The sequence below is a fragment of the Hibiscus syriacus genome, unplaced genomic scaffold (genome assembly GCF_006381635.1).
Source record: "Hibiscus syriacus cultivar Baekdansim isolate YM2019G1 unplaced genomic scaffold, ASM638163v2 tig00116961_pilon, whole genome shotgun sequence".
Taxonomy (NCBI): domain Eukaryota; kingdom Viridiplantae; phylum Streptophyta; class Magnoliopsida; order Malvales; family Malvaceae; genus Hibiscus; species Hibiscus syriacus.
Genome location: NW_024063487.1, coordinates 696327 through 768415, shown reverse-complemented (window position 1 = coordinate 768415; position 72089 = coordinate 696327). Strand labels below are relative to the sequence as shown.

Sequence of the window (72089 nt, the reverse complement as noted above, 5' to 3'; positions counted from 1 at the left end):
TAAAAATAAACCTAATCACATGATCTCTAGTTCTCATACATTTATTCAGAAAGTAAAATTAAAATATAGAAATTAAAAGACTCAAAAAACTTTTTCTTGTGTACTCTCCTTACTTGATTCTTAAGGTTCGGGGTTAAGATCTACCTAGGTTTAGGTTCTAGGTTCACTATATGCTGGGTTCGACTCTAAAGTAAAAGGTTTTCAAATTATCGTTATCGGTGCCCCCTTAGGCTGCTAGACCCTCAATCATTGTCAATAAAAGTCTTTCGAATTGAGTTCAATTTGAGGGAACACACCTCCTTTTGTCCATACAGAGGAGAAAACCATCACGGGGATCATAAGGCATGAGCCCTAGGAGCGATCCACTATCCCATATGGAGGTGAAAACCACACGAGGGACTAGTTTCTCACTCCTACTTAAATAGGATGGATCGGGGTTTTAGCTCATGTTATATTAATGCAAGTGCACAGTGTGTGAGAAAAAGAGAAAAAACACACAATCACACAACATACAAAACTCATTTCAATTCCCTTTAAGATTCACATAATCTGAGAACATTAGTAAACAAATCAATCGAACTATTTAGTGGTTAATCAAATCACAAACTAAAATTTATTTAAACAAAACAAGAGATCAGAACCTAAATTAGAACGAGCTTGTAGTTTTCATTGCAAAGATAATTAATTAATTGACTAATGGTCTGGCTCTCTAAAAAAATCCCCAGTTGTATCGCCAAGCTATCGAAATGATTTTTTTCCTTTAAAAAATAACTAAATTAATTATTTTTAATTAAATGATAAAGTGTGATTTAAAAAAAATCTTGTTTCGATTAATTTTGTGTTTCATTTTTAATGTTTTAAACAATAGTTCAAGGAGTCGCTACCAATATTTGATTAGGGTGTGATTGGACACCCAAAATCTTTTGCCATTTTAATAAGATTTAATTTTTAAAAATTATTAAAAAAAGCGTTTTAAGTTCTGCGTACCAAAAAATTGAGTTTGGGAGTATATTACGCGTGGCGAAAGATTAGCACCCCCACAACACCCTAAATTGGCACCTACTCGATTAATTAGTTGTCTTTGCAATTAAATCTACAAGTTCAAATTTAATTTAGTTTAAGATCTCTTCAAATAATATTATTTAGATTTTAGAATGAAACATAATTATATTTAATTATTTCTTATTATGAAGAAACAACCTCTCATATCTTGAGGCATCAATTCCTACTCCAATCGAAATAAAGAAATATTAAAATTCAATTCTAAAGTTCATTATTAATTTGAATGCAAGAATGATAATAAAACAAATTAAAAATTACCAATCGTTTTAGAAAGAAGAAGGATATTCAAATATTTAAAGACGTCGAGATCATACCTTTTATAAGTTCTAACCATCTTTTCCCAAATTTTATGCATGATTAATTTTTAGGATTTCACTTGATAGGATACGATTTCATTTTAAAATTGTCGGAAGTTACTTTCTTATGCCTTAAGACATTCACTTCACAACAATAATAAAAGGAAACGGTATAGCCTTTATTTCAATTATTTGATCGAGTGAAGTTGTGCTCATGAGGTATCATACAATTTATGCGAAATGATGGCATGTAGAAGTCTTTCATGGAATTAAATGCACATCAAAGGATCACATCAAGAAAAAAATGTATCAGGCGTTTTAGTAAAAGGCTACACAGAAAATGCCTGCCCTTTTAATGTAAAGTAGAGAAAATATGTGCATACTCATTCATTAGTTATTTAATAAATGACCAAATAATACATTGAAATCATAAACGTGATTTTCCATACATTGTTTTACCTAATAATATATGTATAACGTACCAAATTTTTCATTTTGATTTATATGTAACATGCGCAAATGTATATTTTCAAATTACATAACCTACGTACAATAGACATCTAACATGAGAATTGAAGTGAACAAACAACAAACATGGCAGCCCTAAACTGGAAATATGACAATTAAGTGGATTTAACTAATATGTGACCAAATAAAAAACAAAGGCAACAAATCTAAGGACCTAATCAACAACTTAAACAAACAAAGATCACAAAGCGCGAAAATCATACATTAAAGGCACCAGAGTCATAATAAACCCCAAAATATACATTGCACTAAAATAAAAACCGTGAGAATAATATGCCAAAATTGTAAACAGTGTGAAATATAAGCAAACATATAATATGAACCTAAATGGAAATCAATGAAATTACATGACAAATATGAAAAGCATCGAAGATTTAAAATAACTTTGCACAGGACTAAAATGAAAGGCGCGGAAATAAAGAGACAAAATCAAAAGCTTCAGAAATGAATAAATAGGACTAAAATGCATTAAAAAAAATGGAAGGAGCCCTATAGCAAATAGCCCACGTGCTAAGAGACGGGATGGTCTAGCCCCTAAACGTTGTCGTTTTGGGTGACCATATATAAGTGATATTTTGGGCAAAAATAAACTCTAGCCCCATTTGTACCAGCCCCTCTTTTCCATAAATGTTCTCCCCCCATCGTTCTACTTCTCTAACCTATCTCTTTTCTTCCAAATTTCCTTTGCTCTTTTTTTCTTTTAACCCGCGGCCACCGTGGTCACCTCCCCTAACATACCCGACGAAGGGATAAAATGCCTCCCAAACCACACATTTTTCATAGCACAACTCCCCAAGGTTTAAACCCCTACAAAAATGACCCCCTCTTAAACCCCAAACCACTCGACAATGGCTAAAAAACATGAAGGCTTACCCTTGATGACTCAATGACATTTGGATCCCCGGGGAAGCAACAATGCTCATTTGCGGACGAGAAAGGTATGTCCTTTCTATTTTGGGGTTTTTTTTATTTAGGTGCTACATTTATCGATCATAAAAAAGGTTTTTTCCTACTTTTTGTTTCAGGATCTCTTGCTGATGATAAAGGGTTTTTGTCTTTCTGTCGTTATGCTATTAGAAAGAAAATAGGTTCCCTTTGTTGCTTTTATTGTTTGTTGTTATACCCCTTTTTGTTTTATTTTTTTGTTTGTTTTCTTTTTTTTTCCTTTTTTGAAATCTATATCTCATTTTGTTTGCATGCATCGGGGGAGCCTTTGCCACTGTCATGAGAATATGGAAAAGGGGAGTAATATGGCCGTTACTGGCATTTTGGACCACTACAGTAGGTATAAAAGATGGTGGCTGCGCGAATCAGACCCACAGGCTTGTGAAGCATTTGATGAGTCCCGCGTGAATCTCACACGCAAGATCTGACAGTTGGGTACATGACTGAAGCTCAACCGTTGGATCGTTGACCAGATCCAATGGATGTAAAACGTCGGTGGCGGCAACAACTGATATCATAAGGGTGAAACCCTAAAATCATGCATATAAGGACCATTTGATCAAATGGATCTAACGGTTGGATCTTCTGGTGGCGCATAGCATTAGGAGCAGCTAGGATTTTGTCCAAACTCTAAAATGTGGGTTGTCTATATTCTTGGGCCTCCATTTTCTAGGCCATATGTTTTGGGACCCATTTTGTGCATTTTTGGTTTCTGATAATGTAGACTGTAACAAAAAATAAAAAAAAATTACGTGTTCATTTATTTAGCCATAATACATATTAGCATATATAACTTACACATATAACATATTATATATATATATATATATATATATATATATTTACACATATAACCTATATATTTAACAATCAATATTAATGTATATAATATATTTAGTGACGAATATTAATTAACTAATTAAAACATTACCAATTTAAGGAGGAAAATAATAAAATATATAAAAACTTAAATAAAAATCCCAAAAAATGAGCATTTACAATTTTAAAATTTAATCTTAAAATTATTAAAATAACTTTTAGGCTTGTTTTGTAGAAAAATGAGTTCATGATTCAGTTACTGTAATCACCATTTTTACCATTATTTTCAAACCCAAACAAAACCAGCCACGTACACCACAGTAGTTGGAAAAATAATCTCCAATACATCACTTCATCACCATGTCCTGCCACCACCAATCAGTAGCCTCCTCACTCCATCAACAACAAACAACAACATCAATAATTGTTTTTATTTTACATGTAATATGGGTTATAAAAACCCAAGAAATCACAATATAAAACAGGATTTTTAGGAAATGAAATGAAAAAAAAACATCATAGAAATTTTCCTCATTTTTGTAAAGGTTCGTTTGAACCTTCGTCATTTCATTTTTTATTTTCTTGATGGATGTATGTATTTTTCAAAAAAAAATAGAGGAAAACGGTTGAGAATAGGGTTACTTGCATGTTGGTCGAGAAGATGTCGAGCATTTGAAATAAGGGAGAGAGAGTTGTTAGGAGGTTTAGACCTTTGGGTTGCTGTCTCGATCTTCTTTGAAGGTGGTCAGCAATGAATATCACCGAAATACAATGAGCGAGCAATGGTCATAGGCGTAAGAGAGCTTCGGTCGAGAAGTATCTCTCAGCTTTGAGCATTTTGAGAGGTTTAGCATCCGTTCTGCCTTCCTCGGTCGTCGGTCAGAGAATAAGATGGCCACCTAATTGGTGCCTGATATCGGGGTTTGAAGTTTGGTGAGGAGCAACGCCGCATGTGAGTGAGGGAGTAGAGGAGTTTAGTTTTTCTATTTAAGTTTAGGTTTAGATGGCATATATTAGGTTAATACTTAGTTATTTGGGTTAATCCTCCTTAAGTTTCCCTAAGTTAGGCACAATTTTGCATCTTGGTCACTATTATTAGGGGCTAATCACGATCAGGTCCTACTCGCATTATTACGATCCGAACTTTACTAATTTCTAACTCTAATCATTATTTATTTATTTATTTATTGCACTAAATATTCGATTCAATCTTATGGTGACCCGATCTAAGGTACGATCTATATTATTACGGTTCGAAATCTATTAACTCCTAATTGTTAATTCTTTTTATTCATTTGTTTGAATTATTATACGACCATGTGGTGACCCAATCCAGGGTATGACCTGCATTAGTACGGTCTGGACTCTATTAAAAATGAACTTTTCTAACTTTTAACCACTAATTACCAACAATTAACCTTTTATTTATTTATTTACTTTATGTTCAAAATATCGTACTACAACCCCCTAGACCCGGCCTATGCATTTCGACTAAGCCTAGCGGATTACATTAAAGATTCTTGAAAACGTTTCCCAAAAATGTTATTCATTAATATATATCATATTACAAATGACCTTTATAAAAGTATAATAATTAATGATAAAACCCAACTCTTGAATATAAAAGCAAAATCGACCCGATAAAATAAAACATGAAATAATTCCGGAGCATCGTAAATCAAATATCAGTAACAAAAGCAGTAAACATCATAAAATGATAAATACTTCAAAAATAATGCACATGTCCCCATAATTAAAAGCGATTCGGAAAACATAACATTACAACAAAATTATCTGAACTAAATGTACCAATCCTCTAACTGCCTGATACAGAGTGTCTATCTGAGAGTATCTGAAAGGGGGTAAAACAGATTGAAAAGTGAGCTAGAGGCTCAGTGTGTCCCAACAGTGCAGAAATAAAAACATACAATTATGATTTTTAAAAGAAGTACAGATCACAGTCATTAAAAGATCATAGGAGTAATTGACTATTCAGTTCAATTACCTGAATTAAAAACACTTAAATAAATATGTGTTTTTTGAGTTTACGGGTCAATTCGGAGGCTTTCAAGTTCGAATCTGTCAAAATGGACTTCAGAATGAGACTCAGGACGTCGAATAATATAAAATATGACTTTTAAAAAAATTTAACTTTTAGGTCAAAGTCAAAGGGTTTGACTAACCATTTCGAGGCTTTTGGGCTCGAATTTGGAAAAACAGACTTCGGATTCAGACTCAGGACGTTGAAAAACATAAAATATGACTTTTCCAAAAAAAATTGACTTTTTGGTAAAAGTCAACGGTCAAAATCAGCGGGTTTTGTTCCTCCTCACACAAGTCACGTGCATTTGCATAACATAAGCCCTAAACTTGAGCTTTTTTCCAAGTAAGTGGGGTGAACGCTTTACTATCGTAAGAATTTATTCTTCTTATGAGTTTTAGCAAGTTACCTCTGGGATACACATGCCTTATATCTTCAGAGGGACTTATTCCTCGTATGAGTATAAGGAAGTGGATCCCCTCGAATTGAACTCGATCTGTGTATACCTGTAATGGGTTAGGATTAAGGGTTTGGCATCCCAAGGGAGCATCAACATCAAGGACAATTCGAGTACTCTTTCTCGTTAGAACTGAAACCATGCATATAGTGAACCGTAGAACGGTCACCCTACGTATTGTCATATCGAACCTCTGTCTGTCAGTAGGTGCCAAATTAGGTGTACACAAAGGTGGAGTGTTTCTAAACCTTTACCTTTCGTTTTAAGTTCGTAGAATATATTTGTTATTTTTCGAATAAAAGCATGCGAACTAGATACCATGCAGTTAGGATCATTTTCTTGAAAAATAATCATTTTGGGTAGAAAACATGTCTAGGTAGGATTACTATCTAATCAAAGCATGCTTGGGTAGATATCATGATTGGGTGGGTGTTGTATTTATTTTATATAACATCTTTTAATTTTATTGATTATCGTGCCCGTACTAACTTATTTATTTTATTTTATTCGTGTCATTTTTTATGCTTTTTGCATTACATTTCATCAACATAACATATTGCAAAATGTTGACCCGTAAGAGGATATTCCATAGAATTTTTCACAAGAAGAGGTAAAAGTTTTCAATCAAACAATAACGTATACAGACATCATTAAAGGCTAAAAGAAGTTCACATAGTCCAAGAATAAAACTTGCTTGAAGATCATGCAACACTCGAGACTAGAAAGATGATACATTGATCCAAGGAGTAAACCAATAGTAGAGTCTTATATACGATCGTTTCATCGCTAAATACCAAGGAATGGACTTCAGCACCACAGGGACATTAATGGAGTTAGGTTAGAGAATGCTTGAGGGGCATTATTTTCAAGGACAAAGATCCGAGATGAAGCAGTGACACATTTCAGACTCATCATCTAAACGAAAGCATGTATGTAAAATGGACTATCTTGTAATGTGAAGACTTTTATCTCTAGTAAAAATTGTTCTACAATATCACCGCTGGATCAATATTTTTTGCATATGCATTTGCATCATTGCATTCTGCATGGCATTCATTTAAGCATTTTTACATGTATTAATCAAGGAATCATGAATTTATCTCGTGGAGGACTCTTAGGATGTGTTTATAACTGAACAACTTCATTCATACAATACTGAGAATGGAAGAAAAATTTGAGAAGCTGAAGAAAGAGTTGGAAGAGAATTTGTAAATGATGCAAACAGAGTGGGAAGCTAAGATAGAGCAAGAGTAGAAGGCCACTGTGGATCGTAGCTTACAAAACCAAGACCACCTAGTAGACCAAATTATAGCAAAACTGGCTAGGCTCAACCAAGAAAGAGGCAAAGGGAAGATTTCCTCAACCAGAGGAACCTCCAAATGTGTGATGACCCATGCTAATTCATCGATACTCATTTCACCCGACAAGCTTCCAAGCCACCAAGTAGGCTTCTCCACCACTAAAACATAAGCTATCTTGTTATATCCTCTAGGAAATCCTATTGATCACAACATGTCAAATCATGAAGAGATGAAAAGTGCCAAGAATGAGATCCATGAGAACTTAAAACAGTGGTGCAAAGAGGCATTCAAAGGAATGAGAGGTCAAAGCTCTCATAACGAATTGGATGTAGGAGAACTAGTCTTATTTTCTGGCTTGGTGCTCCTGCCCAAATTCAAAATGCCCGATTTTGAAAAGTACAATAGAACCAGTTGCCCTAGTGCCCATCTCAATATGTTTATTCGAAAGGATGACTGGATACACAAACAATGATAAAAAATTAATCAACTCCTTCCAAGACAATTTGACTGGACCCGCTTCTAAGTGGTATAACCAATTGAGTCATACTAAAATCCACTCTTGAAAGGACTTGGCACGTGTTTTTCTGGGCCAATACAATAACATGACTGATATGGCCCCTGATCGAACAACGCTGCAAAATATGGAGATGAAGAATGATGAGAGTCTCTAAAAATAAGCACAACGATGGAGGGATATTGCATCTCAAGTGCATCCACCGATTACTGAAAGAGAGTTCATCACTTTATTCATCGATAGATTGAAATCTCTGTATATCAACTACATGATAGGAGCTGATACTAAGAGTTTCTCTGACGTTTTCATGTGTTGGGGAATGGTCGAAAGAGTTGTCAAGAATGGCAGGATAAGAGGCACTAACAGTACTGACATTGAGGAAGGATCTGAGATTAACATAGTTGGATCTTATCTAGCTAATCGAGGGGCTAAACCTCATAAGGTGTTACGATAAAATAGTCAAATTGATCTAATTCCAATGTCGTATGAGGAATTTCTCCCAAATCTAGTTGAGAAGAACCTTGTGACTCCAGTTTATTTCAAGCAAAGAGAGGCCCCATATCCTAAAGGCCATGATGTTAATGCCATATATAGCTACCATATTGGGAGCTCAGGGCACACCACTAAGAATTACGGGGAATTAAAGCCCAAGGTCCTAGATCTGATCAATTCAGGGCCATTGACATTCAATGTGTAATGGGGCATTCTGATCAGGAGTAGTTTGTGGCATCCATTGCATTCTTATCAAAAGCATTTCATCTTGTTTGAATTTTTTTTTCTTACGTTTACATGTTTGTAAGTCACTTGACATTCGAACATTTTAAATAAAATGATTCCTTCTAAGGAAATGAGCAATGAGCAAATTTTAATCTTTAAATTCCTCAAATGTCATCTTTATTAAAAGCTTTTTAATAATTGAGGCTGTAAATATTTGACAAATGACAAGATTGATTCCCTACAAAACAATAATCCCTTATCCTACTCCATAATATACATATTAATACATACCCTTCTCTTGCAGGGACCAAGTTAGCTTTCTCTTCATATGGAGAGTCAATTAGTGGCCTGACATTCATGTATGTGTTAGGAGCGGATAAAATATGGCATTTGGCACATGAAATTGCTAAGCTAATTGGTTTCTACTTTCATTGATGACTTTCAATGATGATCATTATCTTCACAAATGGAATGGTCGAGTATGTGAATCTAGTTTAGTTCAATTGCTTGGAAATTGAACTCTAACGATGAGATTTTCTGACCTACAATAAACACCGGGACTATAACAGGTTCTTCTTAATAGGTTCCTCTAAAGCAATTGGTTATAGAGGAAACTCAAAAGCTCTGACTTTATGAATAAATTACATTCAAACCATGACATTGATCGGGCACTTGGCAACTTGGCGTTTGCTCCACTGTGGTTGTCTATTAGAAGACTTTTTGACGACATGAATCATTCAGCTACCCGAACAAAGGTAATTATAAAGCATATATATACAATAAAGTTGAATTAAGCTAGCCAAACAATGGTAAATTAAATCGAAATTACTAAATTAGGAGTTTCGATGAATATGGAATAAGGGAGTTAATGAACAACTGTTATAGTCAACTTCACACCAGCACTTAGAAATCTCATTTTTAAACCGATATTTCTGCACTATCTTGGCTAGAGGAGTCAACGAAGCTTGAACAAATGGAAGATTTTAGTTAACTCAAACAAAAATGTTCTAAAGAGGCTAGCAATTGTGAGCCTGAAGATGGGGCATTATTTTAGTTCATCTGACAGTGAAAATTCACATATTTTTTCTTCATTAAGTTTTTTTTTCAAATGAAGAAAAACATTTTCACACTAGATAATCTCTCTCGAAGTATATCTTGGAATTCAAGAAATATCTCTCTGAAGCTTGTGATCAAAGTTGGGGCAAGAGAAGCAAAATTTCTGGGGCAAACTTTGATGGGGCAAGGAAACAAATTGTCTCAGGTCTAGGTTTACAAAAGTACACTCTGGTGGAAAATGAAGACAATGGAATCAGGGATAGAATGAAGCTTGCACATACAATCATTCCAACCAAGAAAACATACATCAACACATACACACATGATACATGGAATTTGCATCTTTGCATCATACATTCATCATCACGTACAATTAAAACTTTGATTTCCCCTCTCATAGGATACTTTAAAAAATGTTTCACTTGAAATTTTTTCTTTCTTAATGACATTTTCACCTCTCATGAGGACAAATCCAAAAATTTATGAAATCAATCTAATAAAACAAACTTTATCTTGCCATCCAATATAACATCCAAGATAGTCATTCATAAATGCATCATTTATTGATCTTTCAGGAAATAAAAGTTTGCAAATGACCAGATATCTCTAACCTGAATAAACAAGGTCATCTAAAAATTCAACATTCTGAAGTGAACGATCATATATCCTAGAGGTATTTCCTTAACGTGCATGAACAAATAGAAAGTCTATAAGCCTCTGAGATGGTTTTTCTTAAAAACAAATTTTGTCTCGCTTGAGACAATTTTCTCTAAAAATACAAAATTTGGAAATTGTTTCACTTGAAACAAAAATCTATTAGTTTATTTCCATTGAAACAAAGTTTTGTCTCTCTTGAGTCAGTTTCTCTTGAAATAAAGATCTTTGAGTCTCGTTTCCCTTGAAACGAATTTTTTCTCTCTTGATATAGTTTCTCTTGAAACATCATATTTTAGATTGTTTCCCTTGAAACAACTTTTGTCTCTCTTGAGACAGTTTCTCTTGAAACATCATATTTGAGATCGTTTCCCTTGAAATGAAGTTTATCTCTCTTGAGATAGTTTCTCTTGAAACAAAGATCTTTGGGTTTCATTTCCCTTGAAACAAATTTTTTTTATCTCTTGAGACAGTTTCTCTTGAAACATCAAATTTGAGATCGTTTCTCTTGAAATGAATTTTGTCTCTTTTAAGACAGTTTCTCCTGAAACATTATCCCTAAAGCGTCATCCATCCTCATCACGTAGGATTCGTGTCATCCACCGATCAGATCTCCTCATCACGTAGGAGCCACGTCACCCTTAGATAACCAGCCATCCTCATCACGTAGGAACCATGTTATCATCATCCCTAAACATGGCTAGTATCTTCATCATGTAGGAATTGGGTCATCCACCGACAATATCTCCTCATCACGTAAGAGTTGCATCAACCTTAAATAACCAGCCGTCCTCATCGTGTAGGAACTGTGTTATCATCATCCCTAAAGATGGCTAGCTATCCTCATCACGTAGGAACCGTGTCATCCACCGACAAAATCTCCTCATCACGTAGGAGACGTGTCACCCTTAGACGACCAGAACTCTTCATCACGTATGAGTAGTGTCGTCCTCAACAATAAGCATATCAATTTTCAAAACCAAAAAGAGAACCAGACAAAAACTCATTGTCTTTTCGTCTTTGTCCTATTCTTGTTAACACAATAATGTGTAAAGAGGGGAAGCTGTAGACACCCGTTTTTGTTCATGTCTTAAAAAATTATTATTATTATTAATATTATACATTTCTGCAGGCCAAATGTTTCCCAATTACAACACAAGCCCAACACCGACCCAAACAACCCAACAACAAGTGACCAAACCGAAGCCCAGTTAGCAACCCAACTGGAACCCGATTCAATAGCTCAACAAGACCTGACCCAGGATCCAGATCCAATCCATACTCGATCCAAGCCCAAGACAAATTACCCAGCACCCGACCTTACAAGAGAACCTAAACCTAAACTCTTAAGGGTTTCCTCTAACCAGCTCAGCCGCCACCGCCAGCGACCTTTTAGCTTCCAACCGGAGCGTGTATCTCACCGTCCTACTCTCCAGCCGCGTGAACCGCTGATCACTTCCCGAGCTGCCAATCATCAATCAATTCATCGAACAGTATATAAAATCATATCAACAGTCAGAAAAATAAAAATAAAAGAAAGCTAATCCAATAAATCCCGAGGTAATCTTACTCTGTGAATCAAAAGAGATAGGATAAGTATATCCTATCTCATCAAACAACAAGCTATCACCAATCACAGTGAAGTAGATAAAAATACCAAAAAAAGAGGATAGAGGGGTCAGAGAGGGTTTTCGGGGAAAAAACATAGAAGAAGCAGAGAGAGAAAAATCACACTGAGAAAATTCGAAAGAAATAAAAAACAAAACAAAAAAAGAAAGAAAACGAGAACAACAAAAATACAAAATAACAAAAGGGGGATGTTCTTACCTCGATTCGAAGAGCTGGAAGCCCGAAGGTAACCAGTGTTCAAAATACCCAAAAAGTATAACCTATATCTAGGTTTATATAGGTCGTTTTAAGCTAAAAGGGTTTAATATTCAGGTTGAGGTCAAAGAAAGGAGCGTTTTGGGATTTTTTTACTCCCTTCGGCCACCGTGGGCTACCGTGGAATGGAGCCAATGAATCGTGACCTCCTTTCCCCGACGTGGGAAAGTTGAGAGAGTTCTGAGACTCTCTCTATCCATTTTTTGAAGCAAGGAGAAAATGGGGAAGGATGAAGAAGAAGCCTAAGGAAAAGGTTTTAAATACTCAAGTTGAAACGACCCAGTTTTGCCCCCCACTCCCGTATTTTCACAAATTTTTGGGCAAATTACAATTTTAGCCCTTTGGTTTTATAATCTGATATGCAGGATGAAATGAAATTGGTTATTTTTGGATTCGAACTTTTCATGATTTCTTTTTACTTTTTAGTCATCGTACATATGTTTTAATGTTTTGGTTAAATAGTTGACTTGATCTGGTAATTTGTTTTTATTTCATGTTAGTCCTTTGTGTCTACTGTTCGTTTGATTTTGGTTTATCTACATTATCAGTCTCTATGTATTTTATTAGTTGTAAATTAATCATTGCTTTAGCTTAAAATTTGCAGATATTTACTTGTTACCCCATGTTCTTGTTTTACTTTGTTGCTTTGATCTCTGTTTATTTATTTACTGCAGATTAGTACTTTAGAATTAGTGTTTGTATATTCATGGAACATATCGCTATGCATGGTTTTTCATATTAAATTTTTAATGTTTGAATTTTTATACGTGTTCATCTATTTTACATATTTTGAAATGTACGTATTTATATTTTCTTTAGATGTTTTATTAAAAAATAACATTGTAAATGCCACTCATTCGAATAATTTCAAGAACAACGATTTGTAGAATGGGCATGAAAAACATTGCTTGATCGAAGTAGTGTAGTACGATACGACGTTTGAACAAAATGTGAACTTGAAATAAATTGATTTTATATTGATAATTAATTCATTTTTATTATTTTATTTTAAGTTAATGCTTGTCTCGCTAAATATCAACTTATTTTATTTTATAAATGTCGAGGCTCAATTTATATTCGATTTGTTTTTTAAAATCGAGGAGGGAATATTCTTTTAGACAAAGAAATAGACGAAATAGCTTTTTCCAATAGAGGATTGCTAATCTCGAGATTTCTTTTCAAATTAAAGAATTTCCCCTAATAAATAATTCGAAATAAATTAATCAATGTTCAATGCATGGATCATAATTTAACTTTATATTCAAGATATAATTTCCATCATTTTACAACAATGTGTAAGCGATTGAGTACCAATTTTGGGCGCTGTGGGGGTGGTAATCCTTCCCCACGCGTAGTCGACTCCCGGACCCGTTAAATAGAATTTTTGGTAAGCATAGACCAACTTTTGTCTTAAAAATTGATTTTTCCTTAAAATTGTTTTAAAAGACGTTTTTGGGTATTTGACATACCTGACACAAAGGTTGATGGCGACTCTCATTCAATTTATTTCAAATCAATTCAAAAATATCAATTTTTTCAAATAAAAAGTCATAATTGTTTTTTTCTAAAACTTAATTGTTTTTAAAAAAATGGTTATGACACTCACATTTCAACTAGAACTCCTCAGATATGGAATATGTGCATCATGAAAATTTCATCAAAGATCAAATTACTTAGCTTAACATTTGTGCCCATTTATTTCCCAAACTCAATTAACTAAAATTGTTTGAATAAATTGAAAGATGTTAATATTTCTTTAAATATTATAAACATTATAGCCGTTTAGTCTTTTTGTTTTCTTCCATGATCATTTAAATTTGATTATATATCTATCTTCAATTTTTTTAACCACATACCACATAATTTTTATTTTACATCAGTATTTTGGATGTGGAATAATTCCACGATAAGAATGGAAAAACATAAATATAAATTATTAACATATTAAAATTTATATGAATGTATAATTTTAAATACAGTTATAATAAAAAATAAATAAAAATTCACAAAACACTAAATTAGCTAAAGCGTACGATTGTGTTAGGCGAGAATTCTTGGGCATGGTTCTTGGAAATATGGGTTTCGGTTTAAAATGGAGAGATTGGATTTAGGAATGTATTTTTTCATCTAAAGTGTCGGTGCTAGTAAACGGCCCTCCAACAAGCGAGTTTCGAATGGGGAGAGGGCTAAGATAAGGAGATCCTCTTTCCCCCTATCTTATATATGATTATCACGGAAACTCTTTATTTTCTAATATACCATGCTGAAGTCAGTTCTGTTATTGCTGGAATTAGAGATGTCTTACCGAATCAAACTTTCACCTCCTGCAATTCATTGATGATACAATATTATTCATTCGTTCGAATGAGGAATTTGTATCGAATTTGTAAAGAATTCAGAGAGGTTAGCTCTAGATTGTTTTTTGCTCAACAATATTATTGATACCCTAAGCCTCCCTAATGCTAAGTGGAGGAAAAGAGTACTCACAACAACTAGGAGAGATACAAACATCACCCCGATTGATAATCCAAGCTAATCAGATAGACCTCATATAATACCTTACTTGTAAATCAACTACAAGACCAGAGACAAAGGGCCCTTGGGGCCCAAGGGCCTCCCACCCCTGCTCTAATTTTATGTTTTTTTTACTCTAGTACTAATATAATCTTGGGAGCAGACAAAAAGCTTATAAATAGAGTAAAATGTTAAAATCTTTCATAGAAAAACCTTGAGTTAATCACCCTCCCATCGACTAAAGCTCCTCTAATATTGTTTTAATCTGATTCTCCATTTTTCGACGCTCAATTTTTAAAGGTACATAATTGAATAATATGATATTTATTATTTTAATTAGAATTATTTAATCTTATATTTAATTTTAGTATTTCGTTAGTTAACCTAATAATTGCTAAGGTGAATAGTGATTACTAAATTTGATTTTTATGTTCTTGAATTAATTTTATATAAATATAGCTTGCCACGGGGAAAAATCCAACAATTATTGAGCATTTTAAGAGAAAAGCGGGGAAATTTCAAAAAATACAAGTATAACAACTGAAACTTCAACTAGTACACATATTGACGTTTCACCTTCGGAAGATATACCTTTAAAGATAGCTAGAAATCAGAAACCAAGTACCAACTGTAATTACTTGGAGCGAGATACTTGTAAGCGTAAACAAATATAGGAATTTCCTTCTGAACAAGAAAGAAATGAAATTCAAACAACTTATATTGCTGAGGGTCCATATCAACCAGTATTATCTAAATTCAAAAACTCTTGACATGTTCCAGGTACAAAAATTTTTGTTCATGGTTAGAATATTCTCCTGAAACTGATGTTGCCTTTTGTTTTATTTGATTTCTTTTTAACAAACCAGATAGTCATCCATCACACAAGACTTTCACTATGAATGGGTTTCGAAGTTGGAAGAAAAAAAGTGGAAAAAATTGTTATTTTAAGATGCATGTAGGTTCAGAACCTAATTCACCTCATAAAATTGCTGAGCAATAATTGAAGGATTTTCTTAACGAGTCTAGACAACTGCCACAAGTGTTTCATAAGCAAACATCATTACAAATTGCTAATAATAGGTTTAGACTTGTAACCTCTATAGATGCATTGTGTTGGATAGTTTTACAAGGGCTACCAATGAGAGGTCGTGACAAGAGTTAATCTTCATCTATCTGAGGAAATTTTCTTGAACTCGTGAAACAACTAGCCTCTTATAATAAAGATGTTAAAAGAGTTGTATTAGAAAATGCTCCAAAAATTGCTTCTTAGACTTCACCTGAGATACACAAGAAGATTTTACATATTCTGGCAGAGAAAATTAAGAGAGTAATTCGTGAAGAAATCGGTGAAGAAAAATTTTGTGTTATTATTGATGAAGCAGGGGATGTATCAAGAAAACAACAAATGATTATTATTTTATGGTATGTTGATAATTTCAGTCTAGTAAAGAACATTTTTAGCATTATTCGTGTTCCTAATACTTCAGCAGCGACTTTAAAAGATGAGATATTATTCGTTCTTTCTCGTTATTGATTTGACATAAAGAATATTTGAGGCCAAGTTTATGATGGTGCAAGTAACATGTGAGTAAAGTGGAATGGGTTACAAGCATTAGTTAGCAATGAGTGTCCTTTTGCTTACTATGTGCATTGTTTTACCCATCGTTTACAATTGGCACTAGTAGCTGCAACGAAAGAGGTCATACTTGTTTATCAATTGTTTTCCAAGTTATCATTTATTATCAATGTTGTTCTTTCCTCGTATAAGCATATTGGTGAACTAAGAAATGCTTATTATGACTAGATAAATCATTTGATTAAAGAATAATAACTTGAAACTGGAATTGATTTGAATCAAAAAATTAATTTGCAGAGGGTAGATGATACTTGATGGAGTTTTTACTTGAGATCAATTTCAAGCCTGATAAAAATGTTTAGTGCCACTTGTGTTGTTCTATATAAACTCATTGATGAAGGAAGTACATCTTTTGAACGTGGAGAAGTGACGACACATTTAGAGACTTCGACTTCTTTTGATTTTGTCTTACATCTTATAAAAAAAAGTATTAGAAATCATTTATTCACTTTCTCAATCATTACAACAAAAATCTCAGGATATTTTGAATTCACTACATCTTGTTGAGAGTTCCAAGATACTTTTGCAGATATTTAGAGATGATGGATAGAATATTCTTTTTTATGTAGATTACCTCATTTATGTGAAAGTCGCAACCTAGATATCACATATATGAGTTCTATTTATAGAGAAAGATGAGGTTATACTCGTCACCAACAAGATCATTTTACAGTTCAACATCATTATCAAGTAGAAAATTTTTATGCTATAATTGATGTTTAACTACAAGAGTTGAACAGTAGATCTAATGAGAAGTCGATAGAGTTATTAACTCTTTATTGTGCTTTGGAGCCAAGAGATGGTGATAAAATTTTTCAAGGTTGAAGATGTTTGCAATGTTGTGAATAAATTTTATCCAGAGGATTTCATGAAAGTTGAAAAGAATGATTTAGGAACCAAATTTCGTCATTAAGAGATGGAGTTATCTTGGAATTCACGTCTAAGAAAATTATTGACAATCTCTGACATAAGTCAGTTCTTGGCGGATACTAGGAAAGTGAACACTTATCCATTTATATTCCGAATGGTAAAACTTCTATTGACTCTCCCAATTTTGTACAGCAAGTGCTCAAAGAGCTTTTTCTACAATGAATATCATCAAAACAACATTTAGAAACAAAATGGAGGACAATTTTTTTAGAGTTGCATGCTTATCAACATTGAAAGAGACATTGCAAGGAGCTTTAGTACAACATCGCTCGTGGATGCATTTCGAGATTTGAGGGAACGCCACATTTTATTGTGATTATGTGATAGTTATGTCTTTTGCACTTTTTAAAATCATATTTTTTTATTTTTTACTTTACTTTAATTTTTAATTTGTTGTTTCATATAAATATAGAACTGTGCATATTTGATGTTACCATTTATATTTTTGAAATAAACAAATAATAAAGGTTAAATTATATTTATATATATATATATATATAACTTAAAACTGTTAAAAAGATTAAGCCTTGAGATCTAGTTCTATATCAGTCTTTGTACAAGACTAATGCACGTGACCAAAGAATTACTACAGCCGTACACCCAACAACATACACTTTCCATCATAAAAACAACCAAAACTAAAACACTAACAATCACTAACAACAAGTTGCAGAATATGAGAATAGAAAAATCCTGACCCCAAATCGTTTACCAGCTTTGAAAAACACTCTTCTATGCATGCCATCAATAAATAATTTATTTTTCAAAATATTAAAACTGAAAAGATATTTTTGGATGTGCTTAAGAAATTGCATATCAATATTCCATTGGTCGAATCATTGCAACAAATGTCCAACTATGTGAATTTTTTTAAAGATATTATATATAAGAAGAGACAGTTTGAGATTTTTGCACTCATTTAAGGGTATAGCTTGATATTGACGAGCAAAATGCCACCAAAACTTAAAGTTCCAGGAGTTTTACAATCCCTTATTCTATTGACAATCAATACATAGGTAAAGTATTATGATATCTAGGCGCAACTATAAACCTCTTGCCTGTGTCTGATTTCATGAATCTAGTTATTGGTGAAGCAAGGCTAATGACAGTGACGTTGAAAATAGAAAACTGACCCATAACAATGCGACCTTCATCATCATGGATTTTGAAAATGATGAGGAAGAGCCAATTATTCTAGGCAGACCCATCGTTGCAATATAGGAACTTTGATAGATGTCCAAAATTGAAAAATCACCATTTGGATGAGTGATTAACTAGTCACATTCAATATTTTGGAAGCAACGTTACACTTGAGCTTTTCACTACAACAGACAAATATTTTCGAGGACAAGTTGAAGATTTGAAGAAGATGAAATAAATTGAAGAGAGACCATGAAGACTATTTTAGTCTCTTGATTTATTTGACCGATAGTAGAAGCCTTTAAAACCTTCAGAAGCCTTCAACACTTGAACTTAAGCCATTGCTAGTGCAATTGAAATTTGTATGTCTAAGTGATGAAATTTTTTCTAGTAATAATCTCGAAAAAAGTTCTCTTACTAAAGAATAAAAATAGTTATGAATACTTGAACAATTCAAGAAGGCAATTGATTGGACTATTGTTTACATTGGAGAAGGCCATGCCTTTTACATGCACATAATCCTATTTGAGGATTTTCGTAGCTATTTTATGAAGTAAAACTAGAGACTCAAACCAATTATGAACGAATTTGTTAAGGATGAGATTATCAAGTGGCTCTATGTTGGGATCAACTACCCCAACTCCGATATTACATGTGTCAATCTGGTACATTGTGTACCAAAGAAAAGTGACATAACAATGATTTCTAATGAAAAAGATGAATTTATTCCTACATGTATGACTACTGGTTGACTTGTATGTTTGGATTATAGAATGCTCAACAAAACCAAAATAAAGGATTATTTTCCTTTGTCTTTCATGGAAGAGATACTAGAGTGGCTACCTGGTACAATATTTATTGTTTTCTAGATGGATAGTGATAACCGTCGTTTTGTTATCAAAATAATTCCGGCTTCTTAAATAGAAAAGAAAGGTAGTATAGAGAAGCAGGGTCGATCCACAAGGACTTTGGTGTTTCTGATTTAGTAAAATTGTTTATTGGTTTTAGGAGGAGATGGAATTCCAGGTAAAGTTGAAAATATTTAATAAAATAAAATAGACAATAATAAATAAAAGCGAAAATAATAAAATAATAAATAATAGTAGTAAAATAGAAAGGGGTTTTTAAAAGTGGTTTTTAAAATAAACGATAAGAATTAAATAAAGTAAATAATTAAATACATAATTTAAAGAGATTGAGAAAAAAGAGAAACTTATAGTGAAAGCAGCCTCAAACTTCAGCTTCGTCTCAAATTCCTCGGATCATCGAAATATATTTTTACTTCAAGATTCTCGTCGGCTTACAATGACAGTTCTTTGCTGCCAACTCGGATTATGTTGTTTCAACAATAACTGATTCCGATCTCAGTTTCCTCTTAGAAAATAATTTTGCTAAGTATGTTCTCGGAAAGTTGAATATGCTTCAATAAGAAAATCCTTCTTCAAACGTTAACCATAACAATATACGCACCAGTGTTGAAATCATTTTGATTTGAAAAGTAAGCTCAGAAAACAGAGAGAAAATCCGAAGTGATTTATGTACCTTACAATTCTCACGTTTGGAATTGAGCCTTCGCTTTAGTGTTCGGATTAAAAGAAAATTAGCTAAGCACGACCAAAGTCATACTTAGCATAATTGAAAAGTATGTGAAAAATAGAGAGAAAGCTAGAGAGAAAAAGAAAATTTTATTCTCAGATGAGATATATGTTTCTAGGCTTACCATGAGAAGGTATTTATAGCTTTTAAATTCCTATAAACAAGCTAAAACATCCTAAATCCTAATTAAAACACTTAAAACTATTTAAACTAAAATACCTAAAAATTTAATATTTAAAATAATATTCTAAATCCTAATTAAGATTCTAAAACCTATTTAAACTAAAATACCTAAAACAATGATAAAATATAAAAATAACATCCTAAAACTTAATTAAAATACTAAAACCTATTTAAACTTAAATACAAAGATAAAATATATTGTTTAAAATCTTATCCTAAACTTGAGTTTAATACAAATCCGAATTCCAGCCAGCTTTGATTCCGAAAATAAAAAATTGCAGAATTCTGTCCTTTTTGTGTAATTTCTAGAATCCGACGTCCTGCACAGAAAATGAATCAAAACGAACAATTAAACCAAAAAAACCAATGATTAAGGAGTAATTTAAAAGCAAAAAATTGATTAAATTAAGCACTTATCAAATTCCCCATCACTTATTCAATGTTTGTCCTCAAGCATTAATCAATTAATACATCCAAATCACAAGTTGCCATCTTCAATTTCAATTTATTCCTCAAATTTCCAATAGAACTAAGTCCATGATATTTGCCGAATTCAAGTAACAATCAAGCAAAGGAACAACCAAGAAAATTTAAAGTAAGAAATATATCCTAATTAATTATCAATTTCAATGAAACATGACTCAATACCTCACAAAGATACACACAAATCCGCTCAAAGTGTTTGGGGTAAATGAAATTGCTCAAAAGAAAACTAACCAAAATATTACCATAGGATTGGAATCTAATCAAGTTCCCACTACGAAAAATGAACATAATGCAATAATCAAGGGGTCTTTAAATAAGGTGTAACGTGGCTTAGGTTAGGGTAAGGAAAAGGCCGAAAAGAAAGGTTTAAAATACTAAAACAAGAGATCAAAATACTTAAGAACAATCCACAAATTAACATGAAGCGCAATAAAGATCAAAACAAAGAAAAAAGAATAGATGAAAGACAATTGAAACGATCGATTTTTCATTCCTTTTTTTCGAACAAGGGTCTATTTTTTATGTTGTTCGAAACAATGAACAACTTGTTGTTTTTTTTAATTTTTTTTTGAAACAGTGAAATTATTTTTTTATTCATGGAACAAGAGTGATACAAGATCTCAAGTCTCGGTAAGGGTGTGCAAATAGAGGAAAAATAAAAAGAAAGGCTTCAGGTTTAATTATGAGGTGTGAAACAAAGAAAAGGAAATAGGCTCAAATTTGGTTCACTAGTGGATATATAAACGGGTAGGCTTTTTAAGGAAAAGTGGGTTTATCCTATGTGCCCATATCACATTAAAACATTACGTTCAACATGTAGTCTCGATATGCATTGTGATTACAAGTTCTAGAATATCCTAATTAGTTCGGCACACACAAGTCAAACCATGAGCAAGAAAGAAAATGTATGCTCGTTAGGCCCAAATCTCACAAGAAAAGTTTATGTGCATTGAGTCAAGTTCATCTCTATCAACAAAAGCATGAAATATCAATACTCAACAAAAATTCACTACCTATATAAATCACCAATCATGCAAATTAAATTCGATCAAAAATATGGTCATAATCCAAAAGGAGGCAAGAGTATAAAACGAAATTCAGGACTATCAACCAATGATCTCAACATATCAATATCAGAATAACTCAATTTCAAACAATTAAACAAATAAAGGAAAAATATTTGACGACATGTTTTTCCTTCCCCCCTCACTTATTCCGTTTTGTCCCAAAACGTATATCAAAATTAAAAACAAAGAGAGGGAAAAAGAATACTCCCCAATCTAGTGACGATCGCGACCACGTCAAGACGAGCTGTTGTAGAGTAGAATGTCCGATACTGCACTGTTATGTTCAAACGTTTCTACACAGTTCGAACCAAATTTGTTTTTCTGCACTGTTTTTTTCATGCACTGCATTGTTCGAATCTGCTATGTATTTTTCTACATTGTTCGAACCAAATCAGATTTTTTTCTGCACTGTTCTATTTGAATTTTTCTGCACACTTCGAACCAATTCAATATTTTTTCACTATTTTTTTGTTAAATATTCGATTGGAATTCTGATCTGTTCTGAGAAAAAATAAAATAAAATTAATGAAAATAAAATAAATAGAATGAAAATAAAGTTTGTTAAAAATATAATAAAAAAATGAAATAAAACGAAAATAAAATGAAATAAAATATAAAATAGAACGAAATGGGTTGCCTCCCATCAAGCGCTTTTGTTTAACATCATTAGCTCGATGACATGATTTTTCAAAGTGTGGGTTGTACTAAATCTATTTCTTCGATTAGACCAACCGAAGCATTTTCATAATACTGGTTTAGTCTTTGACCGTTAACTTTAAATCAAACTCCTGAGTTATCTTCAACTTCAACAGGATCGTGAGTGAACAAATGTGAGAAGAAATAAAATTCTTACTTTATTACTCAAAACGTAAATTACAATTTATAAGGAAGAACCACTCTAAGTTAGGAAATAATTCCTAAGATCAGGGAATTAGACTAGTTGACTATTTACATAAGGAAAATTCCTAGAATTAAGAAAAAAAGATATTGTTCCTTGATTCTAGGAATTCCAACACTCCCCCTCAATCTGGCGTATAGATGTTCATCAAACCCAACTTGCTAGTGAGATCTTCAAACATGTTATTGTTTAGGCTCTTAATAAACAAGTCTGCAATTTGTTGTTTAGTTGGTAGGTAGGTTATGCATACTTCCCCTGATTTGATATTTTCTTTGATAAAATGGTGATCTATTTCTACATGTTTGGTACGATCAAGGTGAACCGGATTGTATGCTATGCTCACTGCTGCCTGATTATCACAGTACAGTTTCATAGGTCTGGTGTGAGGCATTTTTAATTCCCTCATTAGTCCTTGTATCCAAATTCCCTCGCATATACCATGTGACACAACTCGATATTCAGCTTTAGCACTACTGTGGGTTACAACAGATTGTTTTTCACTTCTCCACGTCACAAGGTTACCCCACACGTAACTGTAGTAACTGCTTGTAGACCTTCTATTATTCACCGAACCTGCCCAATCAGCATCTGTATAGATGTCTACATATCAGTTATTTGTTTTCTTAAAGTATAGGCCCTTACTCGGGGTTCCCTTCAAGTATCTCAATACCCTATGGATAGCCTCTAGATGTTTCTCCCTTTGGTTATGTATATATTGGCCGATAACACTCACACTGAAAGCAATGTCAGCACGAGTGTGGTATAGATAGATAAGTTTTCCCACAAGTCGTTGATATCTCCCCCTATCTACTTCATCTCCATCTTCATTATTTCCAAGTTTCAAATTGAATTCCATCGGGGTCTTTGCAGGTATGCAACCTAACATGCCAGTATCCTTCAGTAAATCTAAAACATATTTTCGTTGAGAGATGGAGATACCTGTTCGAGACCTTGCTACTTCTATTCCAAGGAAGTATTTTAGATTTCCCAAGTCCTTAAGCTCAAATTCAGTTCTAAGGAACTCTTTTAGGCATCTGATTTTATTCGAATCATCTCATGTTAGAATGATATCGTCAACATAGACTATAAGGATGGAGCATTTAACTTTCTTTGAATGTTTGTAGAACATGGTATGGTCAGCTTGTCCTTGGGTATATGCCATGCTGGTCATAGCCTTGGCAAATCGACTAAACCAAGCTCTTCGGGGCTATTTTAACCCATATAATGATTTCTTTAACATGCATACTCGATCTTTTTCTTCTTTGAATCCTGGTGGAAAGTCTATATACACTTCCTCGACCAATTCACCATTTAGGATGGCATTTTTAACATCCAACTGAGTCAAAGGCCAATCAAGATTTGCAGCAAGTGATAGAAGAACCTGAATATTATTAAGTTTGGCAATAGGTGCAAAGGTCTCATCGTAGTCGAGCCCATATGTCTGGGTAAAACCCTTTGCCACAAGTTGAGCCTTGTACCTGTCAATAGTTCCATCAGTTCTGAATTTGGTGGTGAAATTCCATTTGCAGCCTACTATTTTTATCCCTTTAGGCAGATCCGAGATTTTTCATGTTCTATTGTTTTTTAGAGCATTCATTTCTTCCATTACAACATGTTTTCATTCAGATGATTCAAGAGCTTCTTTCACATGCCTTGGAGTTTTTACATGGTCAATATTTGTCAAAAAGTTTTTGTATGACTTGGATAGATTTCCATAAGACACAAACCGAGAGATAGGGTATTGGGTGTATGTCCTTACACCTTTTCGAATAGAAATTGTGAGATCAATAGATGGAGAATCAAAGGTTACATCTATTATTGAATATTCCATGATTGCAGATGAATTTTGCACTGGTATGTCAGTTTCAGGAGAGTAATAACGCCTTAAATAAACCCGAAATTCAGAAGCACAGGGTTGCTGAGTTTCAGGAGCAAGCTGTTGTTGTTTCTGCATACTAGGATCATCATTGTGCTGCTGAGAAGGGGGCTGCTGTGAGGGGACTATGAGGATGTCATTTGTATGAAAATTTTGTGGTAGATTAGGATCGGGTGGTGGAGTAATAAGAAGGGTATTGAGGTTCTCATCTTCATTGAGAATTTTCTAATGAAGATGAGTTGTTGAAAAATATGGTTCTATTTCAAAGAAGGTTACATATCGGGAAACAAATGTACAATGCAAAGTATGTGAGTAACATTTTTACCCTTTTTACGTAGGGGATTAGCCAACAAAAACACAAGTATGAGCATGAGATTCAAGTTTAGATAGATTGGGTTGATGGTTATGGACAAAGGATTTACACCCAAATAATTTAACCGGTAAGGTAGGAATTTGGAAAAGAGGGAAAGCTTTTTGAAGGGTATTTAGAGGTGTTTGAAATTTAAGGACTTTGGATGGAATTCGGTTGATTAGGTAGTATGCGGTAAGAACAACCTCTCCCTATAGGTATTTGGGATATTTCTGGTAAACATTAGGGCTCAAGCAACACTTAATAGGTGCCAATTTTTCCTTTCTGAAATTCTATTTTGTTGTGCTGTGTCTGGACAGGAGCTTTGGTGTATGATGCCTTGTTCTGTAAGGTAAGGAATTAAAATTGAGTTGAAGTACTCTCTTCCATTATCGATGCAGATAGTTTGTATGGTGGAATTGAATTGGGTTCTAATCATTGAATGAAAATTTTGGAATACTTTGGGTGTTTCGGACTTTTCTTTGAGGAGATAAACCAAACAAACTCTAGTATGGTCATCAATAAATGTTATAAACCATCTAGACCCCATAATATCTTTCACTTGGCTAGCCCCCCATAGATCACTATGTATTAAGGAGAAACGTTTGGATTTGATGTAAGGTTTTAATGTATAAGGAACACGAGTATGTTTTCAGAGTTGGCAGATTTCACACTTTAGGGAATTTGGATTTGTATTTCGAAATAAAAGTGGAAATACATACTTAAAGTACAAGAAGTTTGGGTATCCTAGCCTTTAGTGCCACATCATAATTGTGTCCTCATGTGAAGCAGATAATGCCAAACTTCCTTTCTTATTATCTTTATTCCATATGTAGAGTCCATCATCAACCTTAGCAGTGCCAATCATCTTCCCCGATTTATGTTCCCGTACAACACAACCATGAGCAGAAAATTCAACAAGGGCAGCATTATCCTCAATTAGTTTACTAACTGACAGTAAATTGCAGGATAAACTTGGGACATGTAAGACTTTGTCAAGAGAGAGTTTTTCAATGAGTTGAACTACCCCAGTCCCAGCAACAGGCGAGTATGAACCATCAGCTATTCGAACACGAGATTGATTGTGACAGGAGATGTAGCTGTGGAGCAGGGATGAGTTACCTGTCATATGGTCGGAGGCACCTAAATCCAGGATCCAAGCAGTGGATTGATTAGTTGAATCCGAAGTAATATTAAAAGTAATACCTTGAATAGCCAAGGATCCATGAGCAGTAGGTGTTTCAAGTATCTTGTGTAGGGCTTCGAGTTGAGATTTTGTTAGGCGGACATCGAAGGTATTTTCTGTAGAGGATGAAGTGTTAGATGATACAAGGACTGAGGTTCTAGATTCGAAAAGATTTTCTGGTTGTTCTGCCATAGGAAGAAAACAACACAAGAACAATTTCTAGAGGAAGAGTAGAATAGGATCGAATGAGTCCTACAGATCTGATACCATGAACAAATGTGAGAAGAAATGAAATTCTTACTTTATTGCTCTAAATGTAAATTACAATTTATAAGGAAGAACTACTATAAGTTAGGAAATAATTCCTAAGATCAAGGAATTAGATTAGTTGACTATTTACATAAGGCAAATTCCTAGAATTAAGAAAAAAAGATATTGTTCATTAATTCTAGGAATTCCAACAGTGAGGAAATACTTGAGTTACTGTAAACGGTCTGAGCCATTTTGATTTGAGCTTTCTTGCAAAAAGTTTAAATTTGGAGTTAAATAATAAAACCTTTTGACCGACAGAAAAAGTTTTAAAAGAAATTATACCATCGCGAAATTCTTTTGTTTATTCTTTAAATATACGAGCATTATCATAAGCATTTCTTCGGATTTCCTCAAGTTCTTGAATATGTAATTTTTGAGCTTCTCTAATTGCATTCATGTCCATGTTAATAACCCAATTAGCATTATGTTCAAACTCATCTGGTAAATGGCGTAGTTTACCGAAAACAAGTTTGTATGGTGACATCCCAATGGGACCTTTATAAGTAGTTCGATATGCCCAAAGTGCATCGGTCAATTTTAAACTCCAATCCTTCTGTCCGGTTTAACAATTTTCTCAAGAATTGATTTAATTTACCGATTTTATACTTCTGTGTCTATCCATTTTTTATGGATGGTAAGAGGTAGCAATGGTTTGAGTTACTCCAAATTTCTTCATTAGCGACTCAATCACTCGGTTTACGAAATGTGTTCCTCAGTCGCTTATTATAGCCCGTGGCGTGCCAAACCTGGAAAAACATTTTTTAAAATATTAACTGTAGTTTTAGCATCATTATTTCGAGTGGCCTTAGCTTCCATCCATTTAAAAACATAATCTACAACTAAAATAATATAAGTATTTCCAAATGATGAAGTGAAAGGGCCCATATAATCGATTCCCCAAACATAAATATTTTTACAAACTTTTATAGAATTAAGCAGCATTCATTCCTACAGCTTAAATTACCTGTACGTTGACAAGTTTTACAAAACATATAAGAGTCCCAAAAGATGTTAGGCCAATAGAAACTGCATTCAAGAATTTTATGGGTTGTACGGTTTGACCCAAAATGATCACCGCAAGAGTAAGAATGACAAAATTGAAAAATTGAATTTACCTCGCTTTCGACAATATATCGTCAAATTACATGATCTGAGAAGTGCTTCCATAAATAAGGATCGTCCCAAATATAGTATCAAGATTCCCACTAAATTCAATTGATTTCAGCTCTCGGCAAATCTAATGGTAACTTACATGTGGCTAAATAATTAACCTTGTCCGCAAACCATGGGATTATGCTTTGTGCCACCATCAACTTTTCTTCTATAAATTCTTATCTAAGTGGTGATTTTGATGTAGAAAGGAGAATTCGACACAAGTGATCTGCTACCATATTTTCACATCCCTTTGTCTTTAATTTCCTAGTTAAACTCTTGTAAAAGTAGGATCCATCGGATAAGTCTTGGGTTTTCCTGCTTTTTACTCATCAAATACGTTATAGCTACATGATCAGAAAAAACATTAATTTTAGTGCCAAGTTAATAGGATCTAAAATTTTCTAAAGCAAAAATTATAGCAAAAAGTTATTTTTACGTAGTCGAATAATTTTTATGAGCCGAGTCCAAAGTTCGGGATGCATAAGCTACGACAGGTGGTTCTTTCCCTATTTTCTAGCCGAGAAATGCTCCAATGCTAGTATCTGATGCGTCACACATAAGTTCAAAGGGATAATTCCAATATGGCGACTGAACAATTAAAGCTGAAATAAGCTTTTCCTTTAATGAATCGAATGACTCCTTGCATTTTGCATTAAAGTCAAAGTCTTGATCTTTTTGAAGTGGATTGCATAAAGGTTGTTCTATCTTCAAAAAGACCCTAATAAACATGCAGTAAAATCCTGAATGGCCAAGAAAAGAATGAATTTCCCTCATAATTATGGGGTAACTATGTGAGTGTATAACATATATTTTAACTTTATCAACCGCAATCCCTTTTGAGGAAACAATATGACCTAAAATTAAACATTTATCAACCATAAAATGACATTTTTCATAGTTCAAAACAAGGTTATATTCTAAGCATCTTTTAAGCACATTATTTAAATTATCAAGACATTCATTAAAAGAGTTACCTTAAACCGTGAAGTCATCCATGAAGACTTCAATTCCTTTCTCCACATAATCAGAAAATATACTTAACATGCATCTTTGAAAGGTGGCCGACGCGTTACAATGACCAAAGGGCATTCGTCTATATGCAAATGTATCGAAGGAACAAGTAAAATTCATTTTTTCTTGATCTTCTGGCTCCACTGGGATTTGGAAAAAACCTGAAAAACCATCAAGGCAACAATAATAAATTTTCCCAACTAATCTTTCAATCATTTACTCTATAAAACGAAGAGGAAAATGATCTTTTCGAGTATGAGAGTTTAACTTCCTGTAATCAATACAAACTCGTCATCCGTTTTAAACTCTTGTTGGAACTAACTCCCCTTCTTGATTTTTGACCACTATGACTCCTGTTTTCTTAGGAACCACATGAATCAGACTTACCCAATTACTATCCGATATCGGATAGATTATGTAAGTGTTAAGGAGTTTGTGAATTTCTTTCTTTACTACTTCCTTCATCAGTGGATTTAATCGGCGTTGCCCTTCATGTGATGGCTTTACTCCTTTGACTTTGATTTTGTGCATGCAAGTCGAGGGACTTAATCCTTTAATGTCAGCAATGGTCCATCTTATGGCTTCTTTGTGAGAGCGCAACACTGCTATCAAAGTTTAATCTTCTCATTCAGACAATTTACATGAGATGATCACTGGTAAGGTTCCATTTTCACATAAAAAGGCATATTTCAAATATTCCTGTAGTTGATTCAATTCTACCTTTGGTGCCTGCAAAACATAAGGTAAAATTTTAGGTTTAGAGGAAGATAAAGATAAATCAAAATTGATTGAATTAATATTTTCAAACTCCCTTTCTTCCTCTTCGTGGCAAAGTTCAGGATCCTTAAAAAATCAAAAGAAAAATTAGATTCAATATATTCATGAATTAAAGGATCTATAATATCAACAAAATTAATACTTTCAACATGATCAGGGAATCTCATTGCTTTGTAAACATCAAATTCCATTGTTACTATACCACTTGTAACATCGATCTTTGTATGTATTGTACTTAGGAAGGGTCAGCCTAAGAGTACTTCAGAATAAGTATCTGACCTGTCATGTTCCATGTTAATGACATAAAAATCTGCAGGAAAAAATAATACATTGACCTTTACCAAGACGTTTTCCATTACTCCCACTTGATAGATCATAGATCGATCAACCAACTGTATGGTTATTCTTATTTCCTTCAAAGGCTCGTTAGTATTCATTTTATATATAGAAAATGGCATAACATTAATTGAAGCTCCTAAGTTACACATTGCATGTTTAATTTTAAAATCACCTATTTTGCAAGGTATAGCAAACATACCTTGATCCTTTATTTTTAATGGGAGCTTTCATTAAAAAATTGCAGAGACATGTTATCCTAAATTTACCTTTTCATGCCCCATTAATTTTCTCTTTGTAGTGCAAAGTTCTTTTAAAATTGAGCTTACCTTGGTTCTTGTTGAATTATTTCAAGAAGAGGTATGTTGACTTGAACTTTTTGGAACACTTCTAAGATCTTTTTTTCTTCAGTTATTTTATCACGCTTCATCGGTATTGATGGGAAGGGTGGTGGCGTGATTTCATGAGAAGAAAGATGAGGATGTGAGTAAGACGTACCTTGTATTTCTGAAGGTAGTGTGTCCTCTTGTTCTTTCTGATGTGAGACATTTTCTGTTGGAACTCCGGGTGAGATAACTTTTCCACTTTGAAGTGTGATGGCACTAACATTCTCTCTTAGAATTAACTCCGAGTGGGAAGGTAGTCTTCCTTGTGATTCCAATTTTGCCATAGTTTGAGCTAGTCGGTTTACTTGGTTATCTAACTCTTGAAGATGTGTCTTGGTTCGTCTTTGGAATTTTTCCTGGGATGCAATGAACTTTTCTTGTGAAATTGCTAACTTTCCTATGAGTTCATCTAATGATGGATTTTGCGTTTGCTATTGAGGAAGAAGTCATGGTTTATAAGTTGGTATTTGATTTTCCGCACAACTGAAGTTTGGGTGGTCTTTCCATCCTGAATTATAAGTATTGTTGTATGGAGGACTTGGAAAGTTCCCTAGTGCATTGATTTCTGCATTGCCTCTTTCTTGTATCTCTCGGTAGCAATAGGTCGAATGGTCTACCTTTGTGCATATCCCACATGCTCTTGTTCCTCTAGATTTTCTTATAACAATTGAAATAACTACTTCAGTTAATTTATCTAACTTATTTTCAAGGGGAAATGTACTTATCTCGTGAACCCATCGGCTAGGTTCACTTGAAAACTGTTGAGAGTAAGCTGCCATGGATGAAATCAATTCCCATGCTGTTGTTGGGGTCATGTTGACTAATGCTCCTCCACTGGCGTCATCCACCATTTTCATCTCCATTGGTTAAAGGTCTTTATAAAAGTATTGAAGTAACGGTTGTTCACTTAATCCGTTTTGCGGATAACGTGCGTAAAGTTTTTTAAATCGTTCCCAATAGTTATAAAGACTTTCTTCGGTCTTTTGTTTAATTAAAAGAATGCTCCTTAATAATTCGCTTGCTTTAGCCGCTGGAAAGAACATGTTAATAAAATTTTGATACATGTCAACCCATGAATTAACTGAATTTGGAGGTAAATAAGATAACCAATCTTTAGCCAAATCAACTAAAGAGAAAGGGAAAGCTCTCAATTTAATTTGATCCTCAGTAACTCCCTGTGGTTTCATGCTAGTGCAAGCCATGTTGAGTTCCAACAAGTGTTTGTGTGGATCTTTAGTGGGAAAGCTGTGGAAAGTGGGAAGAAGATAAATGAGTCCTGTCTTTAATTGAAACGGAGTCCTGCCAATAGGAAAGTTGATGCATAATGAAGTCTGAGTGACATGAGTTGTGGCTAGCTCTCGGATTGTTTGTTCTTCTTCTTCCTTCGGGATGTTGTATGCGTCTGCTTAAGAATTTGTTTCCATATTTGATTATGTTTCTGAACTCTGCTATTGTTTTTATTTTATTTTTTTTTGTTCTTGAAGCGTTTGTGTGTTGATTCTTTGTGCTTGTTCTTTGATCTCTGGATCTATATCTAATAATTTACCTGGGTTTCTTCTGGTCATAAATCAAAAACTAGAAAAATAAATAATTATTTTCCGTTAGTCCCCGGCAACGACGCTAATTTGATAACCGTTGTTGTGTTATCAAAATAATGATGGCTTATTAAATAGAAAGGAAAATATAGTATAGAGAAGTAGGGTCGATCCATAGAGGTTGTGGTGTTTCAGATTTAGCAAAACTGATTCTTGCTTTTAGGAGGAGATGGAATTCCAGGTAAAGTTTAAAAGATTTAATAAAATAAAATAGAAAATAATAAATAAAAGGGAAAATAATAAAATAATAAATAATAACAGTAAAATAAAAAGGGGTTTTTAAAAGTGGGTTTTAAAATAAAAGATAATAATTAAATAAAATAAATAATTAAATAAATAATTTAAAGAGATTGAGATCAAGAGAAACTTATAGTGAAAGCAATATCAGAGTTCAGCTTCGCCTCAAATTCCTCGGATCATCGAAACCTATTTTACTTCAAGATTCACGTCGGCTTACAAGGACAATTCTTGTTACCAACTCGGATTATGTCGTTTCAACAATAACTGATTCCTATCTCAGTTTCCTCTTAACAAACAGTTTTGTTAAGTGCGTTCTCGGAAAGTCGAATATGCTTCAATAAGTAAATCCTTCTTCAAATGTTAACCATAACAATATCTGGACCAATGTCGAAATCGTTTTGATTTGAAAAGTAAGCTCAGAAAACAGAGAGCAAATCCGAAGTGATTTAAGTACCTTAATATTCTCACGTTTGGAATTGAGTCATCGCTTTAGTCTTCGGCTTAAAAGAAAATTAGCTAAGCATGACCAAAGTCATACTTAGCATAATTTAAAAGTATGTGAAAAATAGAGAGAAAAAGAAAATTTTATTCTCAGATGAGAGAAATATGTTTCTAGGCTTACCCTGAGAGGATATGTATAGCCTTCAAATTTCTAAAAGCAAGCTAAAACATCTTAAATCATAATTAAAACACTTAAAACTATTTAAACTAAATTACTTAAAAATAATATTATAAATCGTAATTAAAAAACTAAAACTTATTTAAATTAAAATACCTAAAACAAAGATAAAATACCTAAAACAAATATAAAATATAAAAATATATCCTAAAACTGAATTAAAATACTAAAACCTATTTAAACTAAAATAAAAAGATAAAATATAATGTCTAAAGTATTATCCTTGTTGAGTTAATCGATTGACGAATATGGCCAAGACAGGGGTGAATTGGCAATTAAAATTTTGGTGGAAGCTTTTGCAGAAAATTGAAAGAAATTTGCACAACGATTTAGAGTGGTTCGACTTTCTCAACCAAAGTCTACGTCCACTACCTTAGCTACCCACACTAAGGATTTTCCATAAATTCACTAATTTGTCTTTGTTTTGAGGACAAAGAGTAACCTTACAAACCCTCAAGAATTATACCACAAATTCTTGAGAACACTCTCTCCCAAGGAGAACAATACAAATTTGCAAACTTACAAGGAAATCCTCACAAGGTAGATTGTTTCCACAATTCTAGAACAAAGAAAAGAACACTCAAGAATGAATACAATTGAGCACAATAAGTGTTCTTGAAAGAAAAATGAATATTGAATGAAAAATAGGCTTGAAATGCTCAAACTTGAGGTTTGATGCTTTGTCTTTGATTCTCTCTTGATTATAGTTTATTGATGTTTCTTGTTATTGATCAATGGCTTCTAAGCTTGCTTAAATACACCTTGAATCACTTTTGAACGTTGGGGATGATTAGTGAAGATAATATAGCCGTTTTAGTGTGAAATCAATTAATAAAACAGCTTGGAGCGTGGGGGGAATCGGTACCCCTTAAGGGGAATCGGTTCCCTAAGTGTAAAATTCAAATATTTCGACCGTTAAAAAGGGGGGAATCGATAACCCCTTGGGGGGATTGGTTCCCTTCAAGCATTCTGTGTTTCTCGAAGCCAAACCACTCATGGGGGAATCGGTACCCCCTTTGGGGGGAATCGATTCCCTCTGAGCAATCTGGAATTTTAGGCTTTGAAATGGTTCGAAATATTTTGTAAAATTATTTTGAAATTGTTTTAAGTTTAAATCTTAATTTTACACTTGAGTAAGGATTAAAAATGACATTTGAAAGATTTGGAGTAATATTTTGATATTCTAATAATTATATCGAATATACTTAGAAAATCTTTTTGGAAAATCTTAAAATTCATTTATCTTAATTTGTTATATCGAAATATCAAAAAAATTTCAACAATCTCCCCCTTTTTGTTATAACAAAACATTTTAGTAATTTTAATATTTTGAAATAAAGTTTTGAAATTGCTCCCCCTTACTCTAACACTTCTCCCCTTAAAAAAACACTTTAATATTTCTCCCCCTTTTTGTTAAATCAAAAAGACCTTTAAAAGATTTTAAACAAGTTTTTGAAAAACAATTAGCCAATTGATAACTAAATATAGCATAAGCTGCTAAGATCATAATCAATATAAAGATTAGCCATTAGTTCCATAATTCAATATTCATAAAAAATGTGAAATGACAAAAATTGATCATAATGCAAAAATAAACATTAAGCTCAAAATGAAAGTGAAAATCAAACCAAATATATAAGCATGTAAGTTCAAATATCCAATTATCCAACAAATTCAAACACCCAAAATAAAACAATCCATGAACATCAAAATGTTTCACAATTAAAAGTTCTGAGTTCCGGACGATAAACCCATTGACCCAAAGACCGAGTTTGATAAACAAATTACTAAGGAGACAACCATAAACCAATGTTTCTATATTCTTGGAAGGAACAATGTTTATGGAAACTCACTAAAGATGATCTGTGGCAGATTAATCTTCTTTTTATGTTGGATACAATATATCCACCATATATCTATGTTCCTAAAGGAGGAGTACCTACCTCCGGATGGTCTAAACCACCAAGAGATCAAATAATGAAGGAATCTATCACGATGAGTTCTTAGGGTACTCTCACTATTATTAGACTTATAGGGTGAATCCACAGTCTCTTTTTCATTAAACCTGAGTTATCTAGTCCAAAATGGGTATCGATTGTGCCGGAGTCAATAAAAATGAATTATCCTAAAAGATAGGATCGAATTCCTATAATTTCATATCGGCGCTCGTTTTGGACACATACCACATTGGAATAGAAAAATGTGGACTAATTGATGATAAACCAAAGGTTTGAGTTTAAAGAGTTTATCAAACTTCTAGGATTTAAGAGTATGAAGATATTGGAAGTCCATATATTCTATAGCTTGAATCGAAGGGATACGTTCTTCTCGGATTTTGTATGACTCAAAACAAGTATGGTACATATGATATAGATCTTGTCCACAATCAGGTACATTGAAACAAGAGTTCATAATGTTCATATTTGGGTTATTTGGATTGGGTGGAGGAACAAGAGGTTGATTTTGACTTGAGCTACTAGACAATGTCCTAGGTTATTTAGGATTGGACATGGTTTAGGAAGTCGGAATAGAATGGATAACCTACAATTTAGAAAACACATGTATGCAATTCAATCCATCCCAAAACTCAATTGAGTCCTCAATATTTCAAGGTTCTCTAAACCAATCCTAATGGGAAAAGTTTTTGAAAACTATTGAAAAATAAGATTTTGAAAAACAATATATGTATAGTTTTCATAACAACAACATAATTCAATTAAAACACAATAATTTGAAAAACAAATTTTTTTTTTCGAAAATTTCAAAATTTGTGGAAAATTTCTTGTGTTTTTTATGAAATTAGTTGTAATATCTATTTTCTAATCACTAAACAATCAATGCCAGATCACTATTTCTATTTAAAACTAGTCCTATGTTCAAAATTAATGAAATAGAGAGTTTAGAAAAATTTACCTTGAAAGATGAAATTGAGTGGATTTTGATGTTGTTTGCACGATTTTAAATATGCTAGTAGGTTTAGAAGATGATATTTGAAGTGAATTCCGATTAAAAACGTTGATTTGAGGCAAGAATGGAGATAGGGAGAGTAGAGAGGGGAAACGACGGTAAGGAAGAAGAAGAGGGTTTAGGATTTTTGGGTGTTCTGTCCGTGTTAAAATCCAGAACCCCAAGGGGTATCGATTACCCTTGGGGGAAATCGGTTCCCCTTCAAAGGGGGAATCAGTTCCCTCATGGGGGTATCGATTCTATCTGCACCAAAATGCTAAAATCCGATTTTAAACACACAAAATGCTAAATTAATTTTTTCTAGTGGTATTGGCAACTCATATATTGAAAATTAATCACGTTCAAACAGTCAAATTAATCTTTAAACTATATTTGAACATAAAGTTAATTTTCATCAAGAATCATAAACTCCCCCTAACTAATAGCATTGAATGCAATAAAAAATTACTATTCTAAGCATTTTTCATTTAGTCTTAAAAGTGCTAAAATTATTTTAAACACTAAGTGAAGATAGGTTGGTCAAACCTAATTCTCTCCTAAGTGTCCATAATCTTTCCTTGTCTAAAGGTTTTGTAAAGATATTCGCTAATTGGTGCAATGTATCAACAAATTCTAGAACTACATCTTCCTTATTGACATGATCTCAAATGAAGTGATGTCTTATTTCAATGTGCTTAGTTCTAGAGTGTTGGATGGGATTTTTAGTGAGACAAATAACACTAGTATTGTCACACTTGATAGGAATGGTACCTACTTCAATTCCATAATCAAAAAGTTGTTGTTTCATCCATAAAACTTGTGCACAACAACTACTAGCTGAAATGTATTCGACTTCAGTGGTAGATAATGCAACACAATTTTGTTTCTTTGAAAACCAAGAAATCAGCATATTTCCAAGGAATTGGCAAGTACCGGAGGTGCTTTTCCTATCTAATTTGCATCCTCCATAATCCACATCAGAAAAGGCATGCAAGCTAAAGCTAGAGTCTCTCGTATACCAAAGTCCTAAACTAGGAGTGTCCTTAAGGTATCTAAAGATTCTCTTAACAACTAGTAAATGTGATTCCTTAGGACATGATTGAAATCTAGCACATAAGCAAATACTAAACATAATGTTCGGTCTACTTGCATTTAGATAAAGCAAAGAGACAATCATTGACCTATATAATTTAACATCTACACATTTACCTCCTTCATCTAAGTCAAGCTTTGTTGAAGAGCTCATTGGAGTGTCACGAGGTTTGCCATTTTCCAATCCAAACTTCTTGAGCATATCTTTGATGTACTTAGCTTGATTGATGAAGATACCATCTTTTCTTTGCTTGATTTGGAGTCCCAAGAAAAATGAGAGCTCCCCCATCATGCTCATCTCAAACTCACTTTGCATTAGCTAAGAAAATTCTTGGCAAAGAACATCATTAGTAGAACCAAATATAATATCATCAACATAAATTTGAACTACTAATAAATCTTTACCTTTATGCTTTAAAAACAATGTAGTGTCAACCTTCCCTTTTGAAAAACCTTTTTCAATTAAAAAATTTGACAATCTTTCATACCAAGCTCTAGGAGCTTGTTTTAAACCATAAAGCTCTTTTGTCAATTTAAGAACATGATCCAAAAATTTTGAATCTTCAAAACCTGGAGGTTGTTCCTCATACACTTCTTCGTTTATAAAACCATTTAAAAATACACTTTTAACATCCATTTGATATAATTTAAATTCATGAAAACATGCAAATGCTAATAACATTCTAATTGCTTCTATCCTAGCTACGGGAGCGTATGTTTCATCATAGTCTATGCCCTCTTCTTGAGTATACCCTTGAGCAACAAGTCTAGCCTTGTTTCTCACTATATTACCACTCTCATCAAACTTATTCCTAAATACCCATCTAGTACCTACAGTAGATTTATTACTAGGCCTTTCAACTAATGTCCATACTTTACTTCTCTCAAATTGATTTAATTCTTCTTGCATAGCCATAATCCAATGTTCATCTTTTAATGCTTCTTTAATATTCTTAGGCTCTATGAATGAAATAAATACAACATAATTACAAATATTTCTAAGAGAAGATCGACTTGTTACCCCTTTGGATGGATCACCTATAATCTCACCATCCTTGACATAGTTGTACTCTCTTGGATAAGATACTTCCCTTTCTTCAATGGTTCGATTCTCAAGAGGATCATGAGTTACCTCATCTTTTGTTTCTTCCTTTGATGATGGTTCTTCAACGTCATGTCTAACTTTATTTGTATTTATAATACCTACATCATCATTCACACAATAATCCTTCCTCGAAAGGGGATTATCATCGAAAACAACATGTATTGACCCTTCTACAACTAATGTTCTTTTATTAAATACTCGATAAGCTTTATAATTTAAGGAATAACCCAAAAAAATTCCTTCATCACTTTTAGAATCAAATTTGCCAAGGTTTTCTTTACCGTTGTTCAAAACAAAACATTTACATCCAAAAGGATGAAATAGCTAATGTTAGGTTTTGTATTTTTGAAAATTTCATATGTAGTTTTCTTTAAAATTGGCCTAATCATTACTCGATTTACAACATAACAAGCGGTATTTGTGGCTTCCGCCAAAAATATTTTGGTAAATTATTTTCATAAAGCATGGTTCTAGCCATTTCTTCTAAAGTTTGATTTTTCCTCTCAACAAATCCATTTTGTTGAGGGGTTCTAGGTGCTAAAAAATTATGGCTAATACCGTTAGAATTACAAAACTCAATAAATCCAAGATTTTCAAATTCAGTGCCATGATCACTCCTAACACTAGTTATAGAGTAACCTTTTTCATTTTGGATTATTTTTGAAAATGTGATGAAATGTTCTAATGCTTCATCTTTAGTACTTAAAAATAGAACCCAAGTATATCTAGAATAGTCATCTACCAAGACAAATGCATATTGTTTTTCACCCAAGCTAGTAGTCCTATTTGGCCCAAAAAAATCTATATGGATCAATTGTAATACTCTACTATTTGATACGTCATTAATGAATTTAAAATAAACTCGCTTTTGTTTTCCTTTAGTACAAGCATCACAGATTTTATCATTATCAAATTTAAGCTTAGGCAACCCTCGAACTAAATCACCTTGAATTAGCCGTTGCAAAAAACTCATACTAGCATGTCCTAGTCTCCTATGCCATAACCAACTATCATGTTCATCCTTAGCAACTAGGCACAAATTAGTCATATCAATAGAATCTAAATTCACCATGTATATGTTTTCTATTCAATGACCAACAAGCATAATCTGATTAGATGCAATGTCAATGACTTTACAACCATTAATATCAAACATCACATTGAATCCCTTATCACAAAATTTACTAATACTCAATAGATTATGCTTTAATCCATTCACATATAAAACATTTTAATTTGTATGCAAAAGGTATTACCAATAGTACCAATACCTTCAATGTGACCTTTTGAGTCATCACCAAAAGTCACTTCTCCTCCAATTTTGGCTTTAAGCTCAATGAACCAGTTTTTGTCCCCGGTCATGTGTCTTGAGCATCCAGTATCAAGGTACTATGAATTTGGATTTGTTTCCCGTGACTTGTAGCAATTCTCCTTTTCGTACAAACATAGATTAATATCTAATTTTTGGTACCCAAATTCTTTTGGGTCCATATTCATTAGTTTCCAAAATCCTAGTCCCCTTAGGTATCCATTTGTGTTGGATATCCTTATCTTTAGTAGTAATGAGCTCTTTAGGAACCCATATACTTCTAACGATTTTTCCAGTAGAGGTTCTTTGGGGACCTCTATGATTGTAGTTTTTAAAACTTTTTCTAACAAAGTTGAATTTTGATTTTTCTCTATTTTCAAAACGTTTTATTCCAACTTTATCAAAAGAAGCTTTAAGATCATCAATTTTCTTTTGATGATCATCATTGACCTTTGAAAGTAAATTTTGCAAATCAAAATTTTTCTTTTCAAACTCTTCTAGTTTGATTTGCAAATCTTTGATTTTACTTTCAAGATCGTTGTTGGTTTTGGATATGAGTTTATGTTCATTTTTCAATTTTGAAACATCATTTTTATAATTTAAAAACAATTTCTCATAATCTAAATCCAACCCATTATATTCCTCTAATAGCTCATCATAAGATATATCATCAAAATAAGATGAGTTAGAGGTTACCTTAGAATCTTCCCCGAATGCCATCAAGCACAAGTTTGCTACTTCTTGTTCTTCTTCATCAGAACCTTCTTCATCGCTCCATGTAGCCACATGAGCCTTGTGCTTATTCTTTGATTGACCCTTTCTCTTTAATTGTGGGCAATCATATTTGACATGCCCCGACTTTTTGCATTCATAGCAAATGATTGGGTCATTCTCTTTTGGTTCATTTTTGAGGCCATCATTTCGTTTGAATTTTCTTCATCGGTAAGGTCTCATCATTTTTCTGAACCGTTTGGCAAACAATGCCATTTCCTCGTTATAGTCATCTTTATCCGAATCACTCTCATCTTTTGTGAATTTGAGAGCAACTCCAATGTTTTTATTCTTCTCCTTCCCCTTTGGTGTCTCTTCAATCTTATCGAGGTTCACCTCATCTTCAAGCATCATTTTATGAGTGAGGAGTGAACCGATTAGCTCTTCAAGAGTTTAGGATGTTAGATCCTTAGACTCGATGATTGTCGTCCTCTTTGATTGCCACGATTTTGGAAGGGAGTAAACTAACTTCCTCACAAGCTTTTCATTTGAAATGATCTCTCCATATGATTTGAGACCATTGACAATCGTTGAGAATCTATTTGTCATAGCTTTGATATCTTCATTTGGTTTCATCCTAAAATTTTCATAGCTATACTTTAGAATACTAATTTTAGATTTCTTTACCTCATCGGTACCTTCATGAGTGACTTGAAGTTTGTCCCATATTTCTTTGGCGGTTGTACAAGATAAAACTCTTACGTATTCATCTGGTCCAAGAGCACAAAATATAATATGGATGGCTTTGGAGTTGAGCTGGAACATTTTTGTCCCTCCTTCACTCCATAATCTTGGATGAGTGAGAGGCTTGAAGTATCCTTCTTCTACGACATTCTATGATCCCATGTCACTTGATTGAATGAAGTACATCATTCTATTTTTCCAATAGGCATAGTTAGCCCCATTGAAGAAATGAGGCTTGTTGACAGGCATCGAATCTAGACCGGAGTCGAAGTTTGAAGTAGAGGCCATTAATGACCTTGATTATCGATGTAACTCTTCCCGAATCGACTCAAGAGGTGATCCTTCAAATGAGTTAGGCTCTGGTGCCAATTGTTGAGTTAATCGATTGACGAATATGGCCAAGAGGGGGTGAATTGGCAATTAAAATTTTGGTGGAAGCTTTTGCAGAAAATTGAAAGAAATTTGCACAGCGATTTAGAGTGGTTCGACTTTCTCAACCAAAGTCTACGTCCACTACCTTAGCTATCCACACTAAGGATTTTCCACAAATTCATTAATTTGTCTTTCTTTTGAGGACAAAGAGTAACCTTACAAACCCTCAAGAATTATACCCAAAATTCTTGAGAACACTCTCTCCCAAAGAGAACAATACAAATTTGCAAACTTACAAGGAAATCCTCACAAGGTAGACTGGTTACACAATTCTAGAACAAAGAAAAGAACACTCAAGAATGAATACAATTGAGCACAATAAGTGTTCTTGAAAGCAAAATGAATATTGAATGAAAAATAGGCTTGAAATGCTCAAACTTGAGGTTTGATGCTTTCTCTTTGATTCTCTCTTGATTCTAGTTGCTTGATATTTCTTGTTATTGATCAATGGCTTCTAATCTTACTTAAATACACCTTGAATCACTTCTGAACGTTGGGGATGATTAGTGAATATAATATAGCCGTTTTAGTGTGAAATCAATTAATAAAAAAACTTGGAGCGTGGGGGGAATCGGTACCCCTTAAGGGGAATCGGCTCCCTAAGTGTAAAATTCAAATATTTTGACCGTTAAACAGGGGGGAATCGATACCCCTTGGGGGAATCGGTTCCCTCCGAGCATTTTGTTTTTCTCGGAGCCAAACCATTCATGGGGGAATCGATACCCCCTTGGGGGGAATCGGTTCCCTCTGAGCAATCTGGAATTTTTGGCTTTAAAATGGTTCGAAATATTTTGTAAAATTATTTTTAAATTATTTTAAGTTTAAATCTTAATTTTACACTTGAGTAAGGATTAAAAATGACATTTGAAAGATTTGGAGTAATATTTTGATATTCGAATAATTATATCGAATATACTTAGAAAATCTTTTTAGAAAATCTTAAAATTCATTTATCTAAATTTGTTATATCGAAATATCAAAATGTTTTCAACAATCCTAAACTTGAGTTTAATTCAAATCCGAATTCCAGCCAGCTTTGATTCCGAAAATAAAAAAACTGCAGAATTCTACCCTTTTTGTGCAATTTCAAGAATTTGACGTCCTGCATAGAAAATGAATCAAAACGAATAATTAAGCCACAAAAACAAATGATTAAGGAGTAATTTAAAAGTAAAATATTTAAAAACAATTAAACACTTATCAGATAATCTAGTTACAAACAGATTGATATTGCACCACAGAATCATGAGAAAATAACATTAACATGTCCCTACGATACCTTTTATTTTAAACGAATGCCTTTTGAGCTATGGAATGAGCCAAAAACATTTTAATGTTTTATTATGGCAATTTTCTTTGACATGGTAGAAAAAACATGTCAGTCTTCATGGGTAAATTATTTCATTTTTTGAGAAAACATCAAACATTGCCTCAACAATCTGACAAAGGTATTGCAACGATACGAGGAGACAAGCTTAGTGTTGAAATCGGAGAACTGGCATTTCATGCTTAATGAAGGCATTTTTCTAGGTTAAAAATTCTCACAAGGGAAATGAAGTTGATAAGGTCGAGATTGAGGTTGTAGAAAAAAGTCTTTTTTTTCTTAATAGGATTGGTTGTTATGTGAGTTGCATATGCTTTTAATTTGAACGAGGTATGCTTGTGTTAAACATGGTCTAAGTCTATGGTAGGGGCATATTTGTAGTATCTTTTAACCTATTGTGGTGCTATCAATTAAGTTGTCTAGTTTTGTGACTTCGTTTTTATCATTAGGTGAGCTTTTGATCTGTTGCAATACGCTTTATGAGAATGTTTATCTTTCGTGCATCATTCTTTAATTTTGTAATCCCATTTCGAGGTTTTTAATATTTCTTAAAATAAAAATATATTGGGCTTAGTGAAAAAAATTAAACAACTTATTTATTGAAGTAATGGGCAAAGATCTCTATTTCAAAATATAGAATAAAATTTTAATAAATGTTCATAGATATCTCAGCTTATCCATACAACCTTTAAGAAGAAATCTTATAATTAAGTGTGAATTAGCTTCGTAATATATTTTACACTTTAAAATAATAGGAAAATATTATATTTAATAATAATTTAAAAATATTATCATTAAGTGGCGTTTGGAATAAGATAAATGTAATCACCAATTTTCAACCCGTACCAGGCCCAAGGTTCAACCTGGATCCAACCCGGAACTGACCCGACCCGGTAGGCCACCGATTTCTCCACTACCACCGATTTCTCCATCAACCAAATTCCAGTCGGATCAACAGTAAAAACAAAATGATATCAACTATTTGAATTCAATCATTTTGTTTCAAAGAAGTAAAAAAAAGCGAAAGAAAAAGAAAAGTAAGGAAAAAAAGTAATGTAAGAATCGGGGGCTATATGAACCCGAGGCAAAAATGTAAGAGGGGAATTTCTTTTCAGATTCACAATAAAGCAAAAAAAGCAGATTTATTTCAAGGTTTTTTTTACAGTTTCGAAAATGTAGAACAAAACCATTTGTATGTATAAAAAAATATACTAGTCTGAAAAAGAGACAAGCAGTAGCTTACCTGAGTCGGAGGAAGCCTTCACGGCGATCGGAGCTCGTGTAAATTGAACAGTCGGGGCTAGATTTGAGGGGGTTTGTGTTAGTTTTAGGTCTAAATTTAGTGTTAGGGTGTTACATCGAGGTGAAGAGATTGTTTTGGGTGAGTTTGGGAAGTCCGGCCACCGCGTGCTGCTGGAAGGCAGTCGGAGGGGTTCGAGGCGGCCGGCCGACGGAGAGTTGAGAGAACTCTCCCCATTTTTTTAGTGTTTGGTTATAAAATGAGAAAAAAAAATGAAATATTAGTATATATAGGAATAATTTGTGGGTAAATTACGTCTTAAAGGCTCGTAACTTTGCCGTGTTTTTACGTTTTGGTCCCTATAATGACCAAAATTGCTATATCACCGATTTGTTATGCATGTTCAAATTATCTGGTAAATTCATTATTTTAGTCCTTCAAATTTAGCCGTGTTTTTACACTTTGGTCAATGGACCTTTGGTTTTTTATTTATTTTAGTTTTATTACTCAGTTTTGTTTCATTTCAATTTAGTCCCTATTAGTTTTTTATTTAGCTATTGTTATTTTAATTTTTGCGTTTTGATCATTGTTTATTTCCTATTTACTTACTAGTTTTTATTTTATTGCATTTTAGTCAATGTAATTAGATTTTTATTATAATTAGGTCCTTGTATATTTTTTGTTTATATTTTTATATATTTTTGGTTGTTTTACCATTTTTATTATCTCCTGTTTTAATTATTATAATTATTATTAAGTTTATTATTATTTTAACTTGTTTCATAGTTTCACACTTCTAGACTTAGTTTTTAAATTATATTAATATTCCAATTAGATTAGAAATTAGGTAAACACTATAGTTTAATTAGAGAACAATTCGATTAGAGTTTTCGCACTAAAATGCCTGATTACTTGAGTTGATTGTTCGATTACTTAATTTATTAATCTTCAAATAATTTTAATTTAGTAACTTGCTTTTAATAATTATTAGGGCTTAAATTTATAGGTTAATCCTTTAATCATTAAGATTTATAGATATGGATCCTTATGTTTTAGGATTTTATATTTAAATCTCATAATTTTAGTTATTTTATTTTAATCATTTGACCATTCAGTCCCCAATCTTAATTAGAACTTTAACATTTACATAATCAAATAGGATTAATATTAGAGCTTACGTTTTTTTTATATAAGAGTCCCTATGTTCCTGAATTTTCATAATTTGACACATTAAGCTAGAAAAAACCATTAATTTACTTGCAGCTTAATTAGGATTAAATAAAATTTTGATTACATTTTATTTTTAAACCTAAGGCAATGTTCACTTATAAGGAAATTAATGGTATATCTCTCACAATTATGAACAGGGAGTGACTAATGGTGATTCCAAAAATAGGATAACATCCTTTTCAAAACTGCATCATGTTTTCTTAAAACGAGGCAATATTCGGTTATTAGACACAATATTTGATCTCCCGAATTTACGCTCAGGGGAGAATGATACCAGTCTCGATAAACGAATACCATTTTTAACTTTGCATCCTTAATGATTTTTAAATTAAATAAAGATTGAAGTCAAAATTTCTAATTTTAAATATGGGGTAATCAACTAGGTGCCAATTTTTGGGCGCTAGTGGGGGTACAAATCCTTCCCCATGCGTAACCGACTACCGAACCTAATTTTTGGATTTTCCCATACCCTAAAACTCGATATTTTACTAAAATAAAATGTGTTACTAAAATCACCCTGGTTTTCACGGTGTTCCAATCGCACCTTAAATGATTGGTGGTGACTTCTCACATTTAGAAAATCATTTCAAATAGAAAACCCCGAGTCAGTATCGATCTTTCCCTGCCCGGGAAAAAAATGGTGTCAATGGTTTCACGACTCTGATGGGAACTTTTGTTTTTAAAAACAAATTGAGAGTCGAGCAACGAGTTGGTTACCCTATATTTACCATTTGGAAATTACGAGTTTGTTATTGTTTAATTTACGGTCCATTATGTTATTTCCAAAAAAAGATTTTCTCTCTAATGCTTACACTTCTATGAAATATTAAGTATTGTTGCATATCATAGCTCTAAACCTGAGCTCAATCCCGGTTTACCTAAGTAGAGAGAAACATCATACCTCACGAAGAGCATTGCGCTTTCTTGTGTGGGTATGATAAAGTACCTCAGGAAAACAGCCTAGGATGCCTATCCGGATATCAAATCCGAGGTACGCTTTTAGTGGTGTGATCCCCATAACTGAACCCGATCCGCAAGTCTGTTGACTAAAACTTTGACCTGCGTGACTGGCCATTAACCGACCGTTGACTTTTTCCAAGTATACCTATTCTAACTTTTTTCGATGTCTCGAATCCATTTTTGGGGTACATTTCTCTAAATTTGAACTAGAAAGCCTCCAAATAGTCAGTTAAACTAGTTGACTTTCAATTTGACCAAAAATTCAATTTTTCTAAAAGTCATATTTTATGTTATTCAACATCCTGATTCTGATTCCGCAATTCGTTTGGTCAAATTCAGACTCGAAAACCTCCAAATTGATAGTCAAACCCGAAAAATGCATATGTACTTAAGAGTTTTAGCTTTGAATGATTACGTAAGACTTGGGACTAATAAATTATTATTGTTTGAAGGTACAAGAGACTCTCCTGATCGCTCGACAGCTAGACCTAGTTCTTCTAGATCAGTTAAACCGCATGGGCCCACATTCACTCGTATGACCCTTAAATCTTATGATTTCAAAAATTAATTATGTTAACCACTAATAATATAGTGTTATTATGAATTAGGTTCGAGATCTGTAGCAGAGCGTGGCGAGGCCAGTACGCAATAGATCCACAGTTTGAAACTATTATCGAGGTGTGTTCCCTATGTACTATTTGATGGTTTTAACTAGTTTATTAAATATATATATATATTTAACTGGAATTTTATGATTCAATGGATGATGGTTGATGAACTATGATGGAACTTTATATATGATATTTAAATAATTGGTTTCAATGGACAGTATTATTTTACCGGATATGGATCATGGAAATCTTTACTTGTTACACTAGTAGAAAAAACCCCTTTAATCACGTGTATTGCGCGTCGTCTATTAGTGAGAATGACACACATTTGCCTGTCGTTGAAGCCACCGACATGAATTTAAGATGACGTGCAACTGTGTGTCATAAATTTATGATGCGCATTTATGACACGCATTTATGAGACACATTTATGACGCACATTTATGACGCGCATTGCGTGTCATTAAAGTCATTCATAAATGAAGATGACACACATTTGTGTGTCATAAATTTATGACACGCATGTATGAATTACATTGCTTGTCATTGAAGCCCTCGTCATAAATGAAGATGACACACATTGTGTGTCAGAGAGTATATGCACTCAGTTGCTTTCCCATAATTATTAGTATAAATAAAAGAAATTAAGCACATTTTAGTTAAACAAAATCAACATAACATAAGAAACATGATAATTGTGGGAATTTACAATGTAAAAGGGACAATCCAACCAACTGGTAGTTGCAAATCAAAGAAAGCCATATGACTTCAAATTAGATCGTCATTGTTTTTAGACTCTTGGAACATAGAAACATGGTCCAATATTTTACAATAAGAATATGATGACTAAATAGAACAGAACATGGTACCATTTAGCTTGAAGGATTTATTTACTACATCAATTCTCATGTTTCTAGGAGTGAAGAAACCTAGAATCTTTCTTATCGTCTCCTCATCCCATAACTCATAGACATAGTCTCCAAAGATAACATGTTCTGGTGGATAAACAACCAAATTTTCTACAACAAAGAAACAAAATGAATAGCTAATGGAATACAACAGCAAATACCATAAATTAGAAATAAATATAGCTTCATAGTTTTATTTATAAAAAACGACATTAAATATCCATTCTTGAGGGAAAAGTTGACGCAATAATTTAAGATATTGATAAAGATAACCAATGATGTAAAATATCTGCAAGGAAAAAGTGAAGTACCATTAACAATTGTGGCTAAAAAACACAAAATTCGCGAAGCAACCTTAAAAAAATATAAGCACATATAATATAGAAACACAAATATAGAAACCATCATAGGATAAATAACTAACTAGGTACATTTTATTATAAAATTGAGCTGCCAATTACAGAAACACAATAAGAAACATTGTTATTGTGATCATATTAATTTCAGGGTATTAAAATCTTATATCAGCATAATAGTAGTACTAGTAGTAGTTAAGCATATTAAATAAACTTGAGGGGTTAAGAAATGGAAATTGATGCAAATGAAAAACATTATCTACATTCCACGGACTAATCAAGAATCACTTATCATTTATAAGGCATCAAAGCTGTACAAGATTGGGATGAAGATTAATGCTTAAGAACATGTGTGTTGATGCGTGCCACTTTGTGCACATTCAGAAAGCCAACCATATCTTGGTGACTAGTGAGGAGTAGTGCCAACTTCTTGTCTTCATCTGAAGGAAGAATCCAAAATATTAACAAATCGGTACAAACTTGGAACCAATAAGTGAAAATGATTAGTATGATGTAGACTGACAATAAACCTTGAATTGCTTTGACTAAAAGCAACGTGTCTGCCATGTGCTGCCATCTTTTACAGAAGGATGGTGAAAGATGGAAAGGAGGAAAGGTTATTATGGCTACCGAATTCGAAGACTATACCATGCTTTTGAGAGATCTAATAGTAGTTAAGCATATCCCACTCCTACTGTAGTTCATATTATGACCCTTTAAAAATAGCATGCCATCAAAGTGAGTTCCAAAACTATGACTTCTACAACTTCAGTGGTCCAAAAACATCTTATATTTAAGCACTCGTAAGGAAAAGAAATAGGAATTTATAATAGCTCAATAAATCTAAAAAGTCTTCCTCTAATTATGTTGGAATACGCACACTGTGGAGCACAACATGATTAGATAGCGATATGACTAGCACAAGAAATGTTGCCATCATTTCTACAAGATTGCCGAAAAAGAGGAATGACCGACAAGTATACCAAATGGAAAGAAGGAAAAGAAAGGTAATGGCAAGTTAGTCAAAGACACTAAAATTAAGATTTTGGAGCTTCATACAGGATTCTTCATGCAGCTATAAGGGAGATGACATAACAAGTAATAATAAAATCTAATAATTTCGCGGGAATTGAAAGATACTAGCAAATATGCCAGCATGATCAAATAATTCCAACATCATTAATATATGAACAAGAAGGCAAACAATGATACTGTGGGAACTGAGATAAAAATGTTGCACATCGATCCTGAAGAGTGGTAAGGTCATAAATATCTTGGATGCTAACCCAATCTATGTGATGGCCATTGATTAAGTAAGTGCCTCTCTAGGGGCTTCCGCAAAAAAAAATTCATTAGAGTACTCACATTTTCCATCTGCACCATGTTCACATAAAGAGAGAACACTTGTACTTTGGAAAAGAAAATAACATGAACACTGATTAAGAACAAGGCATTTTTCAGATAAGTAACTGAAGAGTGATAGCATGGACATTGGTTAAGAACAAGGCACTTTCAAACAAACAATAGAAAAGTGACGGTAGCTTTAGCATTGGTTAAGAATAGTGTACTTTCAGAAAACAACTGAAAAGTGAGGAGTGTAATGAGGGATAAACTACCTCTTTGGCCATCAAAAGTGAGCTGATTTTCACTAAAATACTTCTTATACTGCCAAGCAATTATCATACCTTTCTCCTACAATTTTTTTGAATACAACATTCATAATCTGAGCATTTAAACACTAGATAATTCAAACAAACTTGAGAAACCAAAGAAAACAAGTGTCAAAGATAAAGGGACCTTATTTGGATCGGGTTCCCGGGATTTGTCATCTTTGGATACAGCAAGACTGAGCAAAGTACCCAAAAATCGCCTTGGATCTCTGGCTGGACTAGCATAAAGAAGAGGTTGACCGTGGACAAGTCCCTGAGCCAGGAAATTCCTCAACAAAAACATGTGATGTGGTGCTTCTGCATCTTCCATCACCATAACCAGGCTTTCCAAAGGGAACCCACCACCCAATACCTCTGCATAACAAGTAAAAACTATTGAATAAGAGAACACATCACTCAAGTCAGTGATAAGAATATGTTAGGCAATTATGTGTATGCATTACTGTCAAGGTCGTGCATCCCAGAAGATAGAAAAACCGTGCCATTAGGCCCACACATAAGTCCAGGGCCTAGAGATGGGGCTGTAGTGGAAAGGTTTCGAGAGAAACTACTCCTCCGAATCTTGGTCGTAGCCATAGCAGTAGCAATAGTCTAAAAACAAAACGCCAAGCAATACAGTGATCTAAGACTTTCCCGGTTCTACTCCTGCAAGATTGTTTAGACTTCAGACAATATCGTGTTGCACACTTAGTCAAAATAAAATATAAAAAACCAACAGTTATCACTAAGAATATCAAAAGCAGCAATGAAATCATATAAAACAAAAGGCATACTTCTCATAATGACGTGATTAGAATAAAAAATTATTAAATTTATTTCAAATTTTAGCTCTTTTGATACCGCCCATCTTTGCCAAAACTAATAAACACGAAAAAGTCTCAAGTTTTCTTTAATAACCCATATGTTGTTTTTTCGTCTCTCTACATTCAATCCTTATATCAAATAAAAGGTACGCAGTTTTTTTAGTAAACTTTACCAAACATGAAAAAGGCTCCAAAGGTGTATCTTTCTATCTAGGTAAGGAAACAGAGATGAATCAAATTCTCACCTTAAACTCTGGCTTCCCTTGAGAACCTTGAAAATGGACTTTTAAAACTCACGAATATTAAGCAGAGTAGAAATTAGTGTAGTTGAGAAGAATGAATATAGCTGAAAGTAACGAAACCTAGAAAATGAGCGAGACCCTGCGCTTCTGGAGGGTCAGAAAAGCTGCCAAATCCTATGCACAATAATGCCGCTGCCTGTAACCAAATTCACAATCAATGAATCAATCTAATGTTAGGAGATCAATCAATATAAGAAAGGGAGAAGACCAACCTTTTTAGACTAAAAGAAATTCTCTTCAATCTATTTCTCATCGTCAGTTCCTCTTCTTCTTTGTCATCTCCATCCTCATCTCTATTTCCATCATCACCTTCATATTCATCTTCTCCATCGTCTTCAGTTCCACCTTCAGTCTTCAGTTCCACCTTCAGTCTTAGCCTTATCTAGCAAATGAGGAATTCCTATGGAAACCAGTGAACTGATGCAAAGAGAAAAATGAGGGGAAGCATACGACGTTAACTGGTTATTGAGGGGGAAGAAGCGGGAATGATGAAAATAATTGTGGAAAAATTAAAATACGACTTTTATGGATGACACAGAATTGAAATTGTACTCCGTGTTTTTTAAAATTTTTTGGATTATGACTATTAAATATGACACACATTATTGTAAGTCATAAATCGTTCAGATTTTAAAAAATATGACATTTTTTATGACACACGTTTTTTGTAAGTCATAAATTAGCGCGTGTCATCGTTCGTGTGTCATTAAAGGTATATTTGCTTGTAGTGTTATTTGAAATATGTTATGGGGATATTATTTGGGTAAGATGGAGTATGAAGGTACAGCTCTGATCAAGCTGGTAAATCCTTACGGACCTAAGGCGATATTTGGGTAGGCTTTTGGGCCCCAAGATGTTCGCTTAGGTTGGCCCCTTATACTAATGGGTATAAGGTTTCCCCATGGACGCAATTCTGAGAACAATATATGGTGTACGGAATGATGGTATATTATATGATTTAATATATTATGTTTTATTAGGATTTCCACGATACTTGACAGAATTATAATTGATTGTCTTTCATATAATGTTTTTACTAAAATAATGGGACGCACTGAGCCTAGCTCACTTTTTGAAATGTTTTCCCTTTCAGATACTGTTGGTTAGATAATTGGATCAAGAACTTGGAGGATCAACATATCTCTTGAAGTATATCTGGTTGTAATGTTTTTATCTTTCAAGTTGACTTTATTTTAGTAACACAGACCTTTATTTTAAAGTATTTGTTTTAGTGATGACTATTGCTATCGCTGCTCATATTTGGTTTATGGAAATCTAAATTTTACGTCATGTTTTAAAGTAAATTTTTAACATTTTTTTATTTATTTGTTTCATTTGTGTTTTGGGTTTTTAATGTATAAATTATTGTATTTATAATGTTATTTGAAACATGATTTTAATTATCGAATAACGTTTTACAAATATATCTTTAAGAATCATTAATGTGATTCACTAGACTTAGTCAAAAAGCATAGGCCGGGTCTAGGGGGTTACATTTAATTGGTATCAGAGCTTTTGGTTTTTAAACCTCGGAATGTGTATGAGTCTACATTGAAAATATGGTTTTGAAAGGTTTTACAAAACAAGTTACTAAGGCCATGTCACAATGTTTTTACTATTTTAATTGTGTTTAAGACTCCAAGTGTTTATCTAACCCTAGGTTTTGTCTTATATAGTAAACTTGAGATTCAACAAGATGAGTGCTAGACGTGGTTGTCGAACTAGCCGTGGTACAAGTAGAGTGGCTAGATTTACAAACCTGATCGATGAGATACGTGTAGATCCCCCACCTCCAATAGGTGATCCTACTCTTACGACCCCGACGAATTTTCCTCCTGCTGCTGGTATTGGCATGACTACACTAATCATAGGAGCGACTGATATTGAGCCTGAGTCTACCAACGTTGCACTAGATGAGAATTTGGGTAGGTAGTTTCTATAGTTGATTCAAGGAGTAGTCAGAGCTGCTGGAGTCATTTGCGAGGTGCCTATTTTTCAGACTCTGATTGCCAATGGGGTCAAAACTTTTGGGGGACATATTGGTGGAGCTCCTACTAAAGCAGAATATTAGCTACAGGATACTGAAAGATGCATCGATCAGTTGGGTTTGGACCCAACTAAGAGATGTCTGGGCGCAGTAGCGATGTTAGATGGCAATGCCCACACCTGGTGGGAGTCAGTTGTCAGTAGTGTTTCAGCTGATCGTCTGACTTGGGATTTCTTTAAGGAGTGCTTTAGGAGCCATTTTCTGGGAGAGAGGTATTTAACTCAGAGACAACAACAGTTTCTGGACCTGGTTCAAGGTGACATGATTGTTTTTGAGTATAAGATCGAGTTCTTGAAATTGCTAAAGTATGGATTCCATCTGGTGCCTACAGAGAGAGAACGATGCCGTAAATTTGCCCTCGAAGTGAGATATGAGCTACGTAGGCAATTTGTTACCCACCAAGATGAGAATTTTGATGTACTGGTGGGCAAAACCAAGGATGCTGAGGGGTGGAGGTTTTAGCTTCTGGTAGAGAGCGTGACGATCAGGAGCGATCTAAGAAATTTTTGGGCCCTACTGAATCATCTGCACAATCTGGGAAAAGGACTCATACTTTGGCCCTCAGAAGAGTAATACACGTTTTAGGCCTACATCATCTTCACCTCCAGTGGTTAGTCGAGGTGGTTCTTAAAGGTTGCCACACATGCCCCTTTGGAATTATTGTGGTAATCGACACAGAGGAGAGTGTCATAAGAGGATGGGTCTTTGTTATTAATGTGGATCCAGTGGGTCATTTTCTGAGGGATTTTCCCCAGCTAGCTTCGTCTGAGCAAATCGCTACCCAGACTCCTATGCATTCTCAGGCTTCAGTACAGACCCCAACTAGAGGCCACAATCAAGAAAAGCCTTATGGATCAACATCCAGAGCAGATAGTAGGGTTAAACCCCAGAATAATAGGCTTCAGTAGTTTCTGAGGCCAGGCAACCAGCTTTGGTTTACGCCACCAGACGTCGAGATGACAGAGATGAGCCTGAGGTTATTGCAGTTATATTTACTATTTATTATATTCCATACTTTACATTATTGGAAAATGGCTCCACCCACTCCTATGTATCGAGTTTAGTGTCTCAAAACCTTCAGATTCTGATTGAGGACACTAATAATACTGTTACGGTTACGAGTCCAGTAGGACAGTCAGTGTTAGTGAATAAAGTATTTCGGCATTGTCCTTTGGAGGTTCAGGGAGAAATATTTCTTGCTGATCTTATGGATTTTCCTTTAAAGGAGTTTGATTTAATTCTTGTGATGGATTTGTTGAATAAACACAAGGTAAATCTGGATTTCGAGTACAAGAGAGCTACTGTGAAGACTTCTGATAGTCAGATTGTGGTGTTAACTGGTGAACGTCGTGGCTATCTCTCCAATATAGTTTCAGCTATGGAAATTGATCGTATATTCCAAAAGGGATATGAGACTTTCATTGCATGTATTTTGAACACTAAAGGTTCCTTGTCCAAGATCAAGGAGATTCGTACAGTTAGCGAGTTCCCTAATATCTTTCAGAGGAGATTCGTACACTAAAGATTGAGACTTATCCAGTATCTGCACCTATTTCCATGACACCTTATCATATGGCTCCAAAGGATTTAAGGAGTTGAAGGCCCAATTGCAAGAATTATTTGATTGAGGATTTATTAGGTATAGTACCTCACCCTGGGGAGCTCCAGTTATGTTCGTGAAAAGGAAGGATGAGTCGCTAAGGCTATGTATCAATTATCAGAAGTTGAACAAGATGATGGTCAAGAATAAATACTCACTATCGAGGATTGGCGACTTATTTGAACAATTACGAGAAGTTATTGTATTCTCTAACATTGATCTTCGTTCAGGGTATTATCAATTGAAAGTTAAAGGGTCCGATGTTGCAAAAATGACCATTCGCACTAGATATGGTCATTATGAATTCTTAGTATGCCTTTTGGTTTGATAAACGCTCCCGCAACTTTCATGGATTTGATTAATCGTGTGTTCCGGCCATATTTGGATTAATTTGTGGTCTTTTTCATTGATGATTTTATAGTCTATTCTCAGACTGAAGAACACCATGACGAGCATTTGAAGATCATTCTACAGACCTTGAGAGAGCATCGCATGTATACCAAGCTGAGTAAGTGTGAGTTTTAGCTTCAAGAAGTGTCATTTCTAGGGAATATTATTTCTGCATTAGGTATTCAGGTCGATCCAAGCAAGATCGAGGCTATTGTGAATTGGATACGACCCAAGAATGTCTCTGAGATTCGCAGTTTCTTGGGTTTGGTCGGATATTATTAATGTTTTGTTGAGGGCTTCTCGATCATTGCTGCTCTTTTGACAAAGCTGTTAAGGAAGAACATGCCGTTTGATTGGAGTGAGGCACACCATGAAAATTTTGAGAAATTAAAGTCGATTTTAACTCAAGCACCAGTGTTGATTCAACCTGAGTCTGAAAAATCTTTTACAGTGTATAGTGACGCTTCACTCTCAGAACTTAGATGTGTTCTAATGCAGGAGGGTAAGGTAGTGGGTTATGCGTCCCGTCAGCTGCGACAGCATGAGTGTAATTATCCGACTCATGATTTGGAGTTAGCTGCAGTGATATTTTCCTTGAAGACCTGGACACTAACTTTATAGACAGAAATGTTACATTTTTACGGATCATAAGAGCTTAAAGTATCTTCTGACCTAGAAGGAGTTTAATTTTAGACAACGACACTAGCAAGAGCTTCTAAAGGATTATGTTTGTGTGATTAATTATCACCCTGGTAAAGCTAACATTGTAGCAGATGCATTGAGTCGAAAGGTGATAACAGAATTAAGGTCTTTCATGGCCAGGATGAACTTATATGACGATGGCTTAGCAGAACTGCAAGTTAAACCAACTTTGGTTGATGAAATCAAAGCTAACCAACTCCCTACTTTCCATCTTTGAGAAAAAAGAGTAGGAGACAAGCTCAGATTACGCCCTTGATCAGGATGAAATTTTATGCTTCAAATGTCGCTATTGTGTGCCTCATAATACTGAGTTAAGGCAGACTATCCTTAGTGAGGCTCACGGTAGTCCATATGCTATGCACCTCGGTGGAGATAAGATGTACTAGAATTTAAGAGAGAGGTATCATTGGGTCAGAATGAAGAAGGACATCTCGGATTTTGGGGCTAGGTGTCTGACTTGTTAGCAAGTTAAAGCATATCATCAACATTCGTCAGGTTTGTTGTAGCCTATCAAGATCCCTGGATGAAAATAGGAGCGTATTACTATGTATTTTGTTACTGCCTTACCTATGACTCCTTTAAAAAAGGATTTAGTCTGGGTGATTGTTGACATACTTACAAAGTCAGCTCACTTCATTCCTGTGCGGGTAAATTATACTTTGGAAAAGCTTGCGAGATTGTATATTTCAGAGATTGTCAGATTGCAAGGTGTTCCATTTTCTGATCGAGATCCGAGATTTACTTTGAGATTTTGAAAGGAACTATATACGGCTTTGGGAACGATATTGGATTATAGTACATCTTTCCACCCATAAACTGATGGTAAATCTGAGAGTGTGATTCAGATTCTGGAGGATATGTTGCGGGGCTGCGTAATTGATTTTCGTGGTAGATGGGAAAACTTTTTGCCTTTGGCTGAATTTGCTTACAATAACAGTTACCATGCCAGCATTCGTATGGCACCTTACGAAGCACTCTATGCCGTAGATGTCGCACTCCAATCTGTTGGACTGAGTTGCGTGATCGGAATACTTTGGGACATGAGTTAGTACACGAGACAGAGGACACAGTCACATTAATCTGTGACTGTCTGAAAGAGGCATTTGATAGACATAAATCTTATGCGGATCAAAGAAGGAACGATTTTCAGTTTGAGGTTGGAGATCATGTCTTTTTAAAGGTATCCCCATGGAATAAAGTACTAAGATTTGGGCGTAAGGGTAAATTGAGTCCAAGATTTATTGGACCATTTCGTATCTTGAAGAGAGTTGGACCTGTTGCATATCTGCTTGAGTTGCCTCCCCAGCTCAGTCGTATTCATGATGTCTTTCATGTATAATTGTTGAGGAGATACCGTCTAGATACTGGTCACATCATTAAGGTTGAAGAGGCAGAGCTGAGACTTGATTTTTCATATGAGGATGATCATATTCAGATCTTAGTAAGGGATGAGCGAGTTCTTTGGAATAGGCATATCCCAATGGTCAAAGTTCAATGGAGTAACCGAGGTCCCTCATAAGCTACTTGGGAGATATTGGAGTCAATGGAGGCTCAGTTTGCTCAACTAATTTCATAAGGTAAATTTCGAGGATGAAATTTCTTTTAGAGGGGGAGAATTGTAACAACCCGGAAAACGAGAAAAAATATATTTATAATTTAACAAATAGGTGAAATTTGGGGATTAAATTAAAAGTTTCAAAAACTTGTTGGTCATATTATAAGTTGAAGGAAATTTAGGGACTAAGCCCTGAATTCCTCCAAGAAGTGTCGGCAGGTTTGGTTATAAACGTGTTTTCTGATTGAAATTAGAAAACACAAAAGCATATTTCTTAAATTTTCCTTTCTCCCGCACCCTTCGTTCAAACCCGATTCCGACGCCGTCCGACCTTCGGTCTCCAAATTAAAACCACAATCGTGTTCATCTTCGACCCGTGAATAAAACCCTACAAATCAATCATAGTAAAATGCTGTCAAACATTGTGAATTTCGAGTTAAAGTCTCGACGTTTTTTTTTTCACCACCACCGAGAAAATCTTAAACTCATCTCTGATCGTTGATCCATTTTCGACATCTCCCGCACCATCGTGTTCCTTGTGTCGTTCCGAGTCCGACAATATCCTCCTTGTCTCCATAGGAAGTGGCTCGTGAGGGAGGTGAAGCGGTTAAAGTTTTGGCCGTGTTGAAATTGATCTCTCCACCATTCAAATTTTTGAACTGAGCTTGGTAAGTGACTCAAAATCGCTTAAAATAATTTTTGGAATTTTTTCGGGAATTTTTAGGACATCGGAGGAGGCTTCACGCGCCGCCACGCACTGCCCCTGTGAGTTGGGGAGGCTCAAAACTGTGATTGGGCATGTTTGACCGGCTTGACCGGTTTAAACTGGTTTGACCGGTTCGAATCGGTCCTACCCGACCTGACCTGTTAACCCGACTCGTTGACCCGACTCGACCCGTTGACCCGACCCTAGTGCTATTTTTGTAAATATATTTAAAAGGGTGCCTAATACGTAATTAATTTATGTTAGGGTGATATTTGTGTAAAAGTTGACCGTTGACCATTGTTGACCAAAACTTTGACTAACCATTAAACGATCGTTAACTTTTTTCGAGTATTCATATTCTGACGCTTTTTGACATCCTGAATCCGTTTTTTGGGTCCGTTTCATCAAATTCGAACCAGAAAGCCTCCAAATCATCAGTCAAACCCGTTGACTTTGACTTTGACCAAAAATTCAAATTTTTGAAAAGTCATATTTTATGTTTTTCGACGCCCTTATTCCGCAATCCGTTTGTTCAAATTCATAATCGAAAGCCTCCAAATTTATAGTCAAACCCAAAAAAATCATATGTACTTAAGAGTTTTAGCCTTGAATGATTAAGTAAGACTTGAGACTGATAAGTTATTGTTGTTTAAAGGTACAAGAGACTCTCTTGATCGCTCGACAGCTAGAACCAGCTCATCTAGATCAGTTAAACCGCGTGGGCCCATATTCACTTGTATGACCCGTAAATCTTAAGATTTCAGAAATTAATTATGTTAACCACTAGTAATATAGTGTTATTATGAATTAGGTTCAAAATCTGTAGCAGAGATTGGCGAGGCCAGTACACAATAGATCTACAGTTTGAAACTATTATCGAGGTGTGTTCCCTATGTATTTAACTGGTTTGATAAATATATATATCTACATATATATATATTTCATTGGAATTTTATGATTCAATGGATGATGGTTCATGAACTATGATGGAACTTTATATATGATATTTGAATAATTGGTTTCAATGGACGGTATATTTTATCGGATAGGGATCATGGAAATCTTTACTTGTTATTTGAAATATGTTATAGGGATATTATCTGGGTAGGCTGGAGTATGGAGGTGCAGCTCTGATCAAGCAGGTAAATCCTTACGGACCTAATGTGGGATTTGGGTAGGCTTTCGGGCCCCAAGATGTTGACTTGTGTTGGCCTCTTATACTAATGGGTATAAGGTTGCACCATGGACTAATTTCTGAGAACTACATATGGTGTACGAGATGAGGGTATATTATATGATTTAATATCTTATGTTTTATCATGATTTCCATGATACTTGATAGGATCATAATTGATGGTTTTTCATAAGATGTTTGTACTGAAATAATGGGACACACTGAGTCTAGCTCACTTTTCGAAATGTTTTTCCCTTTCAGGTACTGTTGGTTAGATAATCGGATCAAGCACTTGGAGGATCAACATATCTCTTGAAGTACATCTGGTTGTAATCTTTTTATATTTCAAGTTGAATTTATTTCAGTAACATGGACCTTTATTTTAAAGTATTTATTTTAGTGATGACTATAGTTTTCGCTACTCATATTTGTTTTATGGAAATCTAAATTTTACGTCATGTTTTAAAGTAATTTTTAACCTTTTTATTTATTTATTTTTTCATTTATGTTTTGGGTTTTTATTGTATAAATTATTATATTTTATAAAGTTATTTGAAACATGATTTTAATTATCGAATAACGTTTTAGAAACATATCTTTAAGAATCATTAATGTGATCCGCTAGACTTAGTTGAAATGTATAGGCCGGGTCAAGGGGGTTACAGTAACCGACTTCCGAACCTGATTTTTGGATTTTTCACATACCCTAAAAGTCGATATTTTATTAGAATAAAATTTCTTACTAAAATCACCCGATTTTTACGGTGTTCCAATCGCACCATAAATAATTGGTGGCAACTCCTCACATTTCGAAAATCATTTCAAAGAGAAAACCCCTGAGTCGGTATCGATCTTTCCTCGCTCGGGCGAAAACAATGTTGACAATAAACAAAACTAAATAACTATTTTCACAACCAAGCATCTTAGACATGTCAACCTTGAAACAAGTATGTTGATTTTGTACAACCGAGCAACATATATCCTTTTCATGCTTGGCAGTGAAGCAATCATTTCTGATCTCCTAATTTCATTGGCGTTACTTCTCAAGAGGTTTTGAAAAAAAAATCAAATGTCAGTTGAATGATCATAAATTGTTAAGTTACTAAACCCATAACAACAATTAAGAACATACAAAAACGTTTTCTCCAAACATTAAATTAAACAATCTTATATAAAGAGCTCTCAAAATTCAACATCAAAATCCATGCCAATAGATATCGTTTGGTACCAAATCATCAAATAAACCTCTAGACACCATGGCTAAATTCAACAACTTATCCATTCTATTTGCTTTTTCATATTTTATGATAGTAACTTCTATGGTAGTTACATCGGGATTAAAGTTTACAATTCCTCCAGAGCCAGAGTCAGGCTTCTATAAAACCGTAGAAGAATGCACCAAAAAAATTAGTGCAGCATGTGGGGAAAGTGTTATGAATGCGGTCCTATTGGAGTACGATATTTCTAAGCAGTGTTGCGTTGAGCTTATTCATGGATTGGGAAGAAGCTGTCACGATGACTTAACATGGTTTTTTTCCGCACAATCTAAATATTATGCTGCTCATATTTTAGCTAGAGGTCCTCAAGTATGGAATATGTGTCTCATGAAAATTGCATAAAAGATCTGATTAATTGGCTTAACATTTTGTCCATTTATTTGTCAAATGGAATTAATTAATATTATTTGAATAAATTGATAAAATTTAATATTTCCTTAAATATTATACTTGTTTAGTCTTTTTCTTTTATTCCAATATCATTTAAATTTGATTATACATTTATCTTCAAACTTTTTATCCATATAATTTTTATCCTTATTCAAACCGAAGCAAAATCACTCTTTTGATGAGTTAGATGAACCAACACATAGGATAAAAGCATATGTATTCATTAAATGATTATGTATCTTCATAAAGAAACCTGTATGGCATAACCAACACCTATCCATTCGACCGTAACACTCCGTTCGCTATAAATAGCCATTGTCTTGGCTCTTATAAGGCAACCGTCTTTACATTAATCTAATTGTGAGATTTTCCTCTTTTTAAAGTTATTTTTTAACTCTATCTAAGTATCAAACCTTTGTGCTTGTGATGTACATCCCTTTCCATTGATATTTTTGTTACTAGTTCTTTTATAATTAGAGGGGCCAATTCCTTGTTTACCACTCTTTAAACAAACGTATAAGGATTGGTGTTGGGCTCTTCATAGCCTAGTTTATTCCTTGTTTGTTTAAGATACTATCATAGCCATCCCATTTATTTCATAAGCCACTTCCACTTCATATACTCTTATTATTTCATTTCCAGCCTGCCTATATCCCTTACATCCACTTACCTGACCATTATTCTTTGAGCTTATATTACTACAAGAAACTTTCTATTTCATTAGATCCACAATCAAGGTAGTCTGGCCATAAATTAAGTGGTATTTATCGCTTTGAGTAAAGAACAAAGTGCGCAAAGAAGCCCTACCAACCAAAAAAAAGTACAAGCAAAGAGATAAAATCGGTCAAAGAAGAAAATCAAGTAAAAGGCTCCAATTCAGCAACAAAAGGAGTGTTCAAAAAGAGAGCCAACAAAGAAAAGAACAAAAAGAGATCAAAGGGAAAACACTATAACTACAGGGTTTAATCACTAAAGTTTGGAAGTCATTCAAGTCCTTTATTATGGTGAGAATAAAGTTGTAAATGACTTGTTTGTAAGTAACCCTTTCTTTTCTTTCTATATTTCTAAGTTACCTTTACAATACATTTGTTTTATTTCATACCATAACCTATTTTGTAGTTGATGCTAACATTGCACCAAGACTTTAAAAAATTATAAGTGAGTTTTCTTTATGACATCAAAAGAGAGGAAGGAGTGGAAAAGTGCATTGAGCGTGCAAGATAAGCAAAGGACAAGCAACATCCTTCTAGTCATGATTGTTAAACACGAGTGAACTGAGTGACATCTACTCTTTCTTTGGAGTGACTTTGAGAGCTCTTTGTGAGAGTAAATTGGTAAGGTCCTTCTACACATTCAATTAATTATGACATAACTATTCCAACAGAAGAATGTTCATTTGGCAGCCATGGAGTTCATTGATTATTCCTTAGTCTGATGGGATAAATTGACAAGAACAAGAAGGAGAACCAGTGAGAGAACTATCAATAATTGGCGATAAATGACTTCTATCATGAAGAGATGATTCATACTTATTCACTAACATAGAAACTTGTTTCAAAGGTTGCAATCTCTTAAGAACAGCAACAAAATCATGGAGGATTATTTCAAGACAATGGAAGTAGCCATGATTTGAGCAAACATTGAAGAAGATAGAGAAGCAACTATGGCAAGGTTCTTGATAGGTTTGAATTTTGAAATTGCTAACATTTTTAAGTTGCAACATTATGTAGACATGGATGAGATGGTTCATATGACCATGAAGATTGAAAAACAACTCAAAATAAAAAAACTGAACCGAGGTAAAAAATCTTCAACAACGAAGTAAAATAAAAAAAGTAACAACTATAGGAAACAAACTCCTTTGTAAATAAATGAGAATGTAGAGATGCCTAAACCTAAGCAAACCATATTAGACAGTGGCAAAGGCAAAGACAAAGACAAATACGCAAAAAGTTCAAAAATGACTCGAGACATAAAATATTTCAAATAACTAGGGAGAGGACACTTTGAAAATCAATGCCCTAATAGGAACACCACGCTGATCCTATACAATTGAGAAGTTTTATCCGAACCAGAAGATGAAGGAAGAGAAAAAATTATTATAGAGGAAGAATAGGAGATTGAATTTTTTGTTGATGGAGCACTGTTGGTTGTTTAGAGACTTCTAAACATCTAAATGGCAAATGATGAGCAACAAAGAGAGTACATCTTTCACACCAGATGCAACGTTGAATGGAAGGTATCTTTCATGATATTTGATGGTGGTAGTTTTACTAACTTTGGTAGAACTACCATGGTTGAAAGACTAGTATTGATGACCTTAAAGAATCATTCCCCATACAAGCTACAATGGTTTAATGATGGGAACAGACTCAACGTCACCAAACAAGTGCTTGTTCTATTCACCATAGGAAGGTACATGGATAAAGTGATGTGTGATATAGTCCTGATGAATGCAAGTAATATTCTACTTGGGAGGCCATGGCAATACGACAAGAAGACCATTCATGATTGCTATACAAATCAGTACTCTTTCAAGCATGAAGAAATAAAGGTATTTTTGCACCACTATTACCAAAGCAAGTTCAGAGTGACCAAATGCACAAGAAGAGAAGCATAAAATCATTGAAGAAGAGTCAAGCAGATTCTAAATTAGTGGAAGACTACAAAAAGGCAAGTCTATTCATTATTATGAATATGGTTTAATTGGACGATTTGAAAGGTTAAAAGTCAATGGAAAACACCATGATAATTTGAATGAAGAAGAAGATGCCATTTCCAAACATTGTATCGATTCAAGGAGTGAGGATAAAGGGACAAGTTTGTTCATGGTTCGACATTTCTCTTCAATTCAAAAGGCATATAATGGTTCAAAGGAGAAATTCCAAAGGATGTGTCCTATTACCAAAGCTTGTGACTTTTTGAAAAAAAACATGAGGATTAATTCAAAAGATCATGTACCTACTCAAAGGATAAGGCACCTAGAAAGTGTCATTTGACACAATCGAATATGGTTGTACCATATGACTACTAGGAATTCCAGGAACGCAAATTTGTTTCACAGGTTAACACCATTGAAAGTGACTATTCGAGAGAGATATCTATATTGCGACTTTCACAAAAATGAGGTAATCTCCATAAAAAGATTATTCCATCCATTTTTTCTAAAATTCTGCAAAAGTATCTTGGAACTCTCAACAAGATATAGTGAATTCAAAATATCCTGAGATTTTTATTGTAATGATTGAGAAAGTGAATCAGTGATATCTAATACTTTCTTTATAAGATGTAAAACAAAGACAAAATCAAAGGAAGTCAAAGTCTCTAAAGCTGTTGTCACTTCTCCACGTTCAGAAGATGTTAAAATTTAATATTTCCTTAAGGAAAAACCCCCTTAAGAAAACATTTAATGAAAAAGAGACATATTTTGGAAAATGTTAAAAATGTTAAAAGCTCCCCCTTTTTCATTGAAAAACTGAATTTTTCGACCATACTTCTCCCACTTTTTGTTATATCGAAAATAATTCAACTTTAAAGTTAAAAAAACAAAAAAAAAATTGTAGAGTAAGTGATAAATTTGACATTAAAAGGATTTGAAAAATCATAGTTCCCCCCTCAAAAATAGCATTCCAAACAAAAATTTTACTTTAAAAGCTTGACACTTCAACAAAATTGAATTTCAACAAAGAATATTAAACATGTTAGTATCACATGAAATTCAATATATCCAAGTCTAATAAACTTTATGCAATACCAATTATTGAAATTAAGTGGTTGTGCATAAAGCTATCCAAAAATGTTATGCATTTGAAGAATTTGATATCAATTGTTAGAGATATATCATTTGAATCTTAAACCACATGCATAAACATTTAAATTTAGGTCAAAAATTAAAAATTGATAACAATTGTTAGATATATATCTTTTGCATTAAAAACCAATTTTAACCAAAATTCATTATGATGAACCAAATTTGAAAAAAATTATTAAAGCTTTAAAATGACAATCATAATACACCTTTCAACATATATGAGATAGAAAACATAAAATGATTTAAAATCAAAAGCTCATGCATGCTTAAATCAAATGAGCAACCAATTATGTAAAATCGAAAAGCTTTTAAGCTTAGAGGTTACCTATTCATTTTCATGTGTGGCTAGCGTAGTTGAGTATTTCCACTTTCATCACCACTGCTCCCCCACACCTACAAGAGACATTTAAGTAGATTTTGGAATCCAAGTTTATTTAGATCCTTGAACATTAGTTTCAATACCCCTTGTTCCCTTAGGAACCCATACTTGTCTAATTTTAAAAGATTTTCTTTTCTTTATAGGACAAGTATGTTCCAAATGACCATGAAAATGGCAAATGTGAGCATTTTTTCATTTTCAAACATAACGAGTTGTGTTTAGAAATCAATTCTTTTTTTTGTTAAGCTCTCAAGCTTAACTTTCAAATTAATTTTTTTTTCTAAATCATTGATCTTGACTTTTGAAAGCTCTAAATCATTTTTCAAAGATTTATTTTATTTTTCAAAATCAACTTTTTCTTTCAAAACCAAATCATTTTCAACTTTATGTTTTGAAATTAATTTCTTATATTTGGAATCCATGGTCTCAAATTCCAAATAAAACTCATCATAGGCAACTTGTAACTCATCAAACGCATAAGAATTTAATTCACTAGAGTTTGAAGTTAGCATTGAATCTTCAATGATGGTCATGAGGCATAGATTGGCTACTTCATTTTCATCAATGGAGTCATCTTCATCACTTCAAGTTGCCACAAATGCCTTATTCTTACTAGATCCCTTATTCTTTAGAAGGAGACACTCATACTTGACATGCCCAGTCATTTGACAATTGAAGCACACCGAGGGACTCTTTTTTTTTTATCGATTTATGCTTCACTTCCTTAGAAGTCATGAATCTCTTCAATATTTTGAAGAGCTTGGCCATCTATTCTTCTTCATTATCATCTTCATCCACCTCTACATTTGTATCTTGATTGCTCTCATTGGTGGATTTGAAGGCAATGCCTACCTCATTCTTTTTGTTATTCTATTCTTCCTTTACCATCAACTCATGAGCGAGAAAAAACTGATAAGCTCATCAAGAGTGAGTGACTTAAGGTTCTTAGCTTCGATGATAATTGTATTCTTTGATTTTTAAGACATGGAAAAGAGTATATCATCTTCCTCGTAAGCTTCTCATTACGGATTAATTCTCCAAATCCCTTAAGAGCTTTGACATTCGCGAAAAATCTATTTGCCATAGCTTTGATGTCTTCATCCGGTTTCATCTTGAAATTTTCATTGCTATGGTTGAAAAGACTAATCTTTGTTTCTCTTACTTTGTTGGTTACTTCATGAGTAACTAGGAGCTTGTCCCAAATCTCTTTGGCATTAGAACAAGAGAAGACTATATCATATTCATCTGGGTCTAATGCACAAAAGAGGATGTTCATAGCCTTAGCATTGAGTTGAAACTTTTTCTTATTTCCATCACTCTAGCCATCCATCTCTCCAGTTGGAATGAAGGCTTATGATAGAGTTTAAAACTCCTAAATCCTAAGCTGGAATGAAGAACATCATCCTATTATTCCAATAGTCATAGTTTACTCAACTGAAATAAGGTAGTTTGTTGACCGGTTAAGAATCTTCAATGTAGCAACAGTAAGAGGTTGAAGCCATATTCTTATCGATTGAGTCAGGAAACAGTAGAGTTTCTTCAAGGACTGTCTCAATGTTGTGAGACCTTTTAATGAGTCAACCTCTGATGCCAACTGTTGGGATTTCAAATCTCAAAATTGACAACCAGAAATAATTTTCCAAGAGGAGGAAGTTATATTTTTGAGAATTTTAGGGAGTAATGATAAATAATGGATAAGAGAAATGATGCTCAAGGATTTATAGTGGGTCAACTCCCTCAATGAAGTTTACATCCATTACCTAAGCACATCACTTAGGATTTTTCAACAAATCCACTAATTTGTTCTTTCGTTTTCAAGGAAAAAGATATGTTGTACAAAATCCCTAGATTTTTAAAGGCTTAGTTAGAACCGAAACCCCTTTTTAAAAGGATAAAAGAAGTAAACAATAAAACCTCTACAAGGTAGGGTGTTTAAAATTTAAAACTCATAAAAACATAATATTTATAAGAGAAAGGAAAATAAGAATGAAAAACACTTCTCTTGTGTTTGATTGCTTGGATAGGTGTTCAAATCCTTCTTCAAATGTATTGAACTTGTATTTATATGTTAGAATTAGTTTGTGGCCGTTTCTAACCGATTGAGGATGTTTTCTCTACAAAAATAAACTACCCAGTACATAGGGCATCAATACTCCAATAGGGAGTATCGATACTACCTTTCTAATATTTAAATAAAACTAGTTGTTACTAGTCGTTGGGCCTGACGGTATCGATACAATACTTATGGTATCGATACTACTATGTAAAGTAGTATCAGTACCCCTTTGGGTATTGATACCTATTTTGCATTTTGGAATTTGAGTAATCTGGTAGTATGTGTACTACCTTGAGAGTATCAATACTTCTCTTACCTATGGTATCAATACCACATAAACAATATTGATATTATTCATATAGTACCGATACTGTAAGAAAAATATATGTACTTAGTACGTGAAAATCAATTTTTGTGCTCAAATTCACTTTTAATGGACTTTGAATTATTTTTGAAAACTTTGAATAAATTCAATTCAAGTCCAAAAACATTTTTCCTTAATTTGTTATGTCAAAACATTATAAAACATGGTTCAACACTATATTCGTACCAACAACATACAATTTTCATCATAAAAACAACCAAAACCAAAAAAATAACAATCACTTACAATAAGTTATAGAAAAGAAGACCAGAAAAATCCTGAACCCAAAACATTTAGCACCAAGCTTTGAAAAGAACCCTTTTATGCATTCCATCAATAAATAATATACTTTTTAAAATATTAAAACTTAAAAGAGTTTTTTGGATGTGCTTAAGCACTTGCATATCCACATTCCATTGGTCAAAGCATTGCAACAAATTTCCAACGATGTGAAATTTTTTAAAGAAATTATATATAAGAAGATATAATTTGAGATTTTTGTACTCATTAAAGGGTATATCTTGATATTGAAGAGAAAAGTGCTACCAAAACTTAAAGATTCAGGAGTTTTACAATCCATTATTCTATTGACAATCAATATATAGGAAACAAATTATGTTATCTAAGTGCAACTATCAACCTTTTCCCTATGTATGATTTCATGAATCTAGGTACTGGTGAAGTAAGGCTAATGACAGTGACATTGAAAATTAAAAACTGGCCCATAACTCACCCTAAAGGAAAATTGAAGATGAACATGTTTAAGTGGAAAATTTCATTAACAATGCGACCTTCGTCGTCCTGTATTGTGAAGATGATGAGGAAGTGTCAATTATTATAGGCAGACACTTCATTGCAATATAAAAAACTTCGATTCATGTCCAAAATGTAAAAATCACCATGTCTATGAATGATTAACATGTCACATTCAATATGTTGGAAACAACATATAATTGAGCATTTCAGAACAATAGAAAAATATTTTCTAGGACAAGTTGAAGATTTGATGAAGATAAAATAACTTGAAGAGAGACCATGAAGACAACTTGAGTCTCTTGTTTTATTTGACCGATAGTATAATCATCTCAAACCTTCAATTGATAAAGACTTTAACACTTGAACTTAAGCCATTTCTAGTTGATGAGTGTTCTAAATTGGTGATATTTACTTGTTAATTCTTTCATGTTATGGATTTATTACTTTTAATTTGGTTGTGTTGTGCATATTTTCATGAAGGATTCTACTTTCCAGAATTAGTATTAGGAAGGGCGCATTGTGCATTTTTTTATTATTTGGTCATGCCTATAGATATGGGCACGACAAGGTCTGACATTGCAATTTCTATAAGGTCTAGTCAACAGCATTTTCTAGAAGATCTAGTCAGTGCCTTCGAATGTGGACGGGTAAAGTTATCATAGAAGGAATTGTTTGTGAAATTTAAAGTTTGAATTTGAAGACATTTGGAATTATCTTTAGGATTTATTTGTCTTTTAATTTCCATGAATAGCTTTAGGATTTTAGAAGCTATAAATACCCCATTTGGGGTAAATCTTTAAACACACTTGTTTTTATATTTAATTCAGTGGCATTTAGTTATTTGATTTTATAAAAGTTTTTCCTTTGTTTTCATCTTTATTCTATTTTTATTTTAAACATGCTAAGTATGACTTCAGTAATGCATATCTAATTTACTCATAAGCCAAAAGTCTAAGCGATGACTTAATTCAATATGTGAGAATTGAAAAGCACTTAACATCTTCAAGATGTTATTCTCAGTTTTCTGGAAACTTGGATAGGTAATTGACCAATCCTTTAAAATCAAAAAACTTTCATTTCAAAAAGTCGACTTTGGTTTAGATGTTGTTCTAATTTAAAGTTGGGAGGAAATATATTCTTATAGCATATCCAACTTCCTGTGAACACACTTAGCGGTGGTCCACTAAGGGAAATTGAGATTGAATTTGATTCTGAATGAGACAACATAATCTGAATCGGGATTTTCTTAAACTTAAAATTGTTTTGTGCTAACAACGATTATGGTAGTTGGTTCAATTAAAAGCTGGATTTTTAAAGATTGGCCTTGGGAAAATAGGTTACCAAAGTGAAAAGCAAGTTACAAGGGTTGACCCCTGTAGATTATAACTGACGTGAATCCTGAAGTGAAAATCCATTTCAATAATTAGAAATGAATTGAGTAAAAGCGAGGCTTGAGGCTACTTTTTACCATAGTTATTTTGAACTTTACATTTTCAATCTTCTTTATTTTCATTCTTAATTACTTTTCTTTTTTAATTCCTTTCCACAAAAATCCCCCTTATTTTCTTTCATTGCATATTACCTCGATCATAGCCAACACAAACTCAAATTTAGGAATTTTCTATATCCATATGTATTGACCCTTACTTCTCTTTACTTATTTATTTTGAGAAGAATGAATTTATTTGACAGTAAAAAGATGCTTGTTAAAATTGTGTTGTTGTAGGGACTTTGCCAAAATTACTAATTTTTGTTTTGTTTTGATTTACTATTAGGAAAAACCCAGGTAACTTAGTGGGTCTCAAACCAGAAATTAAAGCAAGAGCTTGTAGAATTCATGCACAAATGCTTCGAGAAAGAAAAAGACAACAACAAGAGGATCAACAATAATCATATATAAAATTCGATCCAGAATCAAGTTCAAAACCAAATTCAGAATCAAGTTCACACGAACCCGATAATACAGAACCCATTTAGATGGTCAATCCTACTATGAGAGAGTTAGTTGCAGGCCCTGCGGTGCAACAACCTTTGTGCCTTTCTTCATGGAAAAACTCAATTCTAGTAAAAAACTAGCCTCATTTAACTCCTCCCTACCTTCCAATGATTACCAAATGAAAATCCACATAAACTACTCACATAATTTCACATTGTTTTCTCCAACATGGAACCACAGGGAGTATCTAAGAACCAAATCAAAGTTCGAGCTTTTTCGTTTTCCTTAGCCAAATTTGGCTAAGGAATGGTTATTTTATTTACTTCTAAATTATGTTACCACATGGAATTAAATGACTTGCCTTTTTCTTAACAGGTTCTTCCCTACGAAGAAGGCAAGTGATTTATAAATAAGCATTTTTGGAATCAGACAGCAAGATGGAAAATCACTCTACGACTACTGAGAGATTTAAAAAGTTATGTGATAGTTGCCCACAACATGGGTTAACTAAGAAAACCCTTCTTCAATACTTTTAAGAAGGTTTAACTCATCTAGAAATGAAGATGATCAATGCTGCCAATGAAGGAGCTTTGGAGAACATGACTTCTAATGCATCTATGAATTTAATTTCTACAATGACCTCCAGTTTTCAAAAGTCCCTCCCATCCAATGAACTTTCTCGACGGGTTCATGAGATAAGTTCAATTAATTTGAAAAGTAAGATTGATAAATTAATTGATGTAGTCAATTCTCTTGTTGCAGAAAAGATTGGAACGAATTTGTTATGCGGAATATACGTATTACCAGACCATCCAACAAATTATTGTCAATGATACAATATGATATCCGCTCAAGTTAACACAATAAGGTACTTTTCAGGAACTCCCCAGAAGCTTATAACCCTTGTGGAAATACTTACAACCTAGGGTGGAAAGATAATCCAAATTACAGTTATGCACAAAACCTAAGACCTAATCAAGCCTTTCAATGAAGACCACCTCCACCACTTCATCAAATGTCGAAGGCATCATTGGAATCAATCATTAATAGGTTGACTCATTCTCACGAGAAATTCCAGAATTGCATTGAGGCTCATTTGCAAGTTATAGACAAGAAAATAAGTCAATTGGATCAGATCGTGGGAAGATTGGAGTCACAAGAGAAGTTATCTTCTCAAACGAAATCAAATTCGAGAGAGAATGTTAAAGCAATCACCATGCGAAGTGATATCATTATCACACCTAAGACCCCAAAAAAATACATCGTACAAACCTAGAAGAAAAAGGATAGTGAAACGCCATCTTCGTCTACTCAAGGTACTTCCACATCATCTCCTGCTCCCTCCCCATATGTTGTTTCACCTTCATTTCCATCAAGGCTGGTGAAATGTGTTAAGCAAGATGAAGAGAAAGAGATCCTAGATATGTTTCAAAAAGTGGAAATCAACATACCTCTCCTTAAGGTTATCTAAAAGTTCCCAGCTATGCCCGATTTTCAAAGGAACTCTGCACAAGAAAGAGAATACTTACCGGGAAAGAGAAGGTAAATATAGGACAACATATCTCAATCATTTTCCAACGAAATCTGCCACCAAAGCGGAAAGACCAAGATATGTTCGCAATACCTTGTAAGATTGGTAAAGTTGGGATAAAGTAATCCATGTATTATATTGATCCCTTTATTAATGCAATGGTTCTCTCTATTTATAATTTAATTAGTAATGAGCCCTTGAAGGAAAAAAAATTTCAATTCAGTTTTCTGACATATCTATCATCTACCCTAAAGGACACTTGGAAAATGTACTGGTTAAGGTAAACAACTTAGTATTATCGACTGATTTCTGTGTCATTGACATGGAAAATGACCGTACCATTACTTCTTCCAATATTCTCCTTGGTCGCCCCTTTTTGAGCATGGCACATACAAAGATTGACGTAAGAAGTTATATTTTAACCATGGAGTTTGACGGCGAGGTTGTTAAGTTTGATGCATACAAAGCAATACGAAATCGATATAAAATTGCTAATATTAATTTTAATCATATTATTGAACCTGTCATTAATGAATATATGGAATCTAACTTTGTTGATTATTTACATAGGGGTTTAGAAGACTACAATGAGAAAGTCAGGGAGTTGAGTTGGAAAATTTATTTTTTGTTTATTCTGATTTATGTTTAATTTCTTCTAAGTCTAAAATTATACCTTCAGTTTTGCAAACGGCTAAGATAAAATTGAAGCAGTTACCTTAACACTTAAAGAATGCCTTTTTAGGAGAAAATGATACTTTACCGATTATTATTTTGGATAAGCTTTCAATGCTAAACAAGATTCGAAGAAAAGCCTATGAGAATGCCAAAATCTACAAGAAGAAAATAAAAGAATTATACGATTGTATAATTTCTCATAAGGAGGTTCTTAGTTGGAAAAGGCATACGAAGTGAAGTATTTCTCTTATAACCTGTAGCCTGAACCAAGATGTCGAGCTTAATGATGTTAAACAAATCGCTTTATGAGAGCCAACTAATTTTCAATTCTAATTCTTTAATTTATATATATATTTATTGTTATCATTATT

At 33.7% G+C, this 72089-nt stretch overlaps 1 pseudogene; it reads right to left on the bottom strand.

Moving 5' to 3' along the window:
- Nucleotides 1–47927: 47927 nt before the first annotated feature.
- Nucleotides 47928–49840, bottom strand: LOC120189923 (annotated as a pseudogene).
- Between the last annotated feature and the right edge of the window lie 22249 nt (nucleotides 49841–72089).